At 38.1% G+C, this 72,089-nt stretch overlaps 4 protein-coding genes across 4 annotated transcripts; all 4 read left to right on the top strand.

Annotated features, from left to right (window-relative positions):
- Positions 1–1,863: 1,863 nt before the first annotated feature.
- Positions 1,864–16,105, top strand: LMO2 (LIM domain only 2). Its single transcript, XM_032233652.1, has 3 exons — positions 1,864–2,646; positions 8,029–8,244; positions 12,540–16,105. The coding sequence occupies exons 1-3, from the start codon at positions 2,603–2,605 to the stop codon at positions 12,757–12,759; spliced, it is 480 nt and encodes a 159-aa protein (XP_032089543.1). The 5' UTR covers positions 1,864–2,602; the 3' UTR covers positions 12,760–16,105.
- A 12,250-nt stretch (positions 16,106–28,355) lies between these two features.
- FBXO3 (F-box protein 3) lies at positions 28,356–40,804 on the top strand. The gene is given in 16 exon segments (XM_032225643.1): positions 28,356–28,400; positions 28,402–28,440; positions 28,442–28,485; positions 31,833–31,897; positions 31,900–31,922; positions 32,656–32,713; positions 32,716–32,778; positions 32,781–32,816; positions 33,486–33,560; positions 33,563–33,599; positions 33,712–33,916; positions 36,657–36,702; positions 37,319–37,403; positions 38,890–39,012; positions 40,116–40,231; positions 40,605–40,804. Coding segments are annotated over 16 exon segments (1,245 nt in total). The 5' UTR covers positions 28,356–28,370.
- A 7,054-nt stretch (positions 40,805–47,858) lies between these two features.
- Positions 47,859–58,062, top strand: LOC116514160 (CD59 glycoprotein-like). Its single transcript, XM_032225632.1, is given in 4 exon segments — positions 47,859–50,206; positions 50,208–50,271; positions 51,985–52,086; positions 56,374–58,062. Coding segments are annotated over 4 exon segments (390 nt in total). The 5' UTR covers positions 47,859–50,176; the 3' UTR covers positions 56,568–58,062.
- A 5,508-nt stretch (positions 58,063–63,570) lies between these two features.
- LOC116518928 (CD59 glycoprotein-like) lies at positions 63,571–70,388 on the top strand. Its single transcript, XM_032232482.1, has 4 exons — positions 63,571–63,641; positions 66,341–66,423; positions 67,232–67,327; positions 69,863–70,388. The coding sequence occupies exons 2-4, from the start codon at positions 66,360–66,362 to the stop codon at positions 70,069–70,071; spliced, it is 369 nt and encodes a 122-aa protein (XP_032088373.1). The 5' UTR covers positions 63,571–63,641; positions 66,341–66,359; the 3' UTR covers positions 70,072–70,388.
- The last annotated feature ends 1,701 nt before the right edge of the window (positions 70,389–72,089 follow it).

The following is a 72,089-nucleotide window of genomic DNA, read 5'->3' as shown; positions in this document are numbered from 1 at the left end:
GAGTGATCCCTTTATTTAAGCACCAAGTTGCCTGTCCCAACTGTAGTCACTAAAGAGGACTACCTGTAATTAGATTTAACTACTAAAATTAATACTTTTGATTTAACACAATAGCTACAGTATATATTCTGAGTTGTATATTTTACTAATTCCTTGTGTGATTGAGGTTTTTAAAAATATTTTATTTGTAATGGAATCACACCAGTCTCTGATCACTTTAATTACTGGGATAAGCACCATACCTTTTAATTGCACATTTGGATTTGTCTAGATAAAACCAGCACTGTGGGCTGAACTCTCTACTTGCTCCTGTCCTAGCTTTCTTGTTTACATATTAAATAAGGATGTGCTCTGGTCAGTAGCCTATTTTTCTTATACAGGTCTTGTCACCTAAAGAAGCCAATTTCCTAGGTATAGTTCTCCATTTATATTAGAGGTTATGGATACAATATAATGATAATATATACAAAAGTAGCCTGTTGGTGACCTTTTGTCTTCAGAATAGATCAAACAAATAGTTCCTTAGCTCAGGATGACTTTTAATGTTCTATTTCCTGTAACTGTTTCAAGCAGTAGCATATATATTCATCCTTTAAATACAGATATGATTGTATCTGCAAGCTCTGATGTTAAAGCAAACACAACATTTTAAGAGTAGTCCATTGCTTTGCGGCTGACTCCAAAAAGTCTACTTTTTTTTTCTTATCACAATCAAAGACTAAGAAGGTTTAAATATTTTAAGCACGTTATGGAAAAACTGGCAAAGTATCCTGGTGATTAGTTATGAACTCATAAACATACCTCTCCCCTCTGTCTCATTCCCCAGCAGTTTTGTAATTGTTTTTCCAACACAGTGCAAAAAAGTTGAAATTATAAATGACTTTTGGATGGATGTCTTTGTAAATGAAGTGGATGATAGCAAGTTAAAGCATGTCAGCGCTCTTTCCCTCACTGCTGAGTTTGCACCATGGGCATCAAATGCCTGGGAGTTACAGATAAGACCCTCCAGTTCATAAAATGTAGCTGTTTCCTTATGATCTGGCTTGAAAAAAAGGTACCAGCAGCCAGGCTGAAGGCCCACTGAAGCCCACAGCAGAACTTCACCTATCTAACACCACCAGCCACTTCTGGGAAGACCACACATGTTGTTAATGAAGGTTTGGTGTTCTCGTTAAAGGAACAAATACAGGCAGTGAGTCCATCCAATATGTCTCAAACTCTTTGTGGCTTGGAGATTTATTTATCTGAAGTCTATGGAAATTGGAGTATGGCCTCTCTAATTAAGAGCCCTTTTTTAAATTCAATTTTCACACTGCACTTCCAGACAAAGGCACCATTTTAGCAATGATCCTAAGCAACAGTACTATATGAAGTTTCCCATCTTGGTGGTTGGTTATGGAAGGGTAGCACAAAGTGGTGGGACAAATGATGGAATGAGCTACTGGTTTTCATTATTTCTCTTTAAAAAAAAATCCCATTGCATTGTTGTATTCATGTGCAAAAGATGGGTTTTTTTCAGTGATTATCCATGTTCAAGATACAGACAAGCAAGTGGACAGGCGCCTTGGTAATTACCAAAATACAGTACATTTAGACCTGAATTAACAAGTCAAAATCTAAAAACTGATTTAGATTTTGCCATTAAGAAATCCTAGACATGTACATCTGTATAAGGCAATCTTCTATTTGGATACTTTGCTGCTAAGCCACGTGTCATCCACAAATGACTGTGGAATTAAATTAAAAAGCACTAACTCGTACTCATGAGATAGCTTCCCCAAGCTGCTGGTGCGTGCCAGGAGAAGTCTGGCCCTTTAAGAAACCAACTCAGTCGTGAGAGATGCTGCTGCTGCTGTGCTGCTTAGGCTTGCTTAAATTCCCAAGTGTCCAGTTAAGAAATAGACAGCTGTCTCTTTAAATGCCATTTCCTCCCATTGTATTTGAATCGTGATCAGGAAAGAGGATGTGAAACCAGAGAGGCACAGAGGGGAGACCATCAGGGCTGGCTTCAATAAATGGTCTATTAGCAATACTAGCAGCTACGGCAGCCCCGGACCCGGGTCATAATGAAGGCGGAGGAGCCAGGGATGCTCCACGCTACCTCCGCAGTGCAGGAAGCCCTCTCCAGGCAGACGACCTAATCCAGGCAGCGAGCTGACTCCGGGATAAGCACAGCGGTGACAGCTGAGCGCCGGCCGCGAGCGCCAGCAGCAGCAGCAGCAGCAACAGCGGGCTCTTCCCAGCGACCAGTCGCGCAACCCGAGCAGGAGGAGCGTCCCGAGGATGGGCGCTTAGCTCCGAAGGGATCGCCTCGCCTGCCCAGACAGCTCCGGGAACGCGTGCGGGCTAAGGGGCCGCGCGGTCAATCTCATCCTTGCCGGCGCGCCGCCAGACCCCCAGCCCTACCCCTCCGTCCGTCCCTCGGCGTTACAGGCGGGCCACCCTGTGGATGTCATTGAGGGTGGAGGTGCCGCTCTGCTCGCCGCCGCCGCCCCCGTAAAGGCACTCGGGAGCTGGCGAGCCTTTGTAGGGGATAAACCTTGCCACGGACCAGCCTAGAGTCACGACGGCCGCCGCCGCTACAAAGGAGCGACCCCTGCCAATGTCATCATCGGCCATCGAAAGGAAGAGCCTCGAGCCCTCCGAGTAAGTCGTGCCCGCCCGCCCGGTTCCTTTACTCCGTGCCAACTTTCCCGGAGGGAGACGCGATCGCGTTGTGCGGGGCTGGAGAGAGGGAAGCCCTGGAACGGCAGCTTTAGGCGGTGCTGGGGCTGGAGAGGAGGGCGTCGGAGGGCAACACAATGGGGCTGCCGCTTGCTTTTTTCTCTTGGCTTTCAAAGACGCGCCTGCCGCCGCCGCTCTCCGCTTGGGCAGCTTGGCTCTCCGCTTTGCTAGACCTCGTCGGCTCCTGCTGAGCACTGCCTTCTTCAGGGGTTGTGCGCCCCTTTATCCGGGCAGGCAAGAGCCCAGAGACGCGCCGAAGTTCCCCCATTTTTGACTCGGGAGATAAATTGCCCGAGATCTCCGACTCGCTGCCAAGGTCCTATTGAGAGTAGGAGCTGGAAGGGGACCGGCGGTGGGTAGTTTCTTCTGACATGGAGGTTTAAGGGAGGCGGCGGCAGCTGAGAGAGAGAGAGAGATGGGGAACCGACTACTTGGTGAGAAGCTGCATGGTTTCTTTCCTTTCTCTCTCCTCGCTGCCTGCCCGGTTTAATGATCTGATTAGATTAGAGTGGCCGAGGCTATTATCAGATGAGTGCTCAGCGTCTCAATTGTCAAAATGCAAACCAGTTTGAAACTACAACGCGTTGTAGTGTCTCAGAAATGGCCAGAACCGACTTCTTGCCACATTCTTAGTCCGTCCCTCTCCCGATTAGCATAGAAGTTACCAAGTGTTAATATAAGTATTAACAACATTAAGTAATATTTTCTGGTGAATTTCTTACAAGGAGCCTGTTGCTAGGATTTCCAAAAGAATGGGGATATCTGCAATTGCTACCATTGTTGGTTACTAAATCACTGGCATTGAACTTGGGTTTTAAAGTTGCAGTGCTTTTCAAGCTTATTTGGGAATTACTTCTAACTATATAGACCTGCATAATATATGGCTATTCTTACCGGATAACTGCTATTTGATTAAATCCTGGGATGGAAAAGTTGTTATCCAACATCCTGCTTTAGTGAAATATACTATTCCACTAAAACTGATCAAGTTTTAAAGATGTGGTCAACTATTTCATGGAGATGGAGAAATAATGTTATTGAATTTGGTTATTAAAGTAATACGATGGGGGAGGAAGAGAACATTGGATGGTGGAGGTAGGAAAACTTTAAAAACCAACTCCTAGCCACCATCTATTTGGAAAAACAGTTTATGTTGTTTTCAACAGGATTTTACCTTGAAAGCACTTTGATTAGATCAATAGTTTACTTCATTTGGATAAAATACTTTATATAAATATATGCATTATAACAAAAGCTTTTTGTATTTCTTACGATAGATTATTCCTGTTTCCTACCTTTCCCTGTACTTCGGTGTTCTGAGTTACACTTTAGGCTCCAATACTATACTTTGACTTGAGCCCACAAAACTGAATGAGATTTTATTATAAAGGAGAAGTGTAACTTTCTCTTATAAATAAACAAAACAAGAAATTTACTACTATAGCACATACAATCCAAAACATTGAAAAATATGAGAATTTCATTCAGAATTCAAAATAATGGAATGAAAGTGCTTTTAAAGCACTTAAACACAAAAGGTATCAACTTAAAATAATGGAAATAAACTAAAAATGTTAAAAGTGCTTCACTTCTTTATTTTCCTGCTATTTATATGGGACTACAAGAAATATTGGTATCTTTTGTTACTTGATTTCATTGAACTGAATAAGTGATTGCTTACTACTATTTTTTAAGTCCATGAATGCTATCCTAATGGGACATTTTTTTAAAAAAACATTGTGTACAGTATTAGATAAACAGATGACCAATGCTAAAAAATTTAGTTTTAATCTTTCGGAAACATATACTACTGAGCTGTACATGGACAGTCTCCACTGCAAGAGCTAAAAGGATTTAATAATAAAAAAACCACGTAATATAGAAACATTTGTTTATAGGTTTGGAATAGAATAAGATATTTGTTTTTATAATACAAATCAATATTTTAATGTGAAGTATCTGAAAACTTGAGCATCTGTCAATACTTACCATTTACTTCCTGATGAAACTGGAAATTCTTTTTTCAAAGGTTTTGAAAAAGTGTATTTGTTTTTCATAGAGCCAAAAGATTATAATTGAAAGCGTTTTATTTGGCCACTTTTGTATTCATACATTGAAATCAATTCCCTACTCACTGCAAAAATTAATTCTGATTTAAATTAAAGCAATCCTGACAATAGACAAACCACCTCCCAATTAATTTCTCTAATCATTTATATGTGATAAAAATGGTATGTAGGCAAAAAAGTCAGAGTGAGCATATTTAGTATAAAAACTATATTTAGCAATATAGCCAAAGCATAGGGAGAATGTTATTAATAGTTTGATTAGAACATCAATTATTGTCATTAATTTTGAAAATCTGAGCCTTTCTCTTCAAGGTTTATGAGCTAAAGGTTAAGTGTATGTTAGCATATCTTACTTTGAGCTGCTGACTGTGCAGGCTGCCAGTGTTTCACTTGGGAATTAATTCTCAACAGCAGCTATACAATAGAATATCAAGGGAGCAAAGCAAGTAACAGGAAGATAATAGAGTAACATTAAAAATGTCTTACTCCTCTCTCTTATTTAATCATGACTTTAGCACTTGTTTCATCTTACTGAGGAAGGAACTGCTGCTTAGTAATACAGTAAACTTCTCCTCAAATCATTCTATCAAATAGTTTTTAACTGAATATTAGTCTATTGCTCCTTTGTACCCTGCTTTCTGCTCATTTGGGAGGAACAGCAGAATAATAACAGTGGTGGTACCAGTAGTGAGAGCCAGTGTAGTGTAGTGGTTAAATCACCATGCTAGAAATTGGGAGAATGTGAGTACCCACTTTGGACACAGAGCTAATTGGGTGACCTTAGGCCAAGTTCATCCTCAGCCCTAGAAAGAAAATAATGTCAAACCACTTCTGAAAATCTTGCCAAGAAAACTGCAGGGACTTGTCCAGACAGTCACCCGGGAGTCTACACCGATTTGAAGGCGCAGAAAAGAAAAAAAAGAGGAAAGAACATACCTGTAGTAGTACCCTTCAGTATTACCCTTCCATGAACTTAACAACTTTCAATGAAATATTTCAAAGGTCTCAGGGTGATAACTAAGATGTTTTTGGGGAAAAGATTTTTACACATTATAAGATTTTCTTATGAATGTTACACAGGGTTCAAAGTGAGTATACTGTATGTTACTAATACATAAGAAACTACTGCAGTTGATCCCATAAATATTATATGGAATCACATTTTCTATTTACAGTACTTTAGCCAGACTCAGGCTACTCTGCCCTGTGCTATCACTGAGGGAAAGTATGTGAGATTAGAAATGCCCCCAACCTCCCAGGCTTTACAAAGGCGTAGAAAATGTATGGTTTCACAGAGCACATGGGTGTTGACAGAGTAAGAACTGTTAACTAAATGTAATTTTCTTTGAATTATTCCATTTGACTTTAAACCACACTGATTTTTTGTTGAAGTGGACAGTATCTAAATAATTATATAACTAAATAGCATATTGTTGATAACCTTCATTTTGGCTAATGCAGAATACTCTATACTATATTTTTACTCAGAATACTGTAAGTTTTTATGAGACCAAAGAGGAAGATCCCATCCTTTTTCACAAGCAATTTTTCTATATTTCATTATCAAATATTCAGTATCCAGAAATGCTTCACTGAACATTTGGGAGATACAGCCCTTTATATTTACCTTTAACTATTATTTTAATGATTCAAGTTTTAAAAACTCATTAAGCATACATTCTCCTCCTTCTTTCCAATTCTGGGTTCTGTTGTTTTTTTATTTCCAGAATTTGCAGTGGTTCACATAATTCCATAGTATTAATAAGGCTATGAAGTTGTTTAATTTCCCTTTACTTCATTTAAGCAGAATATTTTCTGTAACATTAAAGTTCCAAAGAAAAAAGATTAGACGACTCTGCTCTTATAGAATGGGCCATCTTCAAATGATAAAATGCAAGTCCCTTCACATTTTCTTTCTTTTATGTGTTTATTAATATGTTTAAAGGCTTTTTACAATTAATCTGCAAGGGTATTAAAGTGCAATCATACTAAATAAAATTCATTCTAAATGCAATGTTATACTTTGTAAAATCTTTCTGTTATAGTTACTAGTCAGTAAAATAAATGTAAAATTTAACAATTTACAAGATTATTTTAAGGATAAATGAGAATGCAATAATATTCCACATTAAAATACAGTAATAAAGCACAGTGACAAAAATGCCATTGCTTACCTCCATTTCCTATTAAATAATTCATTACAATATTCAGTTCTGTGTTTGGTAAAGTAGGTAAAGAAAGCAAATAATTAAAAAAAAATAGAAATAGGCTTGCCTTAAGTTCTAAGATTTTTATACAATGTACATTTAATTCTTACAGAACAAGACCGCATAGGGAAACCATTAGAGACACCCATTTTCACTCGTAACTATGGCAGTTTCAATTCAATAAGTTGAGGTTTTTTTATAAGTAGTTGACTTAAAATGTCTGCATTTTGTTTATTAATTACAAAAAATTAATATGTTCCTGATATTAAAGTAATACAACAAAAACAATATGTTTATCAACAAATGCTGTTTCCATTCTTGTTTATATTTTTATTATGAAGTATATTACAGTCAATATATATCCTGCACGGAAATACTATAGTATTTGTACTTATGAAATTGGGTTTTACTAGTTGTACACAACAATGTACAATAAGTTTAGCTTTTTTTAAAAAAATGCTTATTTTATACTGCTGCTGCAGTAATGAGGAATGGCTAAAGATCATGCAAGCCATTTTAGTCCCACCACCATTGAAGAGTTTTCTTAGCTTTTCCTCTCAGTCTTTTTCCAAGTATTCCCGCTACCACCACCACCACCACTACTCTATTTCTGAATGTCAGTCTCAACGAATGCAATCCCACTTTAACAAAACGGCAAGCTGAGATTGTCACAATTTTAAATTCTATGTTGTTGTTAGTTGTGATGTCACATCTGACCCATCGCGACCCCATGGACAATGTTTCTCCAGGCCTTCCTGTCCTCTACTGGAGTCGATTTAAGTTCACATCTACTGCTTTGGTGACTCCATCCAGCCACCTCATTCTCTGCCGTCCTCTTCTTCTTTTGCCCTCAATCTTTCCCAGCAGTAGGCTTTTCTCCAGTGACAAAATTCTATACCCAAAGCTATATCCTCACCTGCTATTGTAGAAAATGTCTGAGTCTTCTGTACCAGTTCTTTCTTGAGCAGGATAGGTCCTAATTAGACTCTCTGCAGGTTGAAATGATTGCTTTGATTTTTTTCAAACAGGGAGCCAGTGGATGAGGTGCTCCAAATCCCCCCTTCTTTGTTAACATGTGGAGGTTGTCAGCAAAACATTGGGGATCGATACTTCCTTAAAGCCATTGACCAGTACTGGCATGAAGATTGTCTGAGCTGTGATTTATGTGGGTGCCGACTTGGAGAAGTGGGAAGGAGACTATATTATAAACTGGGCAGAAAGCTCTGTCGAAGAGACTATCTCAGGTAAGCTACTCGCTCCTCATCCTTTTGCCCTGCTGATAGTTTTCTCTCACAATTCTTTAGACACAATGTGTCTCAGCCTCAGCAACTTTAAGATGCATGGACTTCAACTCCCACAATACCCAGCCAGAATACATACATCTTAAAATTACTGAGGTGAGAAACATTGCTATAGAACAAAGCTAGGATCACCTACAAAATTTGAGTTGGGTTCAGCTTCGGCTGAAAGAACATATGTGGTTGTTTGAAAGGAACTAGTCTTGAAACTCAACTTGGGAAAGCCTTTTGCCAGATTAGCCTGAGAAGAAAGACTCTTTCAGCAAAGTCTGATTTGCTAGAGAGTGAGGCTGAAAAAAGATCCAATCCACCCTTGAAAGTGATGCTAGAATGACAATGTTACAGACACAAAGAGAAAAAGAGGCAGAATCTTGACAGAGGGCCTATAAGTCTAAGACTGAATAGCAAATGTATGTTCAAGACATGAGGGTAGGGGGGTAATAGTGTTGTCAATTGCTTTGGGCTTTACAAAAAGTATGGCTCAAGATTTCAAATTAATAAAATAATATTATTATTTCTCAATAATATTAATTCAAGGCAGAACAACTAATCAGTTGCCTTTATACTGTCTCAATTATTTCCATTAATTTAGTGCTCCCCATGCAGTCTTATTTAGTGGGCCACTGATTTCAGTAGGAAAAATATACCCTGGAATAAGAATATAATGTGAATAAATTCTAAGTACAAATAATCCTCAACTTGAAACCATTTATTTAGTGATTGTTTGAAGTTACAACAGCACTGAAAAAAGTGACATGACTTTTTCACACGACTATTGCAGCATCCCTGGGGTCACATGATCAAAACTTGAATGCTTGGAAACTGGCATATATTTTTGACAGCTGTAGTGTCCCAGAGTCATATGATCACCTTTTGCTACCTTAAGACAAGCAAAGTCAATGGCGAAATCAGATTCACTTAACAACTGTGTTACTAACATAACAACTGCAGTGATTCACTTAACAACTGTGGCAAGAAAGGTCGTAAAATTGGGCAAAATTCACTTATCAAGTATCTTGTTTAGCAAATGGAAATTTTGGGCTCAATTGTGGACATAAGCCAAGGACTACCTGTATGTGTATTGAACTTCCAATGAACATTATGCCACTAGGCCTTTAAAAAGCCCTTTGTTTTTTTCTGAAGTGAATAGTTGAAAACCAAGGCTAAATGAACAAAACAATATTCATAATTAACACAGTTCAAAAAATTAACCAATATTTAATTTCAATGTTAAAATTGCATTACTGCACCAAGAAATTTTATTTTCTCTTAATAACTAATTCAGAGTGGAGGGATGGGAATAAAAGAGCTAACTTACTGATTTATTTTTATATTAAGATATATATTCTCTTTATTTAGAAATCTCAAAGCAGTGTACAAATTGCTCCATTTTAAACTTTTTTTCCAGCAACTGTCTTGTTTGAATAAAGAATTAGCTTTACATAACCTAATTTGCAGCAAACTTCCAGAATAATTCAATACTCTCAGAGGATTTTATTCTATTTCCACTGGTTGAATATTTTCTGAGATGGTAGGAAATCTGAACTGTTAATACATCTCCATAAGTTGTAATTGGGTATGTCCCGACTTTTCACACTATGATGTGTCTCAGTTATTTGCATCTTCTTAATGAAGTGCTCCATAGATATAGACTGCTCAACCATGTTTTTTTTAAATTTGTAATTCAAATATAGTACAGCAAGTACAATGTATAGTATAGTATAGCGTAATGTAGTGTAGTATACGGTACTGTACCATACAGTACAGTACAGTACAGTACAGTGCAATATATACTGTCTGCCACTTTTTAAGATAATTAGCAGTTTCTTTATGTATTATATTACAAACTAAAAGGTGACATTTAGAAAAACACCCATATCTTAACAGGCATTGTACTATTGCTTTGGATAAGTAAACAGTGACATCTCTTGGAAGACAAGGGAGAAACATGTATCATTTTCATGCTCAGAATTATTGTCCCTGGCCCTATATTTGGTTTACAACAATATCTGAAATTAATAAGCTTGTTCCAAAATTAATTATATTAATACACGGCATATCTTATTGATATAATAAAATATGCCTAATGGAATATAATACAAAAATATAATAGTAGTCATTGACTTGCAACCATAATTGAGCCAGGATCTATGGTCATAAATCGTGCTGGTTATTAGGCACATCACTGCATGACCACGACTGATATTACAAGCTTTTTTGTTGCAGTCATTAAGTGGATATGGCAGTTGTGATAGCACTAGCAATAGCACTTATGCTTCATAATGCTTTACAGCCCGCTCTGAATGGTTTACAATGTCAGCATATTGCCCTCAACAATTTGGGTCTTCATTTTATGGGCCTCAGAGAGATGGAAGGCTGAATCAATCTTGAGCCAGTCAAAATCAAACTCCTGGAAGGAGGCAAAGATAAACTGCAATATGCATTCTAACCTTTGCACCACCATGGCTCAACTGTAATGTGAATGGTGTGCTCGTAAAATGAATGCCATGGTCTTTAAGTGATTCCATTGTGTACAATGGTGGTTTTTTCCTGGAAATCAGAAGCAAATGCCAATTCCTGGCAAAAAAAAATGTGGTCACAAAGCTGCAGGACTCTGGAAGCAGAGATAAAAATGGACCAGTTGCCAAGTGCCCAAAATATAATCATATGAACATGAGGGGTATGTGTCTGTGGGTGTCTTCAAATCCAAGTCTAAGTCTTGGGGAAGTGTGTGATATAACTTTGATTGGTTGATTAATGATTGATCAAAGTTACAATGGACTTGAAAAAAAGTTAGGTCCTGTCCTCAAAGTTATGACTGCCACATCACCCCCACAGTGATGTAGATGCATTCAGATGCTTGGCAACTGGCTTGCATTTACATCCAGTTGCAGCATCCCACAGTCATGTGACTGCATTTTGCAATATTTTTTTGCCATTGTTCTGCAAAAAAAACCCACCATTTGATAAGATGGATTAGGACTTACAACTACAATTTGCTTAACAATCACAATGGCTCACTTAAAAATGGCTGTAAAGTCAAGTATATTGAGATGATGACTTGTCTTCTGACTGCAATGACATATAACCAAAATTCCAAATGGTCGTAAATAAAGGACTACTTGCATCTGCTTGTGCTAACATATAACCAAGAATTATACAAAGTATGATGGATTTTACAATTCCTCTTTCTCTATTCTGTAATGTGCATAAGAATAAGGTACATTATGCTAAGCATTATTTATAAAAATACTTTTAAGATCCATCATAATGACCACAATTCATGTGATACTGATGTAAAGATCAATCCTAAGCAAACCTATTATCATTCTACTTAATGTTTCCATAAATGTTTGGTTTAAAATCAAATTCAAATTTGCACCCCTTTAACAATTTGACTATTTTAATTTGGATTACTCAATGATCAATCAACCTGCAGAGGATTTTTAAGGATCAATAAGAAGAAGGAAGACAAATTAAGAATAGAAACTATTTCCAAACTCATTTGAGATTCTACTTTAATATTGGAAAGCTGAGCTGACACAGTGAGCTGTGGAGCAGCTGAAAATATTGTAACACTTTTTGTTTGCTTGCTTACTTGCTTTGTCAAGATGTTATGGCTAAATTTCTCCAATGAATGCTATGCTCTTATAGACTATGACAAGTCCTTAGAGTTATCATGGTACTATAGGTGGTCCTTATTAGGTGACCATAATGGAACCAGCAACTCAGTTAAGCAAAGCATTAGTTAAATGAAATCGCAAATATGCTTACAATACTCCTTTACAGACTTGCAGAGAGCATAAATACAAGGATTGGTTAAAAAAAATTGTTTTTTTATCAGTGTCATAATTGCAAATAGTCATTATTTATTTATTTATTTGCATCCCACCTATAGTATTTTTACAAATAGTTCAAGGTGGTGAACATACTTAATTCTCCTTTTTCTTCCTATTTTCACCACAACAACCCTGTAAAGTGAATTGAGCTGAGAGAGGGACAGACCCAAAGTCATTCAGCTGCCTTTCACGGCTAAGGCAGGACTCAAACTATATTGAATTAAACAATCAATCAATTAGGACTGCCTGTATAATTTGTTCCCTTTTTGTGCTTTCTTTTCCCTCCTCCCAGAACTTCAAACTATCCATATGTTTGCTTAAAACTCTAATAAAATTAGGTCAATTACTTTGTTAAAATGGATTATGGAACATTAACCTTGGACTTTTTTCCCTACAAAAAAGGCTTTTTGGACAAGATGGTCTCTGTGCCTCCTGCGAGAAGAGAATCCGAGCCTATGAGATGACCATGAGAGTAAAGGACAAAGTGTACCATCTGGAATGCTTCAAGTGTGCTGCTTGCCAGAAACATTTTTGCGTTGGTGACAGATACCTTCTCATAAACTCAGATATAGTATGTGAGCAAGACATCTATGAGTGGACTAAGATCAATGGAATGATGTAACTCACTTGTGCCTCATAGTCTTAAATACATTTCATGAGTGACATATATTTTTGGCTATGGTGAGGTTATTGCTCACATCTATATGCTTTCTGTAAGGACAGGGGAAATGGAACAGAATACATAGGCATTGCATCTAATAAAATAAGTGACGATTGAATAAAAGGCAACATTATTTCTTTTAGCAAATGTACTGTGATAATAAACTGACATTATTAGAGTTATTAATTGAAACGAATACAAAGCAACAATGGATACTTTTAAACTGAAGTACGATTAGCTAACTTTGTGGATTTATCTTCTCTAACCTGGTACTTTTCAGATGAATCGAGTCTACAAATCCCTAGAAATCTAGCAATTGTTGTCCTAAGATGTCTGGCACATGCTGGCTTCAAGGGTGGCCTTAACACTCACAAACCAATTTGTTAAATTTTGCTTATTTTGTATCTATCTAGAGTTAATCCCAGCATTAATATTAAATGTAAGAGCATCAGGAGACTTGTATGTCTGAAGAAGAAGGGGCTTTCAAATAAGTGTATCCCCCCACTTTAATGATACTCTTCTTTTTAAAAATGAAAATACAATTTTTGTACAATTACAATTGAACAAGTACAATTGCTCCAGTGCAAAAGATGATATCTCATCAGATATAATTAAATCCTTGTGAAATCCATGAGAGTTAATGGCATGTAACTGGAGAGGGAGGAAAGACTGCAGCCTTAAATGGTAATTATTTCAAATAATGCATAGCTACCTTCTGTTAATATTGTTGGAAGGTGAGGAATTACTACTCCTTTCTATACAATATTTTTTTAAGTTCTTCAACTATTTTATTAGAAAATGTAAATATATTATTGTATGTAGTAAGATACTGCAGACTTCATTAAATAGACTTGATCGAAGAGTTGTGACATTTTTCATTCAATAAACTGGCAGCTTTTTTATTATTTTAGTGCAATAAATATATGGTTCTTGTATGGCTCATTTATTTGTACAGAGTATCTTGCTTTGAGCTCAGATTTTGTTTGAAAACAACACTGTTACTCACTGCATTAAATAGATTCAAAGGAGAAAATTTAAGTCTTCCTAATAATAGAAGAGATTAATTTCCCCAATCTTTTGAAGATTAGTTATCCTTTGATTGCTATGTGCATTGCAATATATATTGTAGGTGCCTCTCACATTAATTTGTGATGTGACTAGTCATGACTAATGTCATGAATTATTTGACTCCTCTAGTCTCCCTACATATGCCACCTAAAATTGTTTAGATTAAAATGGGTTGATGCTTTAGCTGTGATTCTGATATTATCCTTCCATTTTGAGAACAGAAACATTTGCAAAGCAATTCCTGACATGTAGCAATGCACATCAGCTTTCACATCTTTCCAGAGCAGCCTTATTATGCATGTTGATATGGAATTAAGTTTTTCAGTATTCAGTGAGATAATATTTTCTATAAAGTATACTTAGGATTGTAATTATTTTTCTTTATTCTTTAACTTTCAAAAGTATGAAGAGTTAATGCAGCTTTAATAACCACCCCTTAATTCATCCATAAACAGTAGATAACTTGCTTTTCTTGAAACTGAAAAGCAAGTGATTTTTTACAAAGGCTGCATGCAGTTCAGTCACTCATTTAATGCAATCCCCTGAATAAGCATTAAAGAAATTTTGGTGTAATCTTGCCATTAATTTTATATAAGCAGAAAGGTTATAGCAGAATTCATGGTGTTTAATAAGTCATGCTAAAAATATGAATTTCCAACAAATATATTTATTTTGGAGTGGAAGCTCTACCCATTGTTTAAACAAACAATGTCTTGATGGGATATTATGAAATGATGTTTTTACATAGTAAAACAATGAAACAAAATTGAACAGAAAAGTGGAATTGAAATTGAACAGATTCAGATATCAATCTAAAATGTCTTGGACATTGTACTTAAATTTGTAACATCTGTTAGACCAGTAATATTTTATTTGGTCTAGTAGTTACCAATCTACCACCATTTACACCTGTACTAAAAAACCAGCCAAATAATTTTGCCTACAGATTTAAAAAGTCCTGATATCCCATACATTCTTGGAAGAAAAAACTGTGACAATGAAAGTCACCCATTCTGCAGAAATATCTTATTTACCAAATAAGATATTTTTTCCCTCCACCCTTCAAAAAGTACTTTAAAGTTGGAATCTTAGATCAGCTCAAAATAATTTAAATTATTGAAAAAAGAATAGTTAAAATGCAAAAATGGTTGCAAAAAGTGGCTGCTGAAAAAATGGACTCTTTAAAATTATACATTGGTTCAGACATTGCTTCCCTTGTGAATTTTAATCCTTTTGTAGTTCCATAATAGGGCGTCTCTTTTTCCTTTTTCCTTTTCTTTTCTTGTTCAGTTACCATACTTATTCTTTATCTTTATCCATTCCATTCCATTTCACTTTTTGTCCCTTCTAGGTATGTCCTCATAGCTTTTCTTTTTTCTTTTGTTAGTGTTTTTATTAGATGAAGTATATTTTTGTGTGTGGGAGTGTCAGTGTGACAGAGACCAAAATAAAGGTTTGTGCATCAAAAGGAGAAAGAATATTTGGGATATACTGATGGGAATTTCAACTAATTTTAATTCTATTGTTTTACTTTTTTTCTCCCTTGGCCCATCCATTTTGAATTGTGGATTGATAAATACATGAGGATGTGACCTGCACAATTTATGAATTATGGTGAGCAAGGATTGGTTTCAGCCAGAGTTAGTAAGCCTAGGTTAGCAAGAAAGGGAAGCTGGTACATTGCAGGATTTTTTATCTTTTTGACTGACTCTCCCCCTCCCTCCATCCCCCCCTCTCATCTGTGTAAATATAGTAAGCAAATTTTCTAGGGGAAAAAATAAAATTTTCTCACAGGTTTAGTTATACTCACATGAGAAATTACTGAACTTATTAAAATTAACATGAATTGCATTTCTCTATATACTTGTTATAGCAAAGTCATGACAAATCATTTCCATTGATCTGTATGAAAACATAAGCACTATCACAGCAAAGGTATTTTGGAGAAAATCATTTTTTTTAAAGTTTTATTAAACAGCTAATTAAACCATACTAAATGAAGTCAGTTAACAGCGAAACGGACATGGATACTGGATTACATTATATTTTGTCTGAATTTAATACAAGTTTTAAAAGCCTATCCATTTTTTATTGTCCCCATTATTCAATGTCATGCTTTGAAGATGAGAGCGTTACCTGCAGTATTACTTTTCCTCTGTCTCCTTGGTTGGAGAAAATGTACCATAACGAAACATAATGAAACTTTTAAATAGACAGCATAAATGTAGAGCAATTATTAACATAAGGCTAGCTAAAATAGCTGTCTTTATGTCCCTGTTCCTGTTCTCAAGGTAACATTGAGTTCTCAAAATTATTGTAGCCTAAAATCACATAATTTGAATTCTGCATACAGCAGCCCAAAATACCATCTACCAAATTCATAGCATATAATGGTTAGAAAAGAATATTGTAAACATTAATTGATATAACTGCATTCTAGTAATATAGTTCACAAATTAAAAACACCTTGGATATTATGCATGTTATCTTCCTGTTCCTGAATAACTTTTAATTAATATACTAGTTAAGTTTTCATCCTAAATTTTAGGCTTACAATATATGCTAGAATACACACAGATTGCCTAGGATCTAAGTCTAAAAAGAAAACAGTTTATTAAACCTGTTAATTGATCACCGAATTATAATCCACAATAATTAGCCACTTAAAATATAAATTTAAACAGTAATCTACAAAGTGCTAGTGTGGTACAGTATAACAATGTATAGTTGACATCTCCATATACAGTATGTTACTTTAATATTTTACCTTTTTAGTGAATGCTGACTGTAATGCAGGCAAATAAAATCAAATAGAAATTTTTTTGGTTTACTCTGTAAGAAAATGAAATTATTCATATCTTCTCAGTGACAAAAAATTAATTATGCAATAATCAGTGAAAATATTTTTGGCAGATGTTTATTATACTGACTATGTATTTTTAATATGGAATAATTTAAATTAAGGATAGGTTTACATAAATTAGTTTATGTATCATGTTGTGATAAGCCAATTTTTGTCCTATAAACCATTATTTCTGTACCTAAAAACCAATAAAGTTTGAAGTTATGATTCTACAGATAAGTTAGAAGTGCTTTAGCATTGCCTGATATAAATCACATAAGTTGAAAAATAACTCAGAGGAAATTATGTAATAGATACTTAACAATTGAGCTTTACTCTATAGTTGTCATTCTCCAGAATTTCCCACTAGAGCTCTTCTTTCGCAGCAAGTACTGAAATCCTTTTAAATTTCTTTAATTTATGGTATCTTCATTATTATATTAATATGAATAATATGGAACTCTCTTGGGTATAATAGCTTTCCTTTCCAGCAAATTAAATTCATAAAATGGCAACAAGTTTCAGAAAAGTTCAGATTTTCAGGGGCTCATTGAGGTAGATCTTTTAATAAAACAAAGTATCCTTTCAAATAATGCACAATTATGGAATTCATATCTACAAAATATAATAATGAATTTCAATTAAGAAATTTTAAAGAGGGTTAGCAATAGGAAAGTATTAATGAATAACAGTCCGGGTGAGTATATATCACCACAAATATCAAAATCAATTTGCTTAAGTCACAGTATGATGGTTAAAGTGCTGGTCTAGGAGAGGGATATCAAGATTTTAGTTTCCCCCTTAGTCCCAGAAGCCAGCTTGGTTACTTTGGATCAGTCTCTCCTTATCAGCCATAATTGGCATCAGGCTGTGTGACAAGAAAAATGGTAAACAGAATTCCTCATTACATCATACATTGGTAGCTTCACCGTAAGAATTAGAATAAACATAAAGGTTCCCTGTCCAGTCATGTCCAATTCTTGAGCATGGTACTCATCTCCGTTTCTTGGCCAAGGAAGCCAGCATTGTCCAAAGACATTTTCCATGGTCATCTGGCCAGCATGGCTATATGGCAAAGGTGCATGGAATGCTGTCACCTTCCTTCCGAAGGTCTACCCATTTATCTACTAACATTTGCATCAGAGGTGGGTTGCTCCCAGTTTGGCCCAGTTCGGGCAAACCGATAGTGGCAGCAATGGGAGGCGCCGCCTACCGTCCGGACACTCTACGCATATGCAGAAGTGTCACACGCGTGCGCAAGAACAAGCAAATCAGTAGCACCGGGATTTGCAACCTACATCTGATTTGCATGTTTTTGAACTTCTAGGTGGACAGGAATGGGAACTCACTCCTGTTGCGTGACACTCGGGTATTGAACTTGGGCTGTCAACTTCCCTACTGACAAGTTCAGTGTCTTTAATTATTGAACCATCACTCTCCCTGTTATAATTAGAATACCATAGTGCAAAAACAAGGGGATCCTGCAGTATGCGGGACAAACACTAAGAACAAAAAATATCAAAAGCAATATGCTTCTCAGTATTAGCTGATTAGTTGACACAATAAGGATTGAGACTCCACTAGCTACTGTTTTGCTTGAAGGTTTCCATAGATATCTGATTTGATGCTGTTAGAACTAGACATTTTTCATTTGTGAATTTTTAAATCAGTTCATTCAATCTGACTCTGAGCAGCGCACAAAAGCAATAACAGTAACAATATATAACAACATAAATGCAATATATAATTATGGGGGAAAATGGCTAATACAATATTCTTGACCCCGGAAACTCTAAAGCACTCAGTTCCCAAGGACATTCTAGAGCAGCTATGTTTTTAGAAGCTGCCAGGAGAGCAGAAGAATATATATGCCTTGCAGGGTAAGCTGTTTCAGAACCACAAAGAATAATAGCTTTTTCTTTTCTTATCTAATAATCCATCTGAAAAAAATCACCATAAATTTTAGGTAGATTTGTCATATCATATGACAATAGAGTAACAGCTCGTAGTTTGAGTTCCATGCATGTATTCAAGTGTACTTTGCTTTTCCTTCTTAAAAAGGACAGCACAAACCATTGGTATGTTTTTGTGCTGCTTCACAGACTGCATGAAAGGCTCATTAATGTGACCATAATGAAGAGCCTCAGAAAGATGAAATTAAAAATGACTCCGCAGTTTGTCCTTTTGACAGCCTTAGTGCCTGAAATTATAGCTTTGCCTGCATCTGAATGCCAAAAATAGCAGGAGACAAAGTTTGATATCTGAGCAAGTGTCTTCACTCACTATGCTTTCACTTTTTGTCTTTGAGACCCTCAATAAAACATTTCAATGAATTTGTCTTCTATTTGTTTATTATTAAATGTATATCCCATCTTTTCCAGCTATTTGAAACTTATTGGCTCATGGCATTACAAGAAAAAATAACATGAAAATTAAAACAATATAACTAAAACCAAGACAAAATTAAGATATTTTTAATATATAATTGAATATATGAATTCAATTCAACCATTAAAAATTTTGAGAAACAAATTACTTTTTCTCATTTTTCTAACGTGAAAACCAAGTATATTTCCTTGGAAGAGAATTCCATAGCTCAGGGCATGCAGCCTACCCAATAACAAATACATGAGTTTCTATTAAAGGAGGGATCATCAGAAGAGTCTCTCCAGATTCTTCTTCATATAAGAAGAAATAAAATCAAGATCTTAAATTGTCTCCTATATACAATTGGCAACCAGGAATAAGCTTCATCTAATACATGTACCTTATATTAACCAATATCCTAGCCATTGAATTTTGCATTAAAAGTGGTAGTGTCTTTTCCCAGAACTGCGTGCACATTGCTAATAACTTTGTTTGTATCAAATCTTAAAGATTTGAACATTTCTTCCTGAGCGCTTGACTTTGTCAGAGAATTGGTATTGGATAGATTTTAGTTCTGAGGGATTTCAACTTTGTCTTTCTGGAAAAGACAGAATTTCTCATGAATTTATGGCCACCATGACAACCAAATGCTTGTTCAGGTGATCGTGGTCTAAGCCATATACTGTAGATGACCAAATGTTAGACCTATTTTTCAGCTAAAATATGACCTGAAAATGCAAAATGAGATATCCATTTGTTTCGTGTCAAGGAGAAGTGTAGAATTTCCATGAATAAATTTGCAGTTGATTGTATGATCTAACCAAAGACACAAGGAGGTCACTGATTGTACCTATATGAAGAGAAGACTTCCTTTTTTTCATAAACATCACAAACATTTTCACTACATATAGCCTCCCAAACATACAGCAAAAATTATCTATCTGTATATACATCATCCTTCCTAATAATAAAAAAGGAATTAGAGAAGACACATGAACAAAACAACAACACATTACCTTTCCTGGATATCGGCATCATCAGGCAAAATGACGGCACATAAGAAATGCAAGTCTGGGTTTTCCGGGGGAGGTGCCCTCAGAGTTCTGGTTCGTATATCTATTTAAGATCTTAGATATCTCTTTTTCCAGTAAGGAAAAAGTAGGGAGGGGACCCTCAGCCAGTTAGAATCCTCTTTGGAGTTCGCAGCCTTTTTTTCTTTTTGGCTGCGAACGAGAGGAATCAACGAAAGCTGAGTCATTTACTCGGCCAGATCTTCTCAGCTGTTTTTTTTTTCAGCTCTAGGCGAGTTACTTTCCCCCCCAGAACAAGCCTTTGTAATTAACCCATTTAAGATTAATCCGGGCAGTGACCATACCTGTGAATTTTCCCTTTTTTCCTATTTAAAATACCAGCTTCAATTTTATAAAAGACTCCTTTTGTTTAACCTTTTTTTTTTCCTTTAAAAAAAAAATGGCGATTTTATAACTTCCGCATTTGCTATAACAATATATCTTCAACTTCCTGACAGATTTAAGGGATTACAACACTAATTAGCCCCTGTTCCCTCGAAGATTTCTTTTTATTAATTGCCAGGGGTTTGTTGAAACTACCTTATCTCAAATTAACGTGAGTAGGAGACTCTGTTTGCTTCCCTTTTTATCATGGCACCGAAATCGAAAACCCAGACGCTCTTCTACATCAGCATTTGTTACGAAGCCGCTGTCCTTGCCTTCTACGCCCTCTACTGGAGATTTGCTAATGAAAGAATTCTTTTTGAAATCCTTAAAGAGTTCAGAGAGGAAATGCAAAAATTTTTTCAGACTTTTATGACAGACTTGATGCCAAGATTGCTCAAACAAAGGAGGATATGATCGAGGTTATGAATGTTATGACAGATTATATTGCTGGAATGGAGGATAAATTGGAACTTTTGGAAGAAGCTAATTCCCACCTGACATCTAAAATTGAAATATTACAACAGGAAATCCAAATTGCGCAAAAACAATTTGTCATGATAAATTATAAGAAGACTGAGTCTGCAATAAGAGTTAGGGGATTGCGTGAAAATGAGCAGGAGAATTTGAAAACAGACCTTTTTTGAGGCTTTTAGTCGCTCGGTGGGAAGTCCGGGACTTAACTTTGATTGGCAGATCCAAAAAATCTATCGCCATAATTCGTACGTAGCAAAACAGCGACAACTTCCGAGGACATAATTATATATTTCGCCACAAGAGAATTCCAGAAACGCGATAATACAGGAGTTCTACAATAATAGGCTGCGAATTGATAGACAGGATTTGATTGTTTTCAAAGAAATACCACCTCAAATATTAAGGGCCAGAAGAGACTATGCTTTCTTAACTAAGGAAATCAGAAACTCTCAGATACAATACAGATGGGAAGTGCCGTTGGTATTACAGTTACATTTGATAATCAAAAATATTGTCTTAACTCTGTTTGGGAAGCCCGAGATTTCTATTACAAGATTCTGAAGGCGGGACTTCCTGAATCACCCGGACATGGAGAAAGACAAGGAGAAGGAGAAGAGAAACAGCGGAACACGTGGCTACAAGGCGAGAGGCATTGCTTTCCCCCTCCGGAAGAGCAGAAGAGTAGAGAATAAGACTTAGTTATGCTTCTAAAACATTTGCTTAATTTTTAATTTGAATATACTTTGTGATTTCTGTCTTGGGTAAAACGGTATCGCTGCTACTGACGAAGAGACATTGAGACTGAAAGAGACTGAAATTACGATGGATAACTTTGAATTTCTACTTAATTGTTCATGATTTATTCTTTAGGGTGAGGAGAGCGGAGATCGTGATCTTCTTGGATTGTGGTTCGGGTTGAATGGAGCTGGGAAGTGTGGGGTAGATGGGAGGGTAGTGAAGGTTTAAGTAGAGTTTATTTTGAGCCAGAAAATAAGCTGATCTTTGTATAAATTGTTATTGAATATAATGTTTGGAAGATATACCCATAGAGTCTGCAGGAAGGTGAAGCAAATATAAGAGGAGTACGGATGAAAATAATATATATATATGGACACGGGTAAAGGCAGGATGGGAGGAGTTTGGAAAAGGAAACCGAGAGAAGTATTTGAATGTTTAAATGGTTTAATAGAGAAGGAGGTAAAAGAGATAAATTCAAAGGTTTGGATATTTAGATAAAGAGATAAGGCCCTTAGCTGGAATTCCATTTAATTAACTTACCTGGTTTCAATATAGTTTGAAATCCTGCAAGTAATAAATAACTGAAATTAGGAATGAGGTACATTGTTTAAGATTTAAAAATGATGGGAAGCTGAGTTTAATGTAGAGAATTTGTTGATTTTTCCCGTTTTTCCTTGTTTTTGTGTGTGTGTGTGGTTTTTTTCTTTTTTACTATTCCTTTTTTTTTGTTTTTCCTTTATCTTTTATCTTTTAATTCTAAAGTTATTTGATTTTAATATACTCCAGACTGTGCTTGATAAAGAGTTATGCGGGTATGGGACCTGGGAAGTCGAAAGGGGGTTAGGAGGGGGGTTATGGGGGGAGGGTGGAGGGTGGAAATACAGTCTCAATTTTCAGAACAATAAGAATGCACTTGTATACTGTTGCTCTCTTTTCTTTTTTTTTTTTTCTTTTCTTTTCTCTTTTTTTTTCATTTTTCTTAATTTTAGAGTAAAATATAACTGAATAGATTAATGAATTGTAGAGATACACCAAAGTGAGGAGTAGAGGGAAAGAAGAGGGAGAAGTAAAGAGGGAGTGAGAGGGGAATGTAAGGAGGGTGAGATGGAGGGAAGGGGAGAAAGGAATGTTTGAGGGGGAAGGGAAGTAGAAGGGGAATGTTGGAGGGGAGAAATGAAAGTTGGAGGGGGAGAAGAAAGGGTGTATGGGGAACTGAAGTGCTATGTTGGTTTTCTATGGTGGAAGATGAGTTGTGTTCATTGATTTTCCTTATTTTTTAAATGCACAGTATATAAGTGATTGTATAAAATGAAAATGAAATAAACAGTTTTCAAAGATAAAAAAAGAAAAGAAAAAAAAGAAATGCAAGTCTGTTAGAAAACAACCCAATAGACTAACCAATTGTTTCCATTACAAAGTAACAACCCAGCCTCCTAGAAGAGGAACTAAGGGAGAAATTATTCAGATGTGTAAAACTACATTGCCGCAACCAGAATACAGAAAAAGGAAACATGCTGCCTCTACCACAATCTCCAACAAAATATGCAACTTATATTATGCAACTTACAAAAAAAAGTGCCTGACCATTCAAACCACAATACCACAGTCACAAAAGTTATATAAGATTACAATAAATCAAAACATTTCAGAAACAAGCAACAGACTATTATAATCTCATGGCACTGCCGTACCATATTAACCAATTAGTCTTCTGGAACATCCTAACTAGACCAAAAGAGAAGGGGGAAAAACAGGAGGGTTTTCCTTCTTTTGCTGTTATATACTGGTAATATTTCATTATAATCTATAAAACTTTATATTTAATTTTTTTAATTGCTATTTCCGTCGAGCTGAAGTCAATTTACCCTATTTTCATAGCAATCATTTTCAATAGTGCCTTCAAACAATGAGACCTTTTCATGGGATTCATTAGTAGGATTCATTAATCAAACTAATCAAGATCTACCTGTATAATATATGTCTCACAACAGATTTAAAAGAATAAGGCATTAAGGTATTCTCTGGTAAAGTGCAGGAGATGTTATATGTAACATCAAAAGAATGCTATCCAATTGTTGGATAAGTAGACGAATCTGGACTAGCTAAATACAATAAGCAAGAGGAAGTTTAAAAGAATGTTATACAAAAAAATCATTTATCATTTCGTTTTGCTTCTCATCCAAGAAGCTTCTTCTGCTTTGACAGGATATTGGGGAATGCAAGGATTTATATACCTTGCAGAGATCTGGTCATTTGCATCCTTTTAGAGCAGGGGTGTCAAACTCTGTTTCAGGACTGTATTTGACTTTGCGGGGAGGGGGGCATGGCAGGAAGTGTGGCCAGCTCCAAGTCACTCAAGTTGCGGGCACTTGTGCTGCCCTGGGGGAATCCAGTCTCCAAGGAAAGAAGGCGAGATCAGAAGAGTGCCAAATCCTTGTTTTCCAGAAGAACCTCCCTGTCCTCTCAGGCCACGCAGAGAATCCCGAACACAGAGGTGGTATTCTTCCGGTTCACACTGGTTTGGGTGAACCGGTAGTGGCAGGGGCACAAGGCTCCGCCCATCCCCCAGATATCATGGACTTTCTGTGCATGCCCAGGTGTATGCGTGGGCTCCCGCTACCAAAACCGGTAGAGATGATAAGAGGATACATTACTGCCCGGATGGCAGTGCAAGGTGTCCAGAGCCCTAGGCAACAGAGGGCAATCACCCAGCCTGGCCATCAAGCTCCCAGGGTACCGGTACCCCACAGGCCAAAGCCATTTCAGGTGCAACTGCCTCCTGCCAGCGAAAACAGAGCTCAGGAAGGCGCCATGCAGGAGGCCATGGCATCATTCAGTTGCCAGGGCAGCCCCACAGGCCAGATCTAAGCACCTGGATCTGGTTCCTAGGCCTTAAGTATGACACCCCTGTTTAGAGAGTTATTGAAGCACTTGGAGGTTTATCTGTGTCCTCAGGGTCACCTGAGTAGTGCTCCTGGTTCCTATAGTCTGCAATTTTTTCTCTGGAAATCCATTCCTACTTCCCTCACCATTCAAAGGGTTGTTCATGCCGAATTGTATAACAGTCTGTAGAGATTCTCAGACATCCAGGTCATGGTTGTCCCAAAGGTGCTTTGTCAGGAGACAATTGGACTTCCTTGTTTTTTCTTGAAGACATTTTGCTTCTCATCCAAGGAGCTTCTTCAGCTCTGACAGGATAGTGTGGAATGGAAGGGGTTCAGTTCAGTTCAAGCAACCAAGACCTGGATGATTGAGAATCTATACAGACTTTTAGCTATACAAATTTGCGGTAAAACCATTTGGTATTTGGTATTTATTCGATTTGTAAGTCGCCCTATTCCCCGAAGGGACTCAGGGCGGCTGAACAAAAACCAGGGGAAGGGGAAAACAAATACAGAAAATAAGACAAACAGGACAGTGATAAAACAATTTAAAAAACACAGCAAGCACAGCAAATTCGAGTAGGGGAGGGGACTCAACCCAGGCTTGCTGGACAGCCAGGTCTTAACGGCTGTCCGGAAGGCCTGAAGGGTGGCAAGGGTCCGAATCTCCACTGGGAGCTCGTTCCAAAGGGCCAGAGCAGCCACAGAGAAGGCCCTCCTCCGGGTGGTCCACAGCCGACATTGGCCGGCAGAGGAATTCGGAGGAGGCCTAATCTGTGGGATCTAATGGGTCTATGGGAGGTAATTGGCAGGAGGCGGTCTCTCAAGTACCCAGGTCCAATACCATGTAGGGCTTTATAAGTAATAACTAGCACCTTGAAGCGTATCGCGAGACCCAATAGGGCAGCCAGTGCAGCTCGCGGAGGATAGATGTAATGTGGGTGTACCGTGGTGCACCCACAATCGCTCACGCGGCTGCATTCTGGACCAGCTGAAGTCTCCGGACACTCTTCAAGGGCTGCCCCATGTAGAGCGCATTGCAGTAGTCCAGTCTTGAGGTCACAAGGGCATGAGTGACTGTTGTAAGATCCTCCCGGTTCAGGTAGGGATGCAATTGGTGCACCAGGCGAACCTGGGCAAATGCCCCCCTGGTCACAGCCGACAAATGGTGATCTAAGGTCAGCTGTGGGGTCCAGGACTCCCAAATTGCGAACCCTGTCTGAGGGGTGTATAATTTCACCCCCCAGCCTGAGAGATGGAATACCTTGCCAATTTGTGGGAGGAAAAAACACAAGCCACTCGGTCTTGTCAGGATCGAGAGCCAGCTTGTTAACCCCCATCCAGACCCTCACATCCTCCAGACACTGACACATCACGTCAACTGCTTCACTGAGCTGGCACGGGGCAGACAGATACAATTGAGTATCGTCCACATACTGGTGGTATTTATCCCGTGCTGTCGGATGATCTGTCCCAGCGGCTTCATGTAAATGTTAAACAGGAGGGGGGACAGGGACCGACCCCTGCGGCACCCCATAGTTAAGGGGCCTAGGGGTCAACCTCTGTCCTCCAACCAACACTGACTGCGACCTGCCCGAGAGGTAGGAGAACCACCGAAAAACAGTGCCTCCCACCCCCACCTCTCGCAACTGCCGCAGAAGGATACCATGGTCAATGGTATCGAAGGCCGCTGAGAGGTCCAGGAGGCACCAGAACGGGAGGCCTGGCCCCGTCTCTGGCTCCCAGAGATCATCGGTCAGTGCAACCAAAGCAGTTTCCGTGCTGTAGCCATGCCTGAAACCAGATTGGGAAGGCGTCTAGATAATTGGCTTCTTCCAAGGACTGCCAGAGCTGAGAGGCCACCACTTTCTCAACAACCTTCCCAACAAAGGGGAGGTGGAGACTGGACGGTAGTTATTTAAAACGGCTGGATCCAAGGACGGTCTCTTCAGTAGTGGTCTCACCACCAGCCTCCTTTAAAAGGGGGTGGGAAGGACCCTTCCCGGAGAGACGCGGTCACTATCGCCTGGATCCAGCCCCGTATCACCTCCCTGCTGTTCGCGACCAGCCAGGAGGGACACGGGTCCAGTACACATGTGGAGGCACTCACTGCTCCGATGGGCCTTGTCCACTTCCTCAGGAGTAACAGACTGGAAAATCAATCCAACCATGTTTGGATAATGTGGGAGTAGGAATGGATTTCCAGAGAAAAAATTGCAGACTACAGGAACCAGGAGCACTACTCAGGTAACCTGAGGACACATATAAACCTACAAGTGCTTCAACGCAAATGATCAGTTGTCTTCAAGGAATATAAATCCTTCCATTCTCCACTATCTTGTCAGAGCTGAAGAAGCTTCTTGGATGAGAAATGTTTTCAAAGAAAAACAAGAAAGTCCAGTTGACTCCTGTAAAAGCACATTTGGGACTGCACCCAACTGGTTATTCTTTAAGACAGTGGGTCTCAACCTTCTTAATGCCACGACTCTTTAACACAGTTCCTCATGTTGTGGTGACCCCCCAACCATAAAATTATTATACGCTTTCTGTATTTTTCAAAAATATGTGTTTTCCAATGGTCTTAGGCGACCCCCTGTGAAAGGGTCATTCGACCCCCAAAGGGGTCCCGACCACCAGGTTAGAACCACTGCTTTAAGACGACATCAAGACCTACTTACTTGCAGCTTAGTGTCGAATTATAGAAAATTGTTGGAAGAAATGTCCAATCGGGGTTCAGTTCCAAGTGGTGAAGACACTGGAAACATGAAGGCTGCTTAGAAGATGGTTTAATGGCGGACAGGACCATATGGTTTGAGCTGCTGGGGAAAAAGGGATGCTGAGAGTGCCCTGGTTTTATGCACCATCTGGGCCCTGCTTCCCATTCCTGTGCAAGAAATGCACTGTTTGATGATCAGACTCCCAGGGGGCAGGGGTCATAGTTAGGTTTGTAGGCTGTCTTTTGAGTCCAAAGCTTGGTTGAGCTTTTGCTAGGTGATGATGTAATGAAAAGATTTTGGGATTCTTATTATGGCTCTCCCTTAAGTAGGTAGATCGGAGTCCCCCAAACTTGGCAACTTTAAGACTTGTGGACTTCAACTCCAGAATTCTGTTCAAGTTTGAAGACCTTTGAAATAGATCATTGTTAGGTACAATAGACTGACTCAGGCCTTTACGGCCCAGTGGACAAAGGTGCCCCCCCACCGAGTTTCTTGCCTCCCTTTTAAGGGGAATATTCTGTCCTTTTAATATTTCATAAAATATTTCATTTTGCTAGGAGAGGGGTAGGTGCTAACTTCATACAAACAAGAGAGCTTTGTAGAGGTATGCAAAGCCCAGCTTAACGCGAAGGACAAACTCAGCTTCAATTTTAGTCTGGGACGCCGCCCTTAATAGAGGGGACCCAAGCCTTAATAAGATAAAAAAATTGCTAGCAAACTGTTCATATCCTGATAAAGGGTGGGGGGAGGAGAAGGCGCACTTTCAGGCAGGTCAGGGCCTCTCGGCCACCGCACCGACAAAACGGCCTCCTTCCTTTCGGGGCAGATCTTTTGGCGCGCGACTCCCTCCCACCCTCCCCGCTTGTTTTGATAACAAACCCGCGTGAGGAGCGAAGAAGCACGCGCCTACTGCGCGCAGGTAACAGGCTGTAGGCGGGCTTCCTTTCGCGCGGCTCAATCCGAGCGAAGTAAGTAAAAGGGGCGGAGCCTCGGGCCGGGAGCAAGAGCCAGCAGGGCAAGCGTCAAGATGGCGGCCGTCGCCGAGCAGGAACTTGCCGACCCTCAGCCTGGAGCAATTGCCCACTGACCCGCTCTTACCTCATCCTAAGCTTCCTGGATTACAAAGACCTCATGAGGGTGGGGCAACCGCCGGGAACGGGGGGAGGGGGAGTGGAGAACGCTGAGGCCGAGCCGGTGCATAACTGACCCGCCCCTTACTTTTCCCCTGCAGCGCTAGCCATTGGGTAAAGAAGGAGGCGAAGGGCGGTGGTGTCCTCTTAGCAGAGGCGACGGCAGGGTGTCTGTTGGGGGGGGAGGAGAAATAGTCAGCTCGGTGGCTTCGATCTCCCCACCCCATGGGGATTGGAAGGCTTGACTTAGGGAGGGAGGGGGTGTCTCGAGGGTTTCCGAGCAGGCTGGGAATGGGGATTGCTGACGAAAGAAGGATGAGTTTCTTGATGTCGAGCCAACGGGGGCAAAATGGATTTCCGTGGGGCAGAAAGCTGGGCAGAGGCCTCGATGTGTGGGGAAAACATTCCTTTCCGATGTTGTGGGCTGCAGAGCTGAAGGCTTTTCCTTGGCCAGGGCATCGAAGAACCTTCCAAGCACCCCCATGTGCTGATGAAGACAGGTTTCTTTCATCAGGCTTGCATGTATCAACAGGTGCTTGCATTATTCACTGTGTTAAACGGGCCTTACCCTTGTGATACGGTATTAAAGCTTTGCTGAGAAAGAGGAAAACAAATTAGTAGAATTATTAGTGTGGGGCCTGATTATTCCCACTGTAGGAGGGGGTTGAATTGACTCAGAATGGTTTTACCTACCAGTGTCCTTACGTAATTTTCTGTTGATGTAGTTTAAATGAACCACCTTTTGTAATGGAAATATATCAGCTCCTACAGTAGATTGGAGAAAGAAGGGGCTACTTAACCTTTCAATATTTTTTCTTCTGTGAGATTGTTTCCCTCCTCCAAAATAACATGGAAACATCTAGTGAAAATAAAAATGAGCCTCTAGTCCTCAAAGGTGCTTTTTCAAGAGGCAACTGGACTTTCTTGAATGAGATGCAAAACATCTTCAAGAAAAACCAGAAAGTCCAGTTGCCTCTTGAAAAAGCACCTTTGGGACAACCATGACCTGGATGACTGAGAATCTCCATAGACAGTTAGTGTCTTGTGTTTGTCAGGAAAGCAACATCACGTGAATTGAAGTTAACCTCAGTGGTTAAGGTTGGCCACTAATACAGTGAATTGCATATGACCATTGATTAAAATTATAGGGTAAATGTTTTGACATTTCATCAGATTTTGTTTTGTCAATCTCTTCAAAACTTTTGATTAGTTGCTGTGAGCTAATCTGGCCAGCAATATCTGTCATTATTTAACTATACATTGTAGTTAGTGACATCACTTGGCTATAATAGATAATCTTATTCTAAAACTGAAAGAGAATAAATATGTTTTAAAACATTTGTGAATGGAAGAACTATAAAATATGACTCTGGCCGTCAAATGTTAAAAATACAAAACCATAACAAGGTAAAATAAGAACAAAATAAAAGAATATCAAACTGGCAACTGAGGAAACCAGTCAATAGATGTCATAGATTCTCTTAGCATACCAACTCACTATGCCAGAAAATAGTTAGCTCTTAATGGTTTTTCCAAAAAAGCCAGCAGAATCACCGCCTGGTACGAATTGCAATGGTACTCCATTATTTTTAACTATTAATGCACCACCAAACTGATTGTTCCTTGAGGGTACACTTTTCGATGTGCTGGCAGAATTTTATATCAAATGTTGAGTTTGACTTTCAAAATTATAGATGGAATTAACTAAGGTTAATTAGATGTAGAAAAGATGTGGAGACTCTAGAAAGAGAGCAGAAAAGAGCAACAAAGATGATTAGGGGACTGGAGACTAAAACATGAAGACGGTTGCAGGAACTGGGGATGTCTAGTTTAATGAAAAGAAGGACTAGTGGAGACCTGATAGCAGTGTTCCAATATCTCAGGGGTTGCCACAAAGAAGAGGGAGTCAAACTATTTTCCAAGGCACCTGAGTGTAGAACAAGAAGCAATGGGTGGAAACTAATCAAGAGAGAAGCAACTTAGAACTGAGGAGAAATTTCCTGACAAAACAATTAATCAGTGGAACAGCTTGCCTCCAGATGTTGTGAATGCCCAACACTGGAAGTCTTAAGAAGATGTTGGATAGCCATTTGTCTGGAACGGTATAAGGGCCAGGATGGTGAACCTATGGTATGTGGGCCACAGGGAACATGCGGAGTCATTTGTCAGGGCACGTGAGGCGTTGCCCTGTCAGCTGGCCAGTGGGCACACGTGCACTGGCCAGCTGAATTCAGCCTTTTTTAAAGCCATTTTTCACCCTCCCCAGGCTCCCGAGCTTTATAGGAGTCTGGGAAGGGAGAAAAGAGCCCCCCCCCGGACCCCCTCCGGAGGTTTAGGTTTCCCTGAAGCCTCTGGAATGCAAAAAAAAAAACCAGCCCTATGGGCAAACAGGAAGTTTGGGAACGGACTTCTGGTTGCTCGTAGGGTCTTAAGGCTCGGCCGGAGGCTTCAGGACCTTCAGGACTAAAAGGATTCTACGAGTAAACCGGAGTGGAGGATCATTTAAGCCCTCTGGAGGCTTCACGAACCTTCAGGAGGCTTCACTGAAGCCTCCAGAGGACTACAAACCACCCTACGAGCAAAACCAAAAGTCACTTCCGGTTGGCTTGTAGGGTCGTTCTTTGCCCTTTGGAGGGCTTCAGGGAAGGTCTCTGAAGCCTCCGGAGGGCTCTGGGGGGCGGGGAAGGCTCTTTTTGGCCCTCCCCAGGCTCCTATAAAGCTTCTGGTGCCTGGGGAGGGCGAAAAAAGCATGGAAAAATGTGGGGAGCGCCTCTCTTGTATGCAAGCGCACTGGGGGGGGGTCACACGTTGCATTATGGGTGTGGGCACACCCACGCACGACCCCCCTGCGCTCCCCCCCTTATGGCACGCAAGCCAAAAAAGGTTTGCCATCCCTGGTATAGGGTTCCTGCCTAGGCAGGGAGTGTAGACTAGAAGACCTGCAAAGTCCCTTCCAACTCTGCTATTGTATTATTGTATATGTAAGGGTAATATGTTTGCATTATTGCATGAAAGCTAAGGAAATGATAAATTTCAGGTAGTAGGAACATTTCTTTCTTTTTTATTGATTCTCATGTCTCCTTGTCATTAATTCCATCTTTCCAGATCAGTGCTGGCAATTTCTTAAATATTGATTCTGAAAGCTTCAGAAAAAGAAACTAAATGATCAAATAAATATATATCTAGAACTTCTGCTTCTAAATAATTAATGTGTGATAATTTAAAAAACAGAGTATTAAAGGTATGCATAAAACAATTTTAATTTCAAACCTGGGAGTTTTTCAGCTTCATTCTCTTCTGTACAATACAAATTACCTTAGCATTAGCATTACATTTAATCTGGTACCTCTTTGTTGCAGTTGCTGTTTTGTAAGTCGTAGATTAAATCAACTTTCAGTCCATGATCCATTATGGAAGAGGCATTGTAGAAATACTGGCTTCTTTCTGAGGTAAGTATGGATATTTGATTTTTCATAAAATAAAAATGTCATATTTTTTATCCAATCCAAATTAATAACTGTAATATGGAAAAACAAGGCTTTGAAACTGCCTCTAGGTGTAACCATCTGAGTTAGTTGCTATTTTTATTTGAAATATGAGTAATTATTTCTAAATATCTGTATACATTTATATTTATACTTATGTACTAAGTAATCATTTGTAGATTGCATAGAGTTTTTGCTCTATTTGATATATTAATTAATATATTAATTTCGTAAGCTCAGTATGAGTTGTAAGATTGATAAATAAGTGGAGACAGTATGATATTTTAAAATATTGAATTAAGAGTTGAGGTTTTGTTCATTTTCAGTTAACTGGAAATGCTTCTAAAAATTAATTTTGACATGATCAAATGTATTCTTCAGAATAGTTTCTAAAACCTTAATTGGTTCTTCTGCAGGTATACTAGAATAGTTTAAATTTGTTAGAGTAGATCATCGGATCAGGTGATTCATAGTCAATAGATCTGGGCCGATACTCAATATCTTTGTAACTACCTTGCTTTAATTAATGGAGTATAGAAAGTTTTAACACATATAGCAAGCAACTTCAGGGTCAGATTAAAAGAAATTTCAGTTGCATTCTATCTTATCTTCAGTGTCAATGTACATAATGTATAAATGTGGCATTTATATTACCACTTGCTGCTTTTAAAATGTATGTATATATTTGATATTTTAGAGCTGAGAAGTCTCGAAGAACTAAGAGCTGGAAAGCCATTTCATAGATATGTATGCTGATTGGGGACATATATTCACTATTATGCTACACTTAAAAAAGCCTGGGATGATTTGGAAAAATATTGTTGCAGCACTGTCCTCGGATGATTAGTTCTTTGAAAGGTATTGTTATAATATTCTTGACATTTTGAAAAGTTTTGTGTCTTGATTTTCTTTCCAGATTTGAATTTAACTTTGCCATTTTATATTATTAGCAAATGTTGTAATTATATAAATTACAACAGGAGTCAGGAATGCCAAGATTGCTGCTGTTAAGCTATGTGGTCATGTGACATTGTATTTTATTACATCACATAGTGACAGAAATCCCAATCACAATTGCCATCATACCCAAGAACTACATGGAGGTTTTGTTGGAAGTAAATTTTTTATTTATTTCTGGTTTATAGGAATGTGCAAAGCATTCCAAAGAGATGCTCTACTGAGTTCAGGAGCACAAATGAAAACGCTTCTCCTCAAAATCATTAATGCAAGTCTTTCAGTGTAAAGGAAAGTTACAGTGCACGCACATGAACACAGAGATAGACTTAGAAACTTCCAAGTGTGCCTCACTCAAGTAGCCTTTAATTTAAAATTTTCAATAGAGATGCTCTTTTTATGTTCCCAGGTTACAAAGTGCCCTGTTTATATTCTGAAGATGAACCTAACATAATTATCGGAGTTGCTAACTTCCGTGGGGACTTGCTGGCAGTTTGCATTAGGTCTTAGGTTGTTCCTTGTTTATATTGTGTGAAATCGTGAGTGAAAACTTGTAACTTTTTAATATAACAGAGTGTGTTCAGGAAGATGATCTGGATGCAGTGGAGGCACAGATTGGTTGCAAATTACCTGATGATTATCGATGTTCATTCGAATCCATAATGGACAGAAGCTGGTTGTCCCAGGGTGAGAGATTAAAATTTATTGTAATTGCTATTTAGAATTAATGTTATGCATAAGAATTAAAAAATTACGTTACTGTTCTTAAGCATATTTTAAAACTTTTTTTTATACAAAGATTGATGGGAAGCATGGCACTCTCCAATCACTATCGCTCTGAAGATTTATTGGACATTGACACAGCAGCTGGGGGTTTTCAGCAGCGACTAGGACTGAAGCAATGCCTTCCCTTAACGTTTTGCATTCACACTGGATTGAGTCAATATATGGCTCTGGAGAGCGTGGAGGGTCGCAATAAGTATGAAATCTTCTACCAATGTCCAGTAAGAAAGATTTATAAAAGTATTTTTAGCAGCAGAACATTGCTCACACACTTCATGAAACTGATACATAACCATGGGCATAATTTGACTGTTTGTGTAGAATATTTAAAGTCAGCACCTTTTTTATCTGATCCCCCCTCCCCCCTTTCCATCAGTGGCAAAAGGTCACATGAATGTTTAGAAGTTTTAACTGGTGGAGAGGAAACAGGTTTGAGAGGATAGCAAGGGCTCTTAACTGCTGTCAGAAAAGTGAAAATTAATTAGGCTATTGGGGGAAAAAACCCTTTGCATCAAGATCAACAGTCAGAGGAACTGCTATATGAGAACTGTGAGTAGGAAATAATCAGAAATAAAATATTGCATGGTGATTTCAAATAGACTAACAAATCGTAATGCAATGGTATAGCTATAGTTTTTACTTAGTGCTGTATATTATTAAGAACATTTACACTTTTGGAAATGTTTGGTTATCTGAATAACTTAAAAATTTGTAGACGATAATGCTCCGCTGATTTTTATAAATATTGGCATGATTTACCTATAGTAGTACATTGCTTGTCAATACAATAAAAATCAAATGTAGCATCTCTTTATTGTGCTAAGATATAAAAACAATTTGTCATTTTCGCATCAGATTGTTCGTATATCCCTGATAACACAGGATTTTGCTTAATGGTAGAAAAATGATCATCTATCAAGTTCTTATATTCTTATATTCAAGATAAATTTCCAGTAACAATTTTTACATTGTGAAAATCACATCTGGTCTGCTTGCCAGTATATTGTGTTTTTAGTTCCCCTAAAAGGAGATACCTTTCTTTCGAAATTCCTGAAACCAAAACTTTCATTTCCCAAACATATTATAACTTTTCCATCTATATAATACTAAAGTCTTAATTTTTTTCCCCTTTGCAATTAATTAAATTTTGCATCAGTTGTTTAAACTATAAATCTTGGATGTAAAGTTACTTACACAGTAATATTACAACTCAGTAGCTTATTCTAAAAATATTATTTTTCTTTGTTTTAGGATTGAGATCCGTGTAATAGGCTGCATCTTAGCAGGATATTGTAAAAAGAATTAGGATATTGTAAAAAGAACTAGAATAACAATATTTTAAAAGTTACAAATTTAAAGGGTTTAATTCATGTATTTTTAGTTATTTCTAAAACTATATTCTTGATAATATAACAAAATTAAATTTTCCTGTTTAGTTTGCTAAATTATTATAAATGTTAGCAGCAAACAATCTACAGGTGAAGTAGTGCAGTAATGCATTCAGTAATGCAACTTAAAAGGCAAAAGTAATATATGAGATAAGACTCATTACATGCAAAGCAAGATAGTTCAAGTTGTGATTTGTCTAATTGTGATGATTATGGTGTACAGATCATGAAACCCCAAATCCACCATCTCAGAAATTAGAATATTACATGCAATCAATAAAACAAGGATTGTACATAGAACAATATGGACCTCTGAAAAGTATAAGCACGCATATGTATCAATACTTGATTTGGGCCCTTTGCAGCAATTACTGCCTCAATGCAGTGTGGCATGGAAGCTATCAGCCTGTGGCACTGCTGAGGTGTTGTGGAAGACCAGGATGCTTCAATAACGGCCTTCAGCTCTTCTGCATTATTCGGTCTCATGTCTCTCATCTTTCTCTTGGCAATGCCCCATAGATTTCTATGGGGTTCAGGTCAGGCGAGTTTGGTGGCCAATCAAGCACAGTAATCCCATAGTCATTGACCCAGGTTTTGGTGCTTTTGGCAGTGTGGGCAGCTGGAAAATGAAGTCAGCATCCCCATAAATCTCGTCTGCAGAAGGAAGCATGAAGTGCTCCAAAATCTCCTGGTAGATGGCTGTGTTGACCCTGGTCTTAATAAAGCACAGTGGTCCAAAGTCCTGTTGCTCAGTGGTCCAAAGTCCTCTTTTCTGATGAGAGCAACTTTTGCGTCTCATTTGGAAACCAAGGACCCAGAGTATGGAGGAAGAATGGAGTGGCCAATCAAGCACAGTAATCCCACGGTCATTGAACCAATTTTTGATGCTTTTGGCAAAAGTTGCTCTCTATGACTATGGGATTACTGTGCTTGATTGGCAGCAAACTCGCCTGACCTGAACCCCATAGAGAATCTATGGGGCATTGCCAAGAGAAAGATGAGAGACATGAGACTGAACAATGCAGAAGAGATGAAGGCCGCTATTGAAGCAGCTGGTCTTCCACAACACCTCAGCAGTGCCACAGGCTGATAGCTTCCATGCCATGCCACATTGAGGCAGTATTTGCTTCAAAAGGGCCCAAACCAAGTACTGAGTGCATATGCGTGCTTATACTTTTCAGAAGTCCGATATTGTTCTATGTACAATCCTTGTTTTATTGATTACATGTAATATTCTAATTTTCTGAGATTGTGGATTTGGGGTTTTCATGATCTGTACACCATATCATCACAATTATGACAAATCACAGCTTGAACTATCTTGCATTGCTTGTAATGAGTCTTATCTCATATTTCATCTTTTAAGTTGCATTACTGAAATAAATGAACTTTTGCATGATATTCTAATTTTTCAAATTTCACCTGTACAACATACTTTTTTGAAAGAGCGAGTATACAGAACTAAAACTCTATAAAAAGGACAGAAATCCTATTGCTGTTTATGTAGTATAAGTCTTGCCTTTTAAAAATATTTATTTTAGGATACAAATAACCTTTTTCATTTTATTTGAAGGATCAAATGGCCCGTAATCCATCTGCAATTGATATGTTTATCACAGGTAAATATGCTTTGGAACTCTAATGGAGAAACATTTTCAAGAGGAATAACGGGAAGACGATAATTAGGATGATGAGGAACATGCATATGCTTATTCCAACAGATGCTCAACCTATCTGATTTATTACTATGTGTCTTTACAGCAGCTTTTCTCCTAGTAAATAAAGTGAGTCAACTATTGAATCAACTACAGATGAGATTAGTCTAACATAATTGAAACTCATCTGATTGGAGAAAGTTGATTGGCAGCTATTTAAGCACAATTTCCGGAAATAAATTCCATGGAACCACTATTCTCAGCATGTATTTCCCTACTCTAAACCTTTGTCCAGGTTATTATAAGTCTTTGAAAACTAATTTCCAATCCATCTTTCTACCCCAGTGATGTCTTTTACTGTGACATTCTAGTTCTACATAAATGGGCAATTCAGTTTTACTGTGTCACTCTGATGTTTATGTTCATAAATTATAATTGCATCAGCTTAATCAGATACCTAGCTTGTTTATAGTTGCCGTTGTCCATCAAATGAGACAATATTCCAAGGAAGACTTCATTTTTATAGATTCTATTAAAGATCTAATCAATTGATACTGGATTTTTTTTCTTCAACATCTAGGTAATTCCTATTTGGACTGGTTCACCACCTATGTTAACAATGTAATAACAGGTGGCTATCCAATCATCCGAGACCAGATTTTCAGGTATTATAAATTTTGCTTACAGTACAATACTGTTACAATACAGTATACAATATTATATTTTATTGTAATTAAGAAAAAAAACAGAAATTTGTATAAATGCAAATATTGATAGTATTTAGGTGTAGTAAATATATATAAATGAGAAACAAAGGTTTTGTACTATAGAGTACAGAAACAAGCCTCATAGTTTTCTAAAAAGTATTAATATATGCAAAACTATTGAGAGAAATATGTTTTATTACATTTTAGAAAATGATTCTAACATTTTTAAAATAATATTACATTTTTAAATGCAATATTTGTTATTTATCTGTAATACAAAAAATGCAGGCTGTTAGGAAAAACATTTTCCTAATGTACAGATAGTCCTCAACTTACAACCACAATTGGGCTCAACATTTATGTTGCTAAGTGAGTTTTGCCCTTTTTTCTTGTCACATTTGTTAACTGGATCATGCAGTTAACTTGTCACACTTGTGACAAGAAAAGTCATAAAAAAGGGTAAAACTCACTTAACAAATTTCACTCACTAACAAGTTTTAAATTAATAATATGGTTGTTAAATGAATCTGGTTTCCCCCATTGACTTTGCTTGTCAGAAAGTCACAAAAGGGAATCACATGACCCAGGGACACTGCAGCTGACATAAATGTGAGTCAGTTGTCAAGCATCCAAATATAAATCAAGTGACCATTGGGATGCTGCAATGGTTAGAAGTGTAAAAATGGTCATAAGCCACTTTTTTCAATGCTATTGTAACTTTGAATGGACACTAAATGAACTGTCATAAGTTGACGACTACCTGAATTGTTTTGTGCTAAACAAAAGTTATGCTAAGGTTATGACAGCGGCAGTTGTTCTTGGTGGAAGCTTCTTTTCTCTGAAATAACTTGCTATTAATAACCTACACCCCCTCCCCAAATCCCAACAAAATGATTCCTACTTTCATCACTTTCTAGATATTTCTTAAAACTTGGCTTTCTAGAAGACCTTTGAAGAATGAATTACCAGCATTAGAAATGGGATAAATGTTGGCATTAATTACAAAATTATTTTTGTTATTAAGTGATTGCTGTGATGCTGTGCTCATTAGGTTGGGAGCCTCACTAATTATGCAGGGTTTTCAAAATTGTACAGACAAGGTATCATGCTGTACGTTTAGGTGATTCTAGAATAGCTTTTGGCTCTTTGAATAGCAGATGTAGCTGCTCTTGGAAACTTGGATTTCCAGGCCTAGTTTTAACTAATATCATATGGTTATTTATAAGTATTTGTAATGATGAAATGTAATGATGAAAAGTAGATGTCAGGAAATATCCATTACATATTTAGATGTGAATTCAGTAGAAATAGCAGAAGTATTAATACAGGTTTGAATAAAGTATAAAATGCACTGTTTGAAACGTTGGCTTTATGTTGGCTTTAATCTTTCAATATTTATTCCTTTACATATCAGATAAGAAAATTTTACTTTTTCATTTGCTAGATACGTTCATGAAAAGGATTGTGTAGCCAAAACAGGAGATATTACTGTTTCAGTTTCCACATCTTTCCTACCTGAACTCAGCTCTGTGCATCCGCCTCATTACTTCTTCACTTACAGAATCAGGTAAAATAAGTAAAATCATGTTAATGAATTAATCAATGTGTTAACTACATGTTTAATTACTAAAAACATTTAAAAATATTTAAAATGTTTTAAGAATAATTGAAAAAAATGTGGAAATATTGATTTCTATCGCTTGAGAACCCAAACTAAATTTTTGGATTATTTTGCAATGTAGAACACAGAAGTTTGTCTAAAAACTATTCCAGTTCAGTTTTTTTTCCTGTAATAATCACATGTTGTTTCCATAAGTGTCAGGTTGGTTTCCTTAGTGTACAGATAGTCCTCAACTTGCAACAGTTCATTCAGTGACTGTTCAAAGTTACAATGGCACTAAGAAAAGTAACTTATACCATTTTTCACAGTTATGACATTTGTAGCGTCCGCATGGTCACACAAACAAAATTTGGACACTTGGTAACTGACTCACATTTATGACATTTGCAGTGTCATGTGATCACTTTTTGCGACCTTTTGACAAGCAAAGTCAATGGGGAAGCCAGATTCATTTAACAAACAGGTTACTAACTTATCAATTTCAGTGATTCATTTAACAACTGAGGCAAGAAAGGTTGTAATATGGGGCAAAACTCACTTAACAAATGTCTCACTTAACAACAGAACTATTGGGCTCAATTGTGGTCAAGGACTACCTGTACTTTTTAAAACACTTTACTTGTATTTCCAATACAGTCAAAATGTATTTAGCTCCACAGGAAAAAACCTTTTATTGCATCTTAATATGTGGTTATGTAATATGGTTCTATATATAATATCATAGGGATGCGTGGCTCAGTGACTAAGCTCAGACGCTGAGCTTGTCGATTAGAAAGGTCAGCAGTTCGGCTATTTGAATCCCTAGTGCCACGTAACGGAATGAGTTCCTGTTCCTTGTCCCAGCTTCTGCCAACCTAGCAGTTAGAAAGCACGTAAAAGTGCAAATAGAAAATAAAGGAAGTTGATATGTAATGTATATAGCATACATCCTGCGTCCTTTAGAAAAATATTTCTACAAGAGTAAACAAATTAATATTTCTGGACAATGTATGGTGCTATGCTGTGTAAATGACACATTTCTAAAAGAACTGTTTTGTGTAATTTATTAGAATTGAGATGTCCAAAGATGCACTTCCAGAGAAGGCTTGTCAATTAGATAGCCGGTACTGGAGAATAACAAATGCCAAAGGTGATGTGGAGGAGGTCCAGGGTCCTGGAGTAGTAGGTAAAGGGATATTGTTTCAAAATGTTGATTAAATGAAGAAATTATTGATTTGCTAAAAATAATAAAGATGTTTGATTAAATTGGCTGTTTATTTTAAAGAAAAAAACACAAGCTGCTGTGCTCAGTCTAGAATTTATTTCACAATAAATGAAGACCTGTACATCCATGTTCACATTAAATTTAAATTTCAGTATTCTGATTGTCATAGACCAACAATGAGACTCATAAGAAATGCATGATATCTTATTTGTTTCAAGCCACTATTTGTTACAAACTATTGAATCACATTTTAAAATAATTTTTACTTCTGACATATAATTTGGTTTTAATTTACATGTACTTGATTCTAAAGTTTTCTAATCATTTTATGCAGGAGAATTTCCAATAATTAGTCCTGGTCGAGTCTATGAGTATACTAGTTGTACTACATTTGCTACTACATCAGGATATATGGAAGGATACTATACATTCCATTGTCTATATTACAAAGATAGATTTTTTAATGTTACCATTCCTAGATTTCACATGGTTTGCCCAACATTCAAAGTATCCATAGCACGTATGGTAAGTTGAAGCAACTTGGTTTAGGCAATAATTTTTATATCTGTCCCGAAGTACTAGTAGAGTTGTATTTTTAAAATAGTATTCTTTTTGCATAAAAATTATCAAACAAGGAAACATCCTCTATGAACAGACTCCTCATTGTTTTCATTAAACTTACTTCCAGCTTCCCCGTTCCATCATAGGATGGTCATAATAAGGTACAATTCATAGCTTTCAGAATCAATTAACAACTAACTAGTCTACTTCAAATTGGATGTTCAACAATCAAATTGAACTATTATTTACTATCGAATTCTGTTAAATATGCAGAATGGAGGCTCTATTACAATTATTGCCAAAATCCATAAGGGCTATGTAATTTCATTTAAAAGTATAATCCGACAAGTTGAATTTTAGATAAATGATTAATATATAATTACAATGATGCTTACATTAGTAGCTGAGAATGAAATATTTTTTGACAGGATGTTTTGGACTACATTTTTAGTGACAGTAATTTATATTGTATTAATTTAGGTATTCTATAATGGTGTAAATTAGACTTGTCAAACGAGTGGCCCGCGGGTCGGATGTATCATGCTCAGGCCATGCCACCCCAGTTGCACAAAAGCAAAAATCATTGCAATATGTCACAATACCTCACATGATGCAATTGAGTTTGACACACGTAGTGTAAATAAAAAAGAAGCAGATCTTGTCTTGATGTGCTTCGTTAAAAAAAACCTGATAAACATTCTCTGTAAATTACTAAGATTCATAAAACATTTAAAAGCATTCCAATACACAATAAATATTCTATACAGTATTTTAATAAAAAATTGATGTTTATGAATATTTTATTCATTGAACCTTCTACAAAAATTGAAATAGCTGATTAAGAAACAGAATATTAGATTTAGATTCAGCTTTATATCCTATTTTGTTAAAAATTCACGTTTGCTTTCTATTTACCTGCATGGCCTACTTAACAGAATGTTGAGTCCCAATTATTTAGGTACTTTTCATAATTGAGAAATACTGTATATAACTGAGTAGTGATTTCTAATATATTAAACAGTTTTGTAAGTTACAGTTTGTTTGAGATATCTATTAAAATGTTCCATTTAAATTTATTTGATAAATAGAATATGGCAGTAGCGAGAATTTAGTCAAATATTTAACCAGCCAATTGTGAAAACAAGTTAAAAGTATATGGATGTCACAAAAAGCAAAAATGAGATATTAATATTAACTTCGTTGTGATTCTGTTATTGTGTTTTATTGAGATGGTAATATAAGTATTAGAAAGCTAGTTTGGTGAAATGGTTGAAGGCATCAGGTTAGAAACCAGGAGACCATGACTTCTAATTTCACCTTAGGCACAAAGCCAGCTGGGGAATCATGAACCAGTTACTCACTCTCAGCCCTAAGAAAGGAACAATAGCAAGAAACTTCTGAAAAACCTTGCCAAGAAACTGAAGGAACTAGTACAAGTAGTTAGTTGCCAAGAGTCAATACTGACTTGAAGGCATCAAAACTAATAATAATTATTGTCATTATTATCAATCCTAAGGTGATTCTTTAAAGAAACTGAAAATCTAAATTATGTTGCCTTTCCTGTGTTTAGGAAACCAATCACAATGATTGTGCCATGGATGAGGAGGAAGACTCGACAGATACTGATGAATATGAAGATAGACATAGAATTCTAGGCATTCCGATGCCTTCTGGGCGTTGTCCACGTCATACCTGATCAGACTTTCAAAACAATGTTTGGGGTTCTGTGAATAGATGAGCATATGTGTGTATTTGTATGTATACACACACAAATGCATATATAATATACAAACACACATGCATGTGTGTATGTATGTATATATTAAATACTTGACTGTGGAGTTACTGATATGAATGCTGATACTGCTTCTGGCTTGTACCTGATCAGGTGTACAAACAAGATTTTCCTTTATTTTTCATTTGTTTTGAAGACGAGGTAAGATGGAAATGCAGTAGCATGGGAACCTTTATTATTTTGAAAAACTACATTGGGAGTACTTTAGTATTGTATATAAAAGTTATTTAAATGTAGAATGGTGCTTGGTTTTTACAGATATATAGTTATATATATCTGTAATGGCAAATAAAATAGTAGTAATAGGCATGCCATTTTCGCAACAGTTTTGTATTGTTACCTCTGACATAAGTGAATGAAATATTTAAAATGTTTATGATCTTTGGGTTGAATTGGGTATTCTTGTATTGTTAAGGTTAGGACATATAACAGGAAACTAAAATTATTAGAAAAAACTGTCATGTTTTTAATCCTGCATTCGTTCTCATAATATAATAGATCTTCTACAGTCCTTCACTTCAGTTGAACTGCACCAGATTATGAAATGCAAATTGCCTATTACATTTTCTCATTTATTATCTAATAAAAATGTGCAAATAGCATTCATCCTTCAAATGCCATTTATCTAATGTGATAAATGATTAGAACTTTGATTTAAAGATAAACCTTTTGTGATTTCTGAATAATATGTGGATTTTTTATAATTTTTAAAAACAAACCATTTGAAAAATAGTCATAGTTAAGAATATGCATCAAGAGTTATTGTAAAGATTTTAGAAAAGTGAAATAGTTGAAACAGATATTTATATGGTACTTAGTCCCACTGATTTTAGAAAAGCTTTTGCACAAACATACTATAGGACTGAATGTTAAATCCTTAATACTGGAGATCTGCATAGATCTTGGTTTCAGAGTTGTTGTAGATGGAAGTTATAAATTGCCATATCAGGGATTTACAAGAATTACTGTATGAACACTCTATTTTTATTTAGGAATAGGAAAAAATTGGCTTTCCTAGCAAATTGGAAAAGACATATAGCATAAAGGAATATGTTTATCATTCACTTCAAAAGAATAATGACATGAGAATGTGTGAGATAAAAATTCATACAGTATTACAGTAATTTCTACATAATATTTTTTGTATAAGCTGAATTAATTGTTAGTCATGAAGCAAAAATTTAACTTCAAGATAATGAATCTAAAATTTAATGTAAATGTATTGGGGAAATTGGAGGAAAAACTGTTTGCACCCTAGACTTCTGCCCATTTTTTTCAGAAGGATTGAAACAGACTTTTAATGGCCAAAGATTTGATGTTTTTGTACAGTAGTAATTATGTAAAACAAATAGGACTATATCATGCATAGTTATAGAGACAAGATTTGGATTTTTCCCCTCCTTCAAATTACATATGACATGCAATTTTATACTTTAAAGTTTTTTTTTAAAACTCTGTTAAGGCTTTTATAAGACTTGTACTACAGTTTCTTTTTGCACTGAAAGGGAAATAAGAATGCCAAAAAATTGGTTTGTATGTACAGGGTCAAGGGTTATTACAGCAGGATATTTTCTATGATGCTGTCCCGTAACTTCTAGTCTAATGCTTCATTTGTATATAAGACACTTTTGATTTACTGGGCTTGTACTATTATTGCTAGTATAGGTAAAAATATTAAGACAATGGATTAGGATACTCAATATCATACACTCAAGTATGTTGCCTTACAAGATGCCATTGTTTTGCATCTAACTCAATAATTCTCTTTTGACGCAAATAGCCTTATTAAATATGCTACATTTTATTTGATGATGTACTTCTTACATTGGAGCTTTATGCTTGACATTGCTTGATTAATTCATTACATTTTCACTGTCTTTTTTTCCACTGTCCATTTCTATGTAACTCCAGGGTTTTACAAAAAATAAGGAAATCTGTATAATGAAAACAGGAACAAACTATTTAAAAGGCAGCCTGCATATGACTAGTCCCCAAATTCTCAAAAGAACACTAGAACTTAAATGATTTGCGAAAAATGAGATTTTGACATTCCCTATTTCAGGGGACATGGTGTCCTACAGCACGGGGACAACTACAGAAAAGGCCTGTGATTATTCCTTAATCTCCCATTGGATGGAAAGTCTCCTGTAGGAATGCACAAGTTGAAAAATCTTGATAGGAGATAGTTGGAAGCCACAGCCCACAGGGTTTTAAGGGTAAAAGTCAGAACTCTGAATTGAACCTGCAAATAAATTAGCAACTATTGCTATTACAGCAAAGCACTTCTGAAAAACCATACCAAGAAAAATGCAGACTTGTCCGGGCAGTCTCTAGGAGTCAATACTGACTCGAAGGCACACAACACACAGTGCGATACCTCATTTATGTGTGGATGTCAAATTGCTGTATCAGACTAAGCAGCTGCTGTAGGCATATCATCACTAAAGGATAAAGTGTTGCAACACTGTGTTGCTAGATTGTTATATAGCTCTTCCCAAGCTCTCCAACTTAGTCGCATCCTCTTAGATTGAGTATAATGCAGTTAACTGCTGGGCATGAAAGTGGGAGAGTGCCATATTGCCTTCACCTCAGACAATGGAAATTTTTTGATGTTTCCTGACATGGTAATGAATTCAATGTGCAATGGACTTCCTTGGACTTACTGAACAAAGTAGATTTTTCAGATTAAATACCTGAAAATAGTGCTATATTGACATTATGCATGGCTAGATTTTCAAAGTTGCCCCTATATCATTAGCCTTGGTTGATTCCAAAAATGTAACATCAGCTCAGGCTGGTTGATATTTGGACAGAGTTAGCAGGATTGTAATCTAGACAAAGTTGGGGAGAAAAAATTCAGAAGTCAGCAGTGGCAAACTATATTGTTGCCAAGTAAGTTACATGGAATGCATGGTTGCCAGGCCCTGAGCTTGACTTGAGAGTGTCTCTACCTTTTAAGACCCTCCCATAGGCATCTGGCTGACTCTTGCTGCAAACCAAGCCAATGGTGGATTTACATTTTTTACTACCTGGTTTGCTCATGCACGCACGTGTGCAACACTTCTGCTCATGCGTAGAAGTGTCCAGGCAGGTGGGCGGAGGCTCCCACCACTATCACTACTGGTTCACCTGATCTAGGCCGAACCGAGGGCAACCCACCTCTGGTTCAAGGCCAGTAGATATTTTTAAAGCTAATCCTAAACACAAAACTAAGGTGCTGAAAAATGGAACATTTCTCATGGCATCCATCAAAAGAAACGTAACAATTGCGTGTTTTCATCCCTGGAAAGCAACACAAGAAAAGAAGTCATAGCAAAAAGAGAAGGGTTACAAAAACAAAAGAAGTCCCTGGTCCCTCTCACCCTGGGAAGAGAGGATGGCTGCCTTCCTTTTCGTCGTTCAGACCCTAGCTCCTCCTGGGGCCTCTTGTATGTCTTGTTTTCCTTTTCTTTAGATTTTATATTATGGATTCACATGTGAATAGTGGTTTTGCTGCCTTTCCCTATTAGGAGGGCTGGCTGCTAAGTAAGCACTGAAGGAGGTAAGAAAAATGTCCCAAATGAGACAGGACAAATACCAGAGATACCCCTGAATTCAGAAATGCATCCATCAATATAATTTTCAGAGGTTGGGGTTGATGTTCCCCAATTACCAACAGCAACGGCGTGCTACTGTTTGGAGTACATTAGAAATGGATGGAATATCGTTTTGCTAGTTACAGAAACAGTCCAACCACACTGATAAATGTGGAGTCTCCCTTCTTATTAAAAAGATTGTCCGAAGATGCTGCTGATACTGACTTCCCTATGGCCAATGCTAGGTCTCCTCGTCTCCCTATTTATTTGTCTGCTTGCATATTGACAAAAAAAGGTAACTTCTCTTTTTGGCCGCTGAGGTGAGGCTGACAGTTGCTTTTGCCGCAGAACGGCAGTAGGGAGCCGAAGGCGGAGCCTGCTGGTGTCCCAGAGCCGTTCAGGTTTAAGGATTTAGGGGCGGCCGCAAGGAAAGGACTGCGGCTCAGCAGCTCGGCGCGCCTTTGAAGCAGCAGTCCGGGTGAGCGAAGGCTAGTGGGACCCAGGGTTGGGTGGCTCTCGATTCGTTCAGCCTCCGAAGGAGCAATCACTTTCCAAGCCCGGTCTCTTTCCAAGCCCGGTCACATGTGGGAAGGGGCATCCGAAGGAGTCTTGAGAGGGCGCTTGCTGGCTGAGGGAGGTGAAAGCTTGTGATGCTTCAGAGCTGCATTTGCCGGCCTTAAAACTAACGGGCAAGGCCCGATCAGAAGAGCATTTTTACACCAGTAAAAACTGGGCTCTCGTGCCTTTACCTGCGGGTTTAGAAAAGCTTCTGCCGCGTTTAGGTAGGAATTCTGCTCCCCCCCTTTTCTTTTGTCTTTAGTCTTCGTCCCTTCGCGGAAGGTGACAGGATACCTTACAACATTTTAGATGCTGCTCCTCCCGTTTTCTGATAAGCCGGACGCCCTTCAGAGGCATTTAATATTCTGTTTGTCCGGAGTCTCTTTAGTTGAGACTGGTGGGGGGGGGAGGTTGAATGTAATGTGTAGTCTTGCTGCATTTAGAGACTTTTCCAAATGCATGTAAAATGTTAGTGATTTTATAAGTTAAAGGAAAAAAAATGCAACGATCATACAATTAAACCACTGTCGGCATCATAAGCAAGAGAAAAGTGGAAACGAACCAAAACAAGATACACATTACAAGGTCCAGTGAGGAATAGTAACACAATATAAAGCAAACTCCCTCCTTTCCTATATTATTAAATCTAGGCCAATGTTCCACCTTTTCATTTCTTCAGCATAAGGACATTTCAAAGGGACTCTCCTGATGTTTTGGCCAAGAGAGACATTGAATGTTTGCCCTATGTGTAGTGCTGAAGGACAATAGACTTTCACAAAGTCCTTTTCTGAAGTAGATCTTGCCTCTTGGCATTGGTCTGCCTTCCTAAATGGTGCTGATTATGGTTTGAATAATTCTTTGTATTATGGGATGAAATTATTTCTAGCCAGGAATGCAGAAATTATGATAATATGTTCTCTCTTGAGAACTTCATTGCTTGATAATAGGATGCTCTAACTTGTAATCAACCACTGAACTCAACATACTATATATATATATATATATAATATATATATATATATATATATATATATATATATATATATATATATATATATATATATATATATATATTTCCCACTTGTTCTGTTTTATTTTTCCTTACTTGTTAGCAGAGTAATGAAGTCCCCATTACCATCACCAGCATCATCCCTAACATGAAGTAATTTTGTATATTGCTCTTTTTGGAAAGCTATTGACGAATTGGAACATAACCACTTGAAAGTAATAAAAGGATTTCAGTTTATCTAACATGTATTATATGCGTGCACAGCTTACCTATCAAAGTCATCTACTCATGAAAATGTGAGATAGGAATCCCTATTAATGACATAGCTCAATAATAGTGCAGTCCTGTACAAGGACTGCATAAACATCTGGTAAGAACTGCACAAACATCTGGTAATGACTGCATAAACATCTGGTAATGACTAGATGAGATCAGTGTTTCCTTAGTCTTTTTACTAAAATAAGATCTACACCACTGTTTGCCTACTTAGTTTATAAGCATTATTTCTAAATGTTTCTTAGTTTATAACCATATATAGTGGATAGAATTTTTGATGTGAATAGGCATCCCTGTTTTTAATAGAGATGCCTCTACTTTTATGGCAAGGCTGAAAATTCTATAGTGGATCCATAACTTTTATACCATTCGAACTTGATGCACTGAATATGGGCAATACAAAACAACTTCCTACCCACCTTCTCCCCTTATGATTAACAAGAGGAAACAGATAGGCTTAAGACTGTGAAAATCCTCAACAGCAGTTAACGTATTCTTTCTCCCACTCAGAACATTGCTGGTGGGAAAACTCCATCTGTGGAACTTCTACAAATAAACTTGAATACCTGTGATAATGTAAACAGTGTCTCAGTAGCAAATCTTCCTTTCCAGTAGAAGAGGTGTAACTCCTCCTGCATTCAGAGATATCTTAGCGTGTTCTAGCTAGTTTGTTTCCTAAATATTGCACCTTTATTAATTTCTGTACTTTGTTAATAGAATGAGGAGACAATGAGATATATTACTGAAGTTGTCAGCAATTATTTGAATCTCATACACAAGCACATTTTGTTGCAAGGTACAAATACATTTTCCCTGCATGTAATCACTGTGCAAGCAGATCAGTATGATAGATAAGATCTTTATTAGATTAGTTTGATTAATTTCAATACAATACAATTCAATACAACCAATTTCATTGTATTTAAGTACAATGACAATAAAGATTATACTTATTAGAGAAGATTAGGTATACCCATGCCATAGATAGCATGCCACTGATAATAGACATCACCAGTTTTAGCATGTTTATGCTACTCTGTGCAAACTAGATTTCTATGGTAGATATTACCTTGCCAGCTAATATATTGTTCTTTACATTCCACCTTCCACACAATCAGGATGGTAGGTTATTGCAACATTTGGTATTGGCTCTAAACACAAAAGTGCAGGACTATACTATGACGACTTCTTTACCCTCCTTTTTTCCTAGTTTTCCCCTAAACTATATCTATCCATTCATGCAGAATATTTGTTGAGCTGCTTGTTCCATTCAAGTGTGTGTGTGAAGAGAGATCATTCATTCTTATCTTTCTGCAAGTTCAGAGTTTTCTTGAATATACTGGTGTTCCTAACGTACGCTGAAGCCAAAACAACTTGCAATCCAATACATTTCTAATCCAAAAAGATACCATTGAACTGAATGGGCCTTATAGCCAGCTAAATAATATTGTAGCCTAAATCCTGACAGCAAAACCAGCTAGGCAACTTCATGTTTGCATGAAATATATCTGTTGGCCATGATGACAGAACTGTGGGAAAATGCCAGATTGGCAGAGACAACTTTAGTTGTCTGGTTTCTGGGGATAGATTTTAATGGGCAAAAACAGTGCATGGAGGAACTCCTTTCATAAAGCATATTGCCTTGTTGCATAATACATGGGGTTGTTTTTGTTTTGTATTTTGTTCATCTGGTTATCGTTAAAGCTTTGTAAACCTTCCAGGCACAATCCTAATGCATTCTTGGCAAATGCCTAGTCATGAATGCTGCCACCGCCCACTTTATTCCAGGCAAGCAGCAATCTTCTTTCCATCAGTACTAATGAGCACCACTAATTCATATCAAAATCTGGCTTAAAGAACTAGAAGGGAACAGAAAGAAACAAAAGGACAAAGAAAAATACTGCAACACAACAGCAGCCATATGGTGACTATGCTCGACACCTCCTGCATCTCAGAAATAATAAGGAGTTGTCTGTCTCCTCTTTTTAAAAAACTCATCGAGCCGAGGAGAGGGGTGGGGAAAAAATCTTCCTTATTGTTACTGACTTTTCAGGCTTTGATTTTCATAGGCTTCATTTACTTGGATAGACAGATGAGATTTATTTTACCCTTTTGAGTTACCTTCTCTATTAATGGTCTCATGTATGATTCTACTTCTAGAAAATGGACAAAATAAACTACATTCTCCTGACGGCATTCATTATCCTAACAGTATCCTCCACCTCTGGTAAGTATTGTGGGCAGTGAGTGGTCATGCCAAGCTGGTTGTACTAAGTTGTCCTAGATCCTGCCTCAGTATGGTGTTTGAAATTCTGGATAGCCAGGAAAGCAGTTTGAGTTCCTTCCCATATTCGGCTATTCATATAAATATTTAATCAGATGTCTATTTTACAATGTTCAAATGTTGGAGAGTTAGATGAGTCCAAGCTCTGAATATTATTATTTTTATTTGTCAGTTATCAATAGAAAAAAAAATGCTGTTCATCTCATGGTTTGCTAGATTGTTATAGTTCTTTTTCAACTGATTTCCTAAATTCATGTGCAAATTTTTTCTTTTAAAAAGAGAAGGGTTAAAAAAAAAGTTGTTTTGCCTGAATGACCAATTAAACAAAAATCTTAGTAGAAATAAAATAAGATTTCTGAAGGAACAGCAGATTTCAGCAGATTCAATCCATATCTGGGTCACTTTCACAATCTGTCTCTTGCTAAAATCTTAAAGCAGCTTTAATCAAATATTCTGCTAGCCCTCATGTGCATAAAAGCTAAAAGTTCCCCTCGTGTATACCGTATATACTCGAGTATAGGCCGACCCGAATATAAGCCGAGGCACCTAATTTACCACAAAAAACTGGAAAAGTTATTGACTCGAGTATAAGCCTAGGGTGGGAAATGCAGCAGCTACCGGTAAATTTCAAAAATAAAAATAGATACCAATAATGTTTTTGAATATTTATTTCAAAGAAAAACAGTAAACTAGCGGTGTATTCAATGAAATACTTCACTCACCTCATGATGCTGATGTCCCGCTGTGATGATGATGTCCCGTGCAGCCGCGGGAGCGATGTCCCGCCTCCTATGACACACGGCACAGTGATTCCTATCATTGGATCACTGTACCAGAGGAGGTGGGACATCGCTATGTGGCTGCTTGCCATAACAAGGAGGAGGTGGGACATCGTTGCAGAGCGGCAGGAGGGGGAGGAAGGGGAATCGTAAGACAGCCCTGCATTACATTAGAACGTGAGGAGGGGGGATGGTGCGGTGCGCGCAGCGCGCAAACTGACACAGAGGGAGGGGAAACTCACAGGGGCACTGGGCCATTCACGAGTGTCACCCAGCGGCATGGCCCCGCCCCTTTTTCTCCTCCATTTCGGGCAAATTTTTCACTGACTCGAGTATAAGCCGAGGCGGCTTTTTTCAGCCCAAAAAGTGGCTGAAAAACTAGGCTTATACTCAAGTATATACAGTATGTACTAGTCGTTTCTGGCTCTGGGGGGTTGGTATTCGTCTCCAAAGATCCAGTGCTGTCTGAAGACATTCTCTGTAGTCATGTGGTCGGCATGACTAAACACCGAAGGTGCACAGAGTGCTGTTACCTTCCCACCAAAGGTGGTTTCTATTTTTCTACTTGCATTTTTACATGCTTTCGAACTGCTAGGTTGTCAAAAACTGAAAGAAGTAACAGGAGCTCACTCTGTTATGCGGCATTAGGGATTCAAACCGCCGAACTGCTGATCTTTCTTATTGACAAGCTCAATGTCTTAGCCGTATGTATGCATGCACGCATGCATGCATCATATGCACGTAAACAAATAATATTGATTAGATAATCACCTTAGTTTACCAAACAAGACTGTTACTAAGTTACTGAGATAATAGATGTAAAATAATTGAATGGTTCTACAGAAGTCTGGCAGATAAGATACTGTTTATGTTTCAGGCTATGCACTTCGATGTTATTTCTGTGAACAAAGTCCTTTTCTCTGTAGAAGCAATCTCACCTGTTCTGAGGAAGAAGACGCTTGCTTGCAAATTAGAATGGGTATGTATACACTGCAAGTATAAACTGAATTGTGGCATACCTATGTTCCGTATAAGTATGTTCTGCTACAAGTGTGTATATCCTCTGAGAAGTTAATCTCCACTGTTAAGTAAATCACAAGTTAAGTTGTGATTTCTTCTACTCTCATAGTGAGTATGAGGCTGTCGCTGTAAAAGTTTTTCTGTCAGATTCCAACACATTATTTTAAAGCTTTTGAACTAAAAAAAAGACGTAGTGAAATGATATTTTTACTTATTAAGAAAAGAACACATGTCCATTATCAAATCTTAGTATGTCACATTTTTAAAGAAGGCAAAATGCTGTTTGAAGTCCGGATGGTTGGAACAGTTGCTAAAGAAAAAATGATAAAACTCAAGGATTATAATACAATGCTTTTTCAAGAATATCCATAAATTGTAACACTCATGATGGCTGAATACAGGTAATCCTCAACTTACAACAGTCAATTTAGTGACCTTTCAAAGTTACAACAGCACTGACAAAAGTGACTCATGACTGTTCCCCATGGTCATGTGACCAAAATTCAAACAATTGGCAACTTACTTATTTTGATGGTTAGGGTGGCCTGAGGGTCATGTGATCTGACAAGCGAAGTCAATGGGGAAGGCAGATTCACTTAACAACCGTATTATAGCACTAATTTAACACATACAGTGAGTCATTTAATCACTGATCGTAAAAGAAAGATCGTAAAATGAGGCAAAACTCATTAACAAATATCTCACTTAACAACATAATTTTTGGGCTCAATTGTGGTTGTTAAGTCAAGAACTACCTGTATAGGAAATTATCCTAAAAAGAGAAATCTGCAGAAGCTGGGAATTATCCTAAATAATCCACTCTGGTAAATTACTTAAATTAATTAGAGGCTTAATTCTGTGGGCACTTTGACACATATCTTGTCCTCCATCAGGCTTTTTGTCTCATTAGGATTTTAACAGGAGACGTCTGGCAGCAACTTTTTCTGACTTAACACATTTTTACTAAAATGAGTTCATAAAAGGCTTTTGTAAGCTACAGGAGTTCATGAAAGCTTATGCCTGTTAGTAAAATGTATTAGCTGGGAAAAGTGCTACTAGACTCCTAATTTTTTTGCCATCATAGATGTTTCTCCTCCAACAATGTTAATAAAATTATCAGTTTAATCATACCCCTACAAAAAGGTGATAAAAAAGCACTTGGAAACCTAACCTACAGTAGTTTGACAAGAATGCTCAGATTCTTGGACCTCAATTTCTGTTTCCTGAAACTTACAGTCTTATGTAATCTGAATTTTCTATTCCTGAAGTCATCCACGTCCAAATAGAACCTCACTCCTTGACCTTTTCAACTAGGGTGGGCTCAGAAATTAAAAAGGGCTGTACAGAGTTTTGGATTATGAGTACAACTGGGTGCTTAACAGCAACATTCCTTTGGCCCCAATTCTGCTTTTTCTCCAGAAAACAGCTTTCTAAGATCTGGATATGACAGCTTGAGTCCCTCCAGAAATATTATACCAACAAATGTTAATATTACAAACGTATACATGAACTTAATAAAAGATGAAATTCTATAGAAAGAACATGCAAGCACCCTTTTTTTGTCTTTTAATGACCCCCATAATCCCTTGCATCGGGGTGGAGTCAAGGCAAACGGAATGGAGCTGAGAGGGTTTACTGGCCGGATGACCTTCCTGTCACCAATGCGGAGTTCCCAGCAGATATATTCTCATCGTGCCCACAGAGAGAAATATCTGCCTCTACCTAGGATCGAACTCACAGCCTCCTGTTTGTAAGGCTCCAGCTCTAGGCCACCGCTCCACTCGGCTGCAAGCATCCATGAGAAATAAAATGTTTGGAATGTTTGGAATGTTATTATAATTTATAGGCCGCCCTTTTCCCTGAGGGGACTCAGGGCGGCTTACAAAACACGGGAAAGGGGGTACAAAGACAAAAGACATAAGACAATACATAATATTAAAAATAGAGCACAACATTCATTCATCATTCGGGAGGGGACAAACTAAGATTTTTCATCCCCAGGCCTGACGGGCTAGCCAGTTCTTGAGGGCTGTGCGGAAGGCCTGGGCGGTGGTGAGGGTGCGAATCTCCACGGGGAGATTGTTCCATAGCGTCGGAGCTGCAACTGAGAAGGCTCTCCTCCGAGTAGTCGCCAGTCGGCACTGACTGGCGGATGGGATTCGGAGGAGGCCTACCCTGTGCGATCTGATGGGACGCAGGGAGGTAATTGGCAGAAGGCGGTCTCTCAAATAGCCAGAATGAATTATGTAAAATCATTGCGCATCGCCATCATGGTTTCTATTTTCCATTGGGAGGGGTACCTGAAAGCAGTCACTAATTCACAGATTGATAAGATTGCTTTTCTTTCAACTAGATCAGTGATGGCGAACCTATGACACGCGTGTCAGTGCTGACACGCGTAGCCATTTGGGGTGACACACAGGATTTCATGCGATTCATCCTCGGCTCCTGCACGGCCGCCGAGGATGAAAGAATCTGTGCTGGAGGAACGGGGGGGGCGGGACGTGTGATCTCCCCCCCCACTCACTTACTGTATCGCCGCCGCCCCTTTCTGAGCGCAGGGGCTGCTGGTAAGGCGTGCGTGCCATGCGCACACACGTCATCAGCGCGGCAAGGGAGGACCCGCAGGAGAGGAGCGTGGGAACAGTGCGTGCCTCTCTCCAGTCAGGCCGGCACAGAGAGTCTACTCCTGGGACTGTCGGTTACGACCGCACCACACTTATCTCAGTTCACGGCAGGGCTGTGGAGTCTGCTGCTTCCAGCTCCACGTCCTCATCAACATGCCGCTCCGGCCCACCCCCGCTATGAATATTCATATTCTTCGCCCTCGCGTCACTAGGAATATTCATAGCAGGGGCGGGCTGGAGCGGCATGTTGATGAGGACGTGGAGCTGGAAGCAGCCGACTCCACAGCCCTGGTTCACGGCACCCCAAACAAGTTCAATAATATCAAGGGCAACATACGAAATCGACTGATGAACAAAGAAGTTACTAAACAGGTATGTTAAATAATTTGTTTTTGGTTTATTAAATACAATTATATATTGCAATTATACATTTTTGTAGTTTAAACTATAAATTGCGCAAAATTATGGTTTTGTCGAAGTGACACACAATGCGAGTTATGCTTGATTTTTTGCTGATTTTTGACTCACCACGCCAAAAAGGTTGCCTATCACTGAACTAGATCATAGTGGCAGTAATCAAAGCTTTCCTACCAATCAGGGAACAAAATACAAGAGGAGAAAGGTCTCTCTAGACTCTTTGCCCTAATTGGCAAAGTAGAAATTGGAAGATTTGGGGGAAAATGTAGTTGGTTCATAATTTAATTCTTAAAGGGGCTGCAACTTGTTTTCAAACTTTCACAGAGGACGGGCTGCTTGAATAAATAGAGAAGCATTATGCCCATTTGAGATCTGAAATCTTTCTAAATCCTTTTTGATGCATGCTTGCTCAGCCCTATAATGTGTGCTTCCTATATGCCAATGGTCCATACAGCATCTTCTTCGTGGATCTCTCAATCCACGGATGACAAAATCAAAACACCATTCTTGCAACTCATCAAAGGTTTTGCCACATTAACTCTGCAGTTTCTAATCTTGAGCAGCAGAGACAGTAACTTTTATACTTGTGCTTTAAAACTAAAAGATGCTATGTAAATCATTAAGTTATTTTGGGTGATTCCAGTACAGTAGAGATCTTTGTGAGATGCCTCTACTGGAGAAAGGTTGAGGGACAGAAAAAGTTATGGATTACCTTCCAGAACATTAAGGAAAATGGTATAAGTGGCAATGAAATTGCCTCTGACCTCTTGTTCCTACAGAATCCTCTACTGCAGGGTTATCAATTTTGCATCGTCACAGTGGCATCATGTAACGTATCATGATGCCCCCCTTCGCTAAACTGGGTGTGGGCGAGGGCAGTGTGTGATGTAACCGGCCTGTGGGCCCCAAGTTTGACACCCCTGCTCTCATGGATTTACAGTCCTTCTAAAAAACATGTATGGACTTCTCTGAGGAGGTATGTGCTAATTTCTGGATCTACATATGATAAGACAAATATTGGAAAAGGAAGCTAATGGAAATCAAGGAAATGATTTGTTTTTAAACGGTTATTTGAAATAACATTCCATGTTATACTTTTAGTGGCAAAATAGGTAATTTTTCTTTGTGTGAAAATGTATATCTTGCTTGCATTTCATCAGACGCAAAATAAATCTCAATTTATATTTTGATTTACTTTACAGTGAATTTGAGAACATACAAGTGCTGGAAAATGTCACAATGCAGCAAGGATGTTGTAGCCCGGGAATTTAGCGTTGACAGTTTTAGACACCTTTGCTGCCAAAGAGATTTCTGCAATAAGAGTCCAAGCCTCCTCGTCAGTACCATTCCCATTGGTATTTCAGCAGTGATTGTGGTTTGGATGATGTCCCGATAATATCGAGATACAAAGTAATATGTTCTCTGCATATCCCAATTCTCCCCAGATATACAAGCACTTTTACTGGAGCAGCTAAAGCTATTTGAAGAAGCAATGTCTTTTTAACCAGAAGTGTTAATGCTAAACTAAAAAAGAAATGGTGAAGAAATATATAAAAATGGAAAACCAGTTTTGTAAGAAAGTACTCTCACTCAGTGCATGTTGATAGTCTTTGACTATTGAGTCTTATCCTTAATATTTAATCTCTGGTTAATCCATGGCAACAAAAGTTTTTGTTTATTATATTTCTGGGCAGTTTTGTTTTGATAGGAAGCAGATTTACATTGTTTTCCTTTATTACTCTCAACAGCTGCATGTTTATCAGTAAACATGGATACTGTATTTCACAACTCACTTTTAATGCAAGCTCATCATAAACATGTTTAAGAGGTTACTGAGACAAATGGTTGTAGGATCCCACTGTTTATAGTCCTACATTGACAGATTTCACCTTCTATCTATTTTAACATTCTATAGTAATCTATTATCCAGGTGTTAAGCTAACTGTTCTACAGAGAACTCATATTATGTGGCACTTTATGTAGTATACGCAGTAACTACACAGCTTTGCTGCTTCAAAACCTATTTCCTATTCCTTAGCACATTTACACAAAGAGCCTAATATTGACAGAGCTTAATTTAAAAGTGTAATCTTCCCCTTTTCATTGCATTGTTTTCTGTGAAGACTTTATTCAGCAAAGAAACTCTGAAAAGTTTTAACAGAGTCCTTCCTATGATAAGCACATTTTAAAAGTATATTGTATATGGACAATTGTTAACATTAATTTGCAGATTTTTCCATATATTTAGAACTGTAGGTATCTTAAAAAGTACTGAAACTACTATGTGCAATATGTTCTACTTACACTATATGTATAAAGATTCTTGAGGGAACCCTGGCTTTGCTTTGCTATGTATAAATCCTTTGTATTAGTAGTCTATAACATTATTATAATTTATTTCAGTGGGAACCAATATGGCCCAAGGAGGCAAAGCTGATGGACAAAGATTATTCACTTTCCTCCACTAATTAAATGAAGGAATTAGTAGTCTATACAGACTCAGTTAGAACTGACAGAGAAATCCAAAAGAAGACAAAAATCTTCCAACTATTGGGGATTCGTAAACAGACTAGCACCATATGTGAATGCAATGAACCTGAGTTTTAGGAAATAGAGAAACCAAAAAGAAAAGTACCTACCTCTGTACTTATTTAACCAAGTTGCTTAGAATTATACAACTGTCCTGGCTGAATTCACCCTCATCACTTCAGCAACAAAATTAAGCAGTCACATTTTATCCTACTGTGGTGAGCAAACCAGCTATTTTTTTTTAAATCCTTAAGATGGAATATAACAAGTCTAATTTCATTTAACAAGAAAAAAAACTTATCTGTTTATACAAAACATATTATGTATGTTATACATATTTAACAAAGGTATCACAATAAACACTAAGAGGCCATATACTAATCTTGTCTAATATTTTAAAGTAAATGTTATTAACCCTTCTGATTATAGATAGAAATAACCCTGTGTTGCCATTTAGTGATAATCTAGATTTTTGCGGCTGGCTATGATAGGCCTGCAGAATTACACTATTTTCAAGCTGTTTGTCAGTGACTACACAACTCTTGATATAATAATAATAATAATAATAATAATAATAATAATAATTGAAATTGAAAGGGAATTGAAATGCCCAATGGCCAACTAATTAAATGCAACAAAAATGAAGCCTACAAATACTTAGGCATTCTGCAGTTGGATAACATCAAGCATGGAGAAGTAAAAACTATTGTCAGGCGAGAGTACAACAGAGTTAGGAAAATTTTGAAATCTAAATTGAATGGTGGAAATACAATTAAGGCCATAAATACCTGGGCAATACCAGTTATAAGATACACAGCTGGTATAGTTAACTGGACACAAGCTGATTTGGACATTTTGGACTGAAAAACCAGGAAACTAATGACAATGCACTACAGTTTACATCCACGTGGTGATATTGATAGATTATACCTGCCCCGAAAATCAGGTGGCAGAGGATTATTACAAGTGAAGCAAACAGTTGAAGAAGAAAAACATGCACTGGCTGATTATTTAAAAGAAAGTCAAGAACATCTATTAATCGAAGTAAAGAACAAAAATCTACTGAAGGCCCAACAGACGAAACAAGAATACAGAAAAGATGTGATAAAATCAAGAATGGAGAGTTGGCAGAACAAAGCACTGCATGGCCAATTTCTGGAAAAAATAAAAGATAAAAGTGGACAGTGAACAAACTTGGTTATGGTTAACAACAGGTACATTAAAGAAAGAAACAGAGTCACTTATCCTGGCTGCGCAAGAACAAGCTATCCGCACAAATGCAATTAAGGCCAAAATCGAAAAATCCTCTGATGATGCCAAATGCAGACTTTGCAAAGAAGCTGATGAAACTGTTGATCACATCCTCAGCTGCTGTAAAAAAATCGCGCAGACTGATTATAAATTGCGGCACAATTCAGGAGCACAAATGATCCATTAGAATTTGTGCAAAAATTATAATATTAAAACAGCAACAAACTGGTGGGAACATCAGCCTGAAAAAGTCACCAAAAATCAGATGGTCAAGATCTTGTGGGATTTCCATATACAAACGGACAAACTACTGGCGCATAATACACCAGACATCACACTGGTTGAGAAAATAAGGTCACAATCATAGACATCGCAAAAGCAGGTGATAGCAGGGTCGCTGAGAAGGAACATGAAAAAATCGCAAAATACCAGGACTTGAAAATCGAAATTCAACAACTATGGCACAAACCAGCAGTGGTAATTCCAGTGGTAATTGGCACATTGGGTGCTATTCCAAAAGCACTGGAATTACATTTAAAACAGTTAAAAATTGACAAAATCACCATCAGTCAAATGCAAAAAGCCGCACTGCTTGGATCTGCACGCATATTACGAAAATACGTTATGACGTCCTAGGCCCCTGGGTGGGGCCCAACTAGTAACCAATGCCAAATCCAGCGAAACAACTGGCCGCTGTGATACAATTGTTATAATAATAATTCACTGTGTCATGAACTAATTGCATGGGCAAATCTGCCAGATTCATAAGGCTGAAAATATAGTAAGTAAATTTCATAGGATATCATCATTATATTATACTAATAAACTTGAAATAGTTTTGTATTTATAAATATTGTATAAATATTAGATGCTTAATGTGGACCTTAGATCACCACATACCCTCTCAATTCTCAGTCATGTAACTAGCATGCAATTGCTCTCTCCTTTGCCTACCTCTTTTTGAGCCCACTTGATCCTTGGCATATCAATATAATGAACAATGGATGGGTCTAGTTCAAAAAGCACATCTAGGAATTTTAACATAGCTATTTTCAACCTAATGTCTTTCAAAGGTTTGGGGCTTCCGGTCCTATAATTCTTATGCTAGTTGACAATTATATGAATTGGTTGAATCAATTAGAGATGCCAAGATGAATAACAACGTATTCTACAATTTCTAGGATTTAAAGCCTTTAAAGCCCTGCCGCCGGGGCCCTGCCGTCATGGAGGCTCGGCCATCCCTCATCCCTCAGGCTGGCTCTGCTGGTACAGCAGTGCTGCTGAGCCTGCCTGCCCGTCGCCTCCAGTCCTCCCTCGCCCTCTCCGCCCGCCGGGATGGAGCACATCAAGCATGTCCCGCTGAATGGCCAGCCCGGAAGGCATGCCGGCACTTTAAAGTGTATGCCGCCTTGGCCCGCCATAGAGCGAAACATGTCCTGGTTTGTGGCCGGGCGGCACGCTGGCACTTTAAAGTGCATGCCTCCCGGCCACAAACCAGGACATATTTTGCTCTATGGCAGGCCGAGGTGGCATGGCTTTAAAAAAAAAAAAAAAAAAATGAAAAATAAAAATAAATGTGCCAGCCCGTGCCAGCAGAGGCGGGTAAAAAAAAACAACCACACACACACGGACAATAAAAACAAATTACAATTATTTACAAATAATTTTGAATTCCTTCCCCCTGCCCCCCCTCCCTCTGACCCACATACCTTCCAGGTGCATCAAAAATGCAAGATTTGGTCTAGCCAGGGCCAGGCAGGCTAGGATAGTTGCTGCTAGAGTCACCACGTGGATGACTCTGCTTAAATGTTTTAAAAAAGCCTCTAAACAAAGTGCCCTCTGCAGGAGGAGGCAGGAGAATCACTTGCCTCATTTGCATAAGGAATTTTTCGCTTTTTAACCCTTGCTTAACTCTTAAAGGCGAAAAAATCCTTATGCAAAGGAGGCCCATAGTTCTCTCGCCTCCCCCTACAGTTAGCACTAAGCAGACTCAGAGTCACTGTGACTTGGAGTCTGGCAGCAACTGCCTTGGCCTTTTTAATTATTTAAAAAATTCTTTCCTTTTACTCATGAGACTGGTGAGACCCCTCCTCCCCTGCCTCCAGCTGCACGTCCTGGTAGACTTGTTCATCTCATTACACTGATGAGAATGTCAGACAAAAAATAAAGTACACATGTGCTTGATAAAATGTGGCACAATAAAAGAGAAAGAAAATATTTTCTGCAGATATTTCTCCCCATTAGGGATTTTTTTTAAGTCCAAATTTATACTTACGAATGGGAATATCAATTTCATGCAGTTTTTCATCAGGCCAATATTCACCTTGTCAAACAAACAAATCAGAACAAAACAAAAACCTTCCTGGATTACATCTTGCTTTTCCCAGCAACACAACAGTTTAAAAAGACCAGAGTGAGCTTAATGTGTGAATAAAGAAAACTATATTATTTTTTCCCTTGGTGATTTGATAATTTTTAGCTTTATACTACCAACAAGTAAACTGCATTTCAATTCTCTTGAATTGTACTTTTTATGGCACAATAATCCATGAGTTAACCCTGTGATGGTGAACCTATGGTACGCATGCCAAAAGTGGCATATAGAGCCATCTCTCCATGCACGTCAGCCGTTGCCCATTGCTCTTCCGGGTTCCAGCTGGTCTTTGCATGCATGGGAGCACCAGAAACTGGAAGAGCAGCTCCCGGCATGCATGCACAGGAGCAACGGAAACAGGAAGACCTGACCTCCCTGTTTCTGGTGTGTGCATGCACAATGGCCAGCTGGTCTTTGTGGTGCATGCACACCAGAAACCGGAAGACCAGGTGACCAGCACGCATGTGCACTCCGGAAACTGAGTTCATGTGTGTGCCAGGGAACTTCTCTTTCAGTTTCCCACATTCCGCCATGCCCGCATGCATGTTCCTGTTTCGGCATTCGGTGCACCAATATTGATTTAACCAGTGCTTTCCGAATTAATCCATTGGCAGTGTTGATCTTCTGAACCATAAAGAATTCAAATAACATTGCAGCCTACCAAGCTGTGCAAACAGAGCCAACACTCTGGTGTTTCATAGGTAAAGCTATTATTCTCATTGTTTACAGCTTTGCATAATAATGCTATTCTTTTGTAGGAAGTTAAAACCCACTCCTAGAAAAAATGATATATCCTGGGAAATATTAAAAAGGCAGAATATTATATTTTCCGGGATCAGAAATGGACAAACATGTTTTTCAGGAAGCAGACTCAGTCTTAATAGCCCCCACTTTTGTCAATGGGCCATTAAAAAGCCTGGGCACTCTATTCTACATAACAAAGTCCTCTCCCTTATCTCCAGGGTGATGGGATTAAGCCATGATAGGATTAGCCCTTTACCTTTCTCACTACAGACCACCTGGTAAAAAGCAATGCTCAACCAAACATGGACTCACACCTTACAGAGTTGTCCCTGCATGACTCCATGGCAGTCTGACAATCAATCAGAATACAAGCTCAAGATCAAAGGCCTGAGAGAGCACAAAACCAGGAACTTTCAGCATCTCGGTCTCTTTTTCTTCTTCACCCAACATCTGGAAGGATGTGATTCCCCCTTTTCTGTTCAGGAGCTCATGCCATGTGACCCTGTTCACCATTAAACCATCTTTCCAAGTAGCCTCCATGTTTCCAGTGTCTTTCCCCACTTGGAACTGAACCCAGAAGGACATTTCTTCCAACACTTTCATACCACAATATCTATTTGTCAATTAACAAGTTCACACTCTTTCCCCCAGTTTGTGCGGTCTTTTAACTGACGATTTTTCCTGGCATTAAATGGATACAAGATGGAAAATGGAAATACAGGATGCTAAGCGTATTTTTTGCCACTTAAAATTTCTCCCCTAAGAAAGTTCTTTTATATTTAAAGTTTCATGCAGTTATCTGTTGTAGCATTTGAAATATAGGTGTTCCTACTTAAAGCTGCATTGGAAATCCACATTTTTCAAAGTCTAATTCACATTACTTGTGAACAAGGTATCTTGAATTAAAAAATTGATGATGTATTGGCTCATCTGTGTTTAGATCTTCTAATACTGCTCCGGATAGGACTCCGAAGCACATATCCATAAAACAACAGTTTCCTTAAGAATGTAGACCGAGTCTGCTATGTATTCTGAGCGCGTCCTAAATACGTTTTAGCATAGTTAAGTTTTGGGCACGGCTCGGTGGAGCAAGACAGCATATCACGCGGTAGCTTCCGTCATCAGGAATTGGAGATTGCCAAGTACCCCCGAGAGAGTCTCGTAAAAGAGCAAGCATTTTGGGTTCCCGTTGTGTAACTGTCATACATACATACATACACCACCATCATCCCTAGAATAAAATGTTTAAAATGTATTGAAATATTCTGTTTTCCTCCCCTCTTCGCTGATATTCCTATTATTATAGTACGTGTTACTCTCCTCAACCCTTGTGATTAATCTCACAAATATCCCCCTACAGCTTTAGCTGAAAGGCAAGAAATAGCTGTTTATGTACAATCTCCATGATAATGCAGCCAATAAGGGATGGGGAAACCTATAAACTGGCCAATGAAAATCAACATTAGGTTGGCTCCGCCTCGGCCGAGTTATATATAATTCCCTTCACGAATGAGAGCATGGGCGTAGGTTGACAAGCTTCGGCTTCGTTGAATTGTCTCCGTTTGCTGCCTGGTAAGTATTGGGTGTTTCCCCCCGTTTCAAAACGAGGCCTCTGGCAGGGCCGGTGCGCTTGAGTTGGTTGTTCCAAATGCTCCTTTGAAATCCGCTAGCCAGTCGGATTGCTAGCTTGGGTCAGCGCATGCAGGTCGTTTATCGGGGGCGTAGCGTAGATTTTTCACCCTAGGTACCGTCGGGTTTTAGTTTGGATTTAACGCGGGATTGGAATAGCAAGGAGGCACAAAAGAAATGGCGAACGAGTGGGAGGCAAAAATAAAAAAAAGATTTTAAAAAATAGCGGTTTAGTCTTTCCTGCTTGCTTTGTTTTATTCAGAAATCCAAATTTAACCGCCTCTCTCTGCTCGGGGTAAACGTTTTTCCTTCTTCCCAGAGTAGATACAAAGTTGGGGGAAAGCGGGTGGCCGCCTTCAAGCCAACGCTGTGAAAGGTAGAAGGCTGGCAAGCAATTTGGACTCGGTTGCCAAAAAAAAAGTTATTAATGGACGTGCGAAAGTGACGCTTGAATTTCAGCTCTTTTGGAGCGGCTCACCTTTTTGGAGACGACGCCTTGTCGCCGCCCCGTAGCGTTGTTGCTCCACTCCAAAGGCTCGGGCGCCCCACCCCACCCCACCAAGAAAGATAGCACGCCTGAGTCAGATGGAAAGTTGGGGGAGCCCTAAGCTACGTAAAACATTGCACCGCAAGGTCTCCCAGACGGGCGGCAAAACAATCTTCGATCAACGCCTACGCCCGCAGACAAACCCCGCAGACGAATTATTTGCGGGCGGAAAAAAGCAGGATACACCTAAATAAAGTATGCTTTTTTCATTAACTGCAAGCAAGCATTAAAAATGAAATGAAGAATGAACTCCTCCTTTGAGTAACGGATTCATTTTCTTGCTCGATTTCTCAAAACCAAAACCTGTATTTATTAAATGTATAGGCCAGCCATCACACCAGAGGATGGCCCTACATTTAAAATCTTGAGTTAATAAATATTGCCACTAAAAATAAATAAAAATGTCTAAGATAAAGACAGTGGCAGAATCTTTTCCCAATCCGTTAACTACTTTCAGGATGACACGCCCCTCCCAGGGCTCTAGGCTGATTGGCAGAGCCAGGTTTCAAGGCCTTTTGGGAACCTTCACAAATGAATTATTTGCTCCAATGATATGCTGTGCAGCTTATTGCCATTTTAAAACTTATTAACAACTAAAGCATATATTAAAAAAGGGAGGCCTAAACTGTTTGTGGGCGTTTCAGGATTCCAGGTGGGCGGTAGGGACTTAGGAGGTTAAAACCTCCTTTTGAAGGAGTGCGAAGCAAACGCGAGGAGAGGATAGCAGGGACAGGCAGAAGCCAAACAGAGCAGTTGCAAAATAGGATAAAGAAAAGTTATAGGCAGGAGAGAATTGTTGGCTAATAATAATAAATGGGCTAAGTAGAATGGGCTCAGCCTTACTTTTGTACATTGCCCTAAGGAAGGTAAAAAAAAGATAAAAAGGAAAAGAAAAAATTAACAAAAAGGGAAGACAAATAGAGAAAAGGGGATAAAATAAAGGAGAATAAGCAGTGTTTAGTCTGGCTCATAAAGTTAAAAACATAAACATGCATAAAATAGAAATAAAAAGATAAATAGCTGATGAGAGCTAAATAGTTTGAAATAGTTCTATACTAGTCTCCCTTTATTTAGCACACAATACAACACAAAAAGATAAATGTACGTACATTTCTTTTTTTAAAAAAACATCCTCCTTTCTAAAAAATATTCCACACTTGCGCAAAAACTGGTGGGCAGTAGAAAAAGGTTGACTACCACTGGTTTAGCTTATGCTTAAATCTGAATTTGGTGCTACAGCATAGACATAATGTGTTTTAAACTACCCTCGTGTGTCTTTTTAATAAAATATAGCCAGCTTCATACCCCTGCCACATATAGAACACTTACTGTTCATATGTTAAGGATGTGCATAGAGAGGATTGAAAATATTATGGCTAGAAGGACTTAATACTTCCACAAAAACTGGTGAGAAGTTTTAAGAAAAAGCGGAGGAGGATGCAATATATGTGTGTGGTAGTGAAAAGGATTGAAATGTATGGAAATACATATAGTTAATAGTGTTGATGCTGATTAGTTTTAGCTGTTTTCTCCCCTTTCTGTTTTTTTCCCCATTCCTTTTTTCACTTTGCCAGTAGGAATGAGGTGACTATTTATGCAGTTTAATTGCCATTTTTACTGTTGTACTCAAGAAATGCTTGTACTTATTTGGGATTTTGATGTGTTATGAGACAAAAGTCCCAGATGATATGGGGATGCATAAAATCAATTTAAATGATACAGCTAAAATGGTGAGAGACCTCCAGAAAAGAGTGTATTTTGGAGTACTGGGTTAAGTACATAAATATTTTTCTTCATATTGTGATAAATTCTGATTAGTCGATAAAAAGATTCCAAATTTAGTAATATTTCATTTTAGTGGTTTGACTTTAGAGGCCAATAATTTAACATTTTCTTCAGGCTAGTGTCATTGTCTTTCATGAATATTCTGTCACGTGCCCGGAAAAAATTATATTCCTATTTAGCACTCATAAAAGTTTTATATAAGGCTGGCATAATGACATGGGGTATAGAAAGTTGAGGCTTCAGATACAAATACTGTTGTTCGATTTAGGTTTAGAACATCTGATAGGACAACTCTATTTTTATTATGTAGGTTGAATAGAAGAAACAAGATGAAATCCCTTTTAGTCACCGCTGTCATTACTACCTTTCTTCTGGCTTTGTTCCTCCATTCAGGTAAGTGAACCTCATGGTAAATGGAAACAGAATGATAACAATGCAGGGACTAGAATAATAGAACAGGGAGGCAAAGGTGGCTCATCATTCAAAGGGCTGTCTGGGTCTTAGTTTGATGGTTTGGAATTACACGGATAATATAATAATTATAGAAAAAGGTATATCCCTTTGAATGACAGATTATTGGTTTGAATTGTATGACACTATCTTATATAACCAGTCAAATTGTTGGAGCAATCCTAGTGATCTGGTTTCAAGGGTACTCCTTATCATTTTTGTATGTGTCCTTGAGTCAGTTTTGACTCCTGGCAACTATATGAACATGTCTATGCAGTTTCCCTGCCAAGATAATTTGAAATCTGCAATCTTCTCAGGAGCTAGTTGTGAAGCTATGGATGATGATACAATAGTTGTAAATGCATGGATTGTTCGCAAAACTGGTTTTTTTTTAGCCTTGGCAGCACAGTGGTTAGACTGCAGTACTGCACACTATTTCTGATTGCTGGCTGACTGCAATTTGGCAGTTCAAATCTCACCAGGCTCAAAGTTGACTCAGCCACCCATCCGAGATGGGTAAAATGAGGACCCTGATTGTTGGGGGCAATATGCTGATTCTGTAAACTGCTTAGAGAGGGCTGTAAAGCACTCTGTAGCGGTATATAAGTCTGTGCTATTGCCATTAATATTGTTAAAACTTTGAACTGTTGCTAAACAAAACAGTAAGAAAAGACTACTTATAATTTCTAACAGGGATTCCGTTTTAGAAGGGAACATAGTGTTTAGTTTCTTTTTTTCCTTGTTTATTTAGGAAATGCTTTAGTGTGCTACAATTGTCCAATTCGTACCTGTAATGAAACTGAAACCTGCACAGGTGTAAAAAATGCTTGCTTAATAGTATATCTTGGTGAGTATTACTTTATATCTTTTATATTTAATTTCTGATGAAATATACAAATTTATTAATCTGATTTTTAGACTGATTTTTATTATTCTGAGCCGTTTAATGTGCACACAATGAAGTCAGCATAAAATATCAATATACTGTGTCATCTGGAGGGAACAACCAATACTCCCCCAACCCCGTTTTCATGTGTGTCTTTGAGTTGTTTGTTTGTTTGTTTTTTACTTCTGGTCATTGCCTGGACAAATCCTTGCAGTTTTCTTGACAATGTTTTTGGAAGTAGTTTGCCATTACCTCCTTTGCAGGGCTGGAAAATAATGATTGGCCCCAAATCACCTAGCTGGCTTTGTGCCTGAGGTAGGACTAGAACTCACAGTCTCCTGTTTCTAGCCTGATGCCTTAATCACTACATTAAACTGGCTCTCTCTCCCACTTGCAAAGATAAGAACAAACACTTCCCACCACCATATTACCTGCAGGATGGGAAAGATTTGTTTTTAGTACTCTTAAAAAGTACTGATAATACTTGTAAAATGGCAGATGAAACAAATCTCCAGGGAGGATGTTGCAGAAGGAAACTGCCACAGAGACTTCTTACTGGATCCTAGAAGATTGCATTGCTTAAGCAATGGGATCTGCAGCAAGCCAGCCTCTGTCAGTTCTTACAGGTTGATTTCAACCCGTACAAAAGAGAAGGTCCCACAGATAATAGTCTCTATGCCATGTAAGGCTTTTACGTGTGGAATCAGTATCTTGAAAGTCACTAGGTGGCAGGAAGATCAGTGCCCAGGTGGCCATTTTGTAGAATTTACAAGCTTGTTGGTAGGACCAGCAAGCCAAAAAACAATCTGTCCATAACGAAGGGCAGAAGATATCATTCCCTGAGACAAAAATCAAAGGTGATTTCCACCATCCCACCTTCAGCCTTTTAGTCTACAGGAATTGTTCTTCCACACATTAATGCTGTTTTGTGTTACACAAGTTCTCCTATAGCTGGTTCTGCCAAAGTGCCCAGCCTTACTCATTCTTTGCTTATATTCTCCCTTTCATCTCATACAGGTAAAATAGCCATCTCTACAAACAGGCTCCCCCTTGACTAAAAACTAAAATGCAAAACGTTTATTGATTCACTTCAGATACAATAGATTTAGCTTTTATAAAGCTTTCTTCTATATGTTTTGTTTAATGCCTTAGGATAACCTGGCGTATTACCTGTGCAATCTTGAAGCAGAATGCTTCTGGGTGACAGGGATGGGTTGTGGTTAAGTGACTAGCTGATCTTCCAGTAGTTGGGGTTATAAAAGAAAAAATAAGAAACAGAAGGCATGGTGCATAGCATAACTTGCAAGAAATCTTGCATTGGAAAAAAGATAAGACATTCTTTTTCCTGGTTTTATTTTTAATTAAAGGAAGCAAAAGCAGGTAGACTTGTGTGAAATTCTAGGGGTTTGAATTTCAAATTAAAAATTTCAAAAGTGAAAAAACTGACCTCTATTTCCAATAATGCACGCTCATTTTCGAATGAAATCTTACGGACTTTTGAAAAGGACCTTGGAGATCTTCTAATCCAAGGCTCAAGCCATCGCCTTCTCCCCTACAGTTTGGGATTATGTCATTTTGTGGTATGTTTGTTTTTCAACATTATGTTCAACAGTTAGAATTATACAACTGTGCCTCTATTTGTGTTTCCCCAAAAATAAGACCCAATCTTACTTCTTTTGGGGGCCCAAAATAAGTAGCAGGTCTTATTTTCAGATGATGTCTTACCCACTTAACTTAGGACCACTGTAGCCATGCCTCCCACACCCTGATGCCTGTCATGCCGTTGCCCTTCTGCAACGTGCCAGTGCTGCCGCTTGTGGCAGGAGGCTGTGTGATATGCTGTTGTGTGAGCAGTGGCACCAGCGTGAGGAGCATCATGGCCACAAGCAGCAGTCACACAGTAGCGCAAGAAGTGTCAGGGCATGGGAAACCTGGTTACGGTGGTCCTAAGATAAGTGGGTACGGGGCAGTTCCACATGCCCTAGCTTCATTTTTATGCATGCACCTTGCACACCCTTGTACAACCACTTGGTGGGCAGAGCTTAACTAGGGCTTATTTTGGGGATAGGGCAAGTGCAGGCATGAAAATCAGGCTAGTTATCAGTAGTTTTAGTTTTTTCTTCAGGGAAACAGTAGTAAATTCTTGTCTTACTAAAATATTTTAATTGTGCAAGCTATGACTTAAAGTTTTCTAGTGAGTGGCTAAGGAATCATTGCTTATTTTACTTTCTCCCTTTTTAGTGGGGGAAAAAAAAATGTTTCTTATTCTGTTTTATTTGGCGTAAGGCTGTTATCAAATGTTGGGAGAGGGGTAATAAAACACAGATGGTAAATCTACCAATGAAATAAATAGTCTAATAATATCATTTTTAATTAACAACTGATTAAAAAGACTGAAATTATTGAACAGACTATTTTTCACCTATATGCACAGATTTTTTTTAAATTAAGTAGAATAGAACCTAACTTTATAATCTGGTTTTTCTTCTTTTTAAGGTTCACATAATACGTCTCAATGCTGGAAGTATTCTGATTGCAATGTAGACTTTATTTCACAACGTTTCTCAAGTAAAAACTTCAGATTCAATTGCTGCCAATCGAATTTGTGTAACAATGCTCCAAATCTAGTAACTAGCAAAATACTTCTCAATGGGGCTTTCTTGCTCACTGTTGCTCATATCTTAAAGTCTTTAGTCTGGAACTGAAACGGGGTCTTGTTTTTCAGTTTAAAAAGATACAGGACACTGTTGTCATTTGAGAAATGGTTCTTGGTGGACAAGATTAAATTATTAAGATACAGCATTATGTAGATAAAATTTGTTTGCTGTACTGCACTTCTCATATTTTTCCTTACATTACTTAATTGGAAACTTACATTTAATCTGTAAGACATTCATATTAGCCAAATGTGGATGTATAAAGACTTCCTTTTGTTTGGAACACCTTTTTGTATCTCATAAAACTGCCAACTACATTTTAACTTGCAAGGAATTGCCGCAATAAAACTGCTGTTGTATATTTATGTCTGGATTGGGTTTTTTGTTTACTTTAAGGCTCTTTTTTATGGCATAGCGGAAGCTTCTCCAGTAAGCTAAACCATTCTAGTCATAACAGTGAATGGCACTTTGGTGGGTGGTTCCTTATCAACACAAGAAATATAATGGAAGGGTTCCTGCAAGGAATATAAATCCTTCCATTCCCCACTATCCTGCCAGAGCTGGAGAAGATTCTTGGAGAAGCGAAACGTCTTCAAAGAAAAAACGAAGTCTAGTTGCCTGCTGAAAAATGGACAACCATGACCTGGATGGCTGAGAAACTCTACAGACTTCCTTATCAACATTTAGTGGCTTGTCTGTGATTAAACGAACTGTCCAAATTCAGACTGGCTACCATTCCAATATAGCACTTTGAAGCCTATTTTATAGCACTTATTAGAGTACAGACACTCCTAGTGGGAAATGATACTTTTGTTTAGACAACATGCTTAAACTTAGAAAAGCTTGATATTAAAAACTGGGACTAGAAGCAGTGAGAAAATATGTGTTAATTTGCCTCTTGGGAGAGGCCCCCAGTGTGGGTGCACTTTGCTGGAGTTGGTTAGTTGAGTGAGAGACAGACAGTACCTCTGTGCTCTTGGTTCTTAATCTTCATTTATGCTTTTATAGTTATTTATTATCATATTTTAAAATCATCCATTTCCTTCACACAGGGACTCTGGGCGATGTATAGTAAAATATTAAAACATGAAAACAGTATATAAAGTTTAACAAGCAGTATATAAAAATTTAACAAATGGGCAAAGGTAATTAAAAACCCTTAAAAATTGACAGGCAAAGGGAGTGCTAACAATCCCCACAGCTATGCTCCTATCTGGCTCCCCACAAAGGCCATTAAACCATGCTTTCGTTCCTTTCTGGAAGGCCAGGAGAGGGGGTCTGCTTTAGTTCTGATGGTGGGTAAGGGGAAGGATTATTCCATAGGGTAGAGCAATGGCAGAGAGAGGCTCTCTTCCTGGACCCTGTCTGTTGGAATTCTTTAACTGGCATGGTCCACAGCATAGCTATTTATGCTTTTATGCCATTGGAAGCCACCTGGAATCTCTCTGGATAGTGAGATGGGTGGCACAATTGGATGGATTGTCCTGGTTATCAAATGCATTCTTCTTTTGCCCTAACTTGGCTGCATAACGAGGTATTTTTGAAGATTCCTCCATATGGAATGGACAAGAAGGCATTATTTGAGCAGCCATAATCACTAGTAATCTTGGTATTTTTCTATCGCTCTGCTGCCATTTACTGATCATCCAAATTTGTAGCCCTGAAAGAAGAAACGTTCTACAACATTTAAATTAATGTCATAAAATCCAATCCAATAACTCCACATAACTTAAGTTTGGAAAGAGGATTAGAGAAAGAGAGTACTTGACACGTGACCATAAGAGCAGTTTTTTTCAATGTTGTTGGACTTGATATTGATACAAATGAACAAGAAGTAATGACGATATCAAACATATGTTTTGACTGATGTCCTTCCTCCAGTGCACGTCTTTCTCCAGTAGGTGGAGACACCATCCAGGCATGGGTATGACCATCAGGATCCAATACGACTGGGTCTACAAGTATTAAAGCCACGCCCACGAAGCTCCTCCCCAGAAATACACTCAGTCGAACCTTCGATTAGCTGTGTCTCCCTATCTCTCCTTGCTAATTTCTTTAACTTTAGC

Source organism: Thamnophis elegans, chromosome 1 (genome assembly GCF_009769535.1).
Source record: "Thamnophis elegans isolate rThaEle1 chromosome 1, rThaEle1.pri, whole genome shotgun sequence".
Lineage (NCBI taxonomy): Eukaryota > Metazoa > Chordata > Lepidosauria > Squamata > Colubridae > Thamnophis > Thamnophis elegans.
This window is presented reverse-complemented; position numbering and strand designations above follow the sequence as displayed.

Bases quoted from the DNA above. Each gene is read 5' to 3' on its own strand.
- LOC116518928 (XM_032232482.1), top strand. From the start codon at position 66,360: ATGAAATCCCTTTTAGTCACCGCTGTCATTACTACCTTTCTTCTGGCT. The intron at 66,424-67,231 runs GTAAGTGAACCT...TTGTTTATTTAG, and splicing joins GGCTTTGTTCCTCCATTCAG to GAAATGCTTTAGTGTGCTAC. The intron at 67,328-69,862 runs GTGAGTATTACT...CTTCTTTTTAAG, and splicing joins TTGCTTAATAGTATATCTTG to GTTCACATAATACGTCTCAA.
- LMO2 (XM_032233652.1), top strand. From the start codon at position 2,603: ATGTCATCATCGGCCATCGAAAGGAAGAGCCTCGAGCCCTCCGA. The intron at 2,647-8,028 runs GTAAGTCGTGCC...TTTTTCAAACAG, and splicing joins AAGAGCCTCGAGCCCTCCGA to GGAGCCAGTGGATGAGGTGC. The intron at 8,245-12,539 runs GTAAGCTACTCG...CCTACAAAAAAG, and splicing joins TGTCGAAGAGACTATCTCAG to GCTTTTTGGACAAGATGGTC.